A 72,089-nucleotide genomic window follows, 5' to 3' on the forward strand; every position below is an offset into this window, starting at 1 on the left:
AAGCAAAGCCCTTTAGATCTTCATTCCTCCACTTGAGCAAGTATGAGAGTTCTTATGAGGGGGTCTAGGGGCTTGCTTCACGTCATTAGAAAGTCTCAATGGGGGCCTCAATCTAGCTCCAACAACAGCAGGTCTCCAACTCATTGCAGCATGTGCACCTGATCGATTAAGTTGCCATTTCTCTCTCCCAGCCCAAGTCAATCGTTGGTATGACCTCCACTTGTGATGCTTCTCTTCCATTAGTAACGCATCCTCCATCATCTCCTCCATCGTGTTCGATCTCCAAGCTTTGCAATCGGCTTGGATCTCACCATGGAGACAAAACAGAAATGCCGCACATTGATGAAGAACGAACCATGGTGGGTTGCATCTACTATGGTTTCTCTCAAACTCCTCCACATAAGCCTTGACAGCTATCCTTTGGCTCACCTTGGTCAGTATTGCATGGAAGTTGTCATAGCTGATTGGACCAAACTGCCTACATAATGCATCTGTGAACTCAGTCCATGTGTGGAACTCATGATGTGAGCTCGTCAAGTGAAACCACCCCGCGGGCGTCCTCTAAATGGAATGACGCCATGACTACCTTGTGAGCTTTGGAGGTTCCTTAAAATTTGAAGAATTGTTCTACCCAAACACAGTTCTCCCCTTAAGTGCATTCTCTCAATTTAGGTCAAGCCTAAACATTTGGGCATGTCACGAAGGTGCACCATTTGCTGTTGGTGTCAATTTCTTCATTGTGGTGTGCGCCGCCTCCTCCCCTCAAATTCTTGCTTGGACTCGGATTTGAGTCCTGCCCACAAGTCATCTTCTTGGTTCATCCAAAATGCTTCCTATGCTAGATTGAGTACTAGTGGAATCTTAACAGCAAGTCTCGACCCAAAGAGATGTGGTAAAATCCCTAGTTGGAGAGTAGGAGCCTGATCACGCCAAATCAGTTTAGTTCGAGTTCCGGTGATTGGCCGGTTCAAGTCGTGAGTCGTTGGATTAATTGATCCTATTTCCACTCCATCATAAATTCTAGCATCAAGGCCTTGGTGGTTGAGGGTGGTTTTGGACTCGATCGATCACTTGTGTGTTTTGGAGTTTTGGGGGTAGCACCCTTTACCCTTCTCCGCACGCCGACAAGTCTTATTTGTCCTCCTCCATCACGCGCCTCGAGGCCATAGATCTACTGGTCATCATCTCCACATGTGGTCCAAGTTTTAGCCTAGCTCTAATACCAAGTTGATATGATTACCCTTGAGGAAGTGGTAATCGTAACTTAGAATCAGCTTGGTTCCAGTCTAAAGATGGAACTTTCAAGATCAACTACAAGCTGTCTAGCCATCCAAATAATCTAAAACTTTAGTAGGATGTTCCCTTGGAAATCAAGAGTCTGGAATCATATAGATTGGATGGGTAGATTAAAAGTTATGAGAAAAATACTAATAGATGGCTAGGAGATGGCGAGATGAACATGGTTGGTGGATGGTGGAACAATGCCTAGGATTTGGAAGACAAAGGCAGCGATGGTGGGATAAAGCGTTAGGCTAGACGAAGGGAAAGAGGTGGATTAATCCTTGATAGGCAAGAGGGCACAGTCAGAGAGAGAGATAGAGAGAGAGAGAGGGGCTAACCTAACAACCAAGACAAATAAAAGAAAACCCTAAACACAATGTATCCTCGTTGTGGCGCATTCAAATGGGCAAAGCCCGTTCTCTATATTTACGAATGCATGCAGGCGTCCAAATGTGCCCCAACAGAAAGTTTTATTCTTCAAACAAAATTTATTATGCCCAAGATAACTTGATCAAACCGTAGTTGTATCAACTTTCTTCTTCTGGTATTAAAATTAGCATAGTTATGCCTATTTCACCTTATTCTAAAGTAAGCGAAGGCTAAAGTAAATCGAAGCAAGGTTTTCATAGGCAACTACTATTAGATTTGTTCCACTAAGGAGCCAACAAGGGCGCTTTGTTTCAAAGGCTTGTTTAGGCCACAATTATATCCGCATCTCATGGTTCACGGTGGCCTTTGAATCTGTTGTAAGATGGATGCATAGGACATGGAGGAACCCAAAAGAGTAGATGTGGTCCAAGCAAAGACCGAGGCCTTTAAAGAATCATCATTAGATTCAATAGCTCCTATAGATGACGGAATAGCACCGTTAGCTTCAACACTCAGGTTAGGTGGGTCATGAGGATCATGAGTATTGATGGCAGATGAAGTGACAGGGAGCTCCGAAGGCTAGGGTTGGTCACTCATAACCCTCACACTGTGCACTTCTTATTCTACTCCTCTTTCTAAATCTTCTCCCGACTTATCTCATGGTAGCACTCACCATTTTAGGCCAGTCGGGTTGCAGTCTATGGATCAATTTATCCTTGCTATCCATAACATCATAGCAGAATAAGGACATGTTGGAAATTTTGTGCTGGAAATGTGAGAACCAAAAAAAAAACAAAGGGTTGAGAGAGGAGGGTGCACGTGCAACCCCCTCCCCTCTCCCTCTTCGGCACGCGATGAGGTGCAATGAAGATCTCGCCGAATTCAAATCAAATTAGATTTAGATTTTTTTTAATCTATAAATTAAACCCTAATTTTCTCTCTTTCCTCAACCCCCTCCCTTTTCTTCTTCTCCTCCTTCGTTTTCTTCTTTCTCACCGTTAGAGTCATGCCATGGAATCAGCCTGCCGGATTTTCACCGAAACCATCGAAGACCACCACATGACTCCTTGGTAAGCCATCTCCCATCCCTCAATCTTAATTTCAGTTTAATAGGTTAAAATAAAAATACCTAATTTGTAAGATTTCAGCTTTGCCAGTGAGTCGCGCTGGCCGGCGGCTTCGGGTTGCTGCCTCTCCACCACTTGAAGCCTCTTGCCGTTGGCCTCGTGCCTTGGGTGTTTGCCTTTGGAGCCCTTATGGCTCCAGTCGCCATCGGCTATTGAGTCGATCATCTACAGTGGGTTCTCCTCCACCTCATAAGGACGACGACGTCGAGGGAGAGAGTCGAGGGGCTTAAGGTGTGGTCATTGAACCGTTGCCGACGGTGGTTGCCGGCGGACACTCTCTCCCTCTATTCTTCTCTTCCTCACGTCGATCACAAGAGGGGAAGGATTTGGTTGGGCTCGGGTTTAACCTGAGCCAACTCTTTTTCTTATTAATTGCGGGTTTGGGTTCAGGTCAGGATTTCGAATCCAAAGACTCGACCCGAACCACTTAAATGGGGTGGGCTGTGGGTTAGCCCGTAGCCCAGTCCATTGCTTTTCTTTTTTGACTAGGCCTTGGCCCAGCCCGATTAGTTTATTGGAGTGGACCGAGCCCGTAGTAGCCCAGCCAATCCAATGGGTAATTTAACCCATTTTAGTTCTTTTTAGTTTTAAATTTTAGAAATATTAATATTATTCAAATTAAAAAATTTATTATTTTTTATTATTAAACGTGGTGATTTTTAGCATGTGAGCTAAATTTAAGATTTCAGTTGTCTTGCATAAACTCAAGTGAGTGTATTCACTCACATATTTATTTTTATTATACTTCGTATCTTTGTCAGACTATATAATTTACTATGTGTACATTATTTATTTCATCCTTACGTGCAAATTTAATTGTTACATTTTCTGTGTGCATTTAATCATTATACTCAGTGCATTGCCATAGCTTCTGCAAATATTAAAAATTTAGTGAAAAGAAAAAAGTTGAAACTAGTATTGGTACGACTTAGATAACAGTCCTAATATAGATCGCTTGCGATTTTCCGTGGTAACTCAAATCGATCTAGATATCCAAGAGAAAGTCATATATCAAATCACTGCGGTGACTTTCTTAGATGACTCTAGCGGGATTAGGAAACAGTCTTAAGATGAATGAGAAATTTTCTAGGCGACACTAACCTCTCTCAACAATTAGTGGAAAAGACAATGTGTGTTAATCACATAGTGATATCACTTAATGACCCTAACCAGATCAACTATGAGAAAAAGTCTCGAGCGTCATCTCGAGATGATTTCTAATTGATATAGATCCATAGGGTATAAACTCATTAAGATAAATGACAGTATAAATATTAGAAAGATGTTAATATGTTGAAACTGTACAATGCTATAAGTTATGACTCTCTATTGTTATCATTGTTATTATTTAAGAGCATATTTATTGCAAATTGTTATGTATATCATTGATCTTAAGTTTTTTTAACACTATAAAATCTTAAAATTTATTTGGTTTTCAAATAGATTCCACTCAGTAAGCTACAATTATTAGCTCATAGATTTCTTTTTTTTTATTTATCTCAAGTAATAATCAGCGTGACGACTGAGTGAGACGCACCAAACCCCACCTCCACTTAGGACCTACCTATTTACCTTTCCGTTATTTTGGATTTTATGTTTTAGATTAAATATTAATTTTATTTCGTTTAGAGACTCAAACCATAACATTGTTTTACGTTCATTTCAATTAGTTTAAATTTAATGAAACAGATATTCCTCGTTTATTTGTTCTTGCCATTTTACACTTAAAAAGTGTTAATAAAACTTCGTGTATCTCAGACATATTGAGATCCATAGCCACTCATGATTCCAATCTCAGATCGTGACAGAAAACTTCTGTCATGAAATAGAATGTTTTGCAGGAGAATGAATTTTATTACAAAAGAATAATTCATCCTGATCTTTTCTCAGAAAAGAATTACTCCTTTAAAATCAAGGCCCTTCATATGCTTCGAAAATACCTCAGTACCGATTTTCTTTCTCATCGTTCTAGTCATGCATGACGACGAATCACAGAATTTCTGAAGGACGTTTAAGAGACAGCTGGAATATGATACGATTGTCAAATATTCACAGAACAATTATAATACATCTTAATACACTTGGAAGATATTTACGGTACTGATTGCCCCATGTTCTGGGAATTTATCCCCCTCCGGGACGGTTCTCATTGGAAGCTTTTCTAAACTTCGGTGGTATTAACTTTATTTTACCAAAAAAGAATTTTGGCAAATTATCTTCCTATTAGGATTAAAATTCTTCTTCGCCTCGTAGGCCAATTACATACTAAAGCAATTATTTCTTATATAAGGTTTCAATTGACCCAGACTCAAAAGTTTGCCCGCAGTAAGTGCAGATGTTAATGTTGCTCAGTGAGGGATACAGCTAAGAAGATCCAAACCATCACCAACCATAGCACAGAAAAATTTGACATCTTTCTTCCACAAATTCCAATGGATTGTGGAGAACTGCAAAACATTTACCCAAGTGCCAAGCGAGCATGACAGATAATCACATCCAACCAATTTTTTACATTAGTTGGCAACCCTACAGTCAGTCAATTCATCAAAACAGTAATATGCCGGATATAGGAAACAAATAGAAGAAAACCAACATTGCAGTCACAAGATAGTTGAGAACTATTATATGCTAAATTAGACGGGCTGAAAACATTTTCTCTAATATTCAAATGTTCAACAATTTTTTGCCACTAGTGGAAATCGAACATTACTCTGGCTCTAAAGAGCAAGTTCTCATCCCTCCGGTCCAGCACCAGAAATTCTAACTGTACAATTCTCAGTAGCATTTGTTAGTCAAGGACGACCTAAGCAAAGATCTATGGCCGCAAATTTCTGTGATTTGGCTGAAGAACCTTATCAAAATAGTTATGGATCTCAGGAATGATGCGCAAGATCAGATGAGAGTAACTGCATAACTCCAAAATGTATTTGATGAGCAATAATAAATCAAAGAAAAGATAAAATTCCTACAGAGAAGCCAAATTAGTGTCAGAGAGATACCCGGGCCTCATGCATATCTTGTCAAATTGCTCCAAAATAAATAAGATGCATGTGTGCCGCAAAGACATGGCATGGAAAGCCTCCGACAATTCATACATACTCGAGATATTGTCCAGATTTACATCCTGAGAAAACAAGAATGGTTGGTTAACTTAGTCAGATCCCAATCTTAAATAGGAGTAGAAGCTGCAATTACTTAACTACCTGAGCAATGGAATATTCACAGAGGCGTTTCAGTCCTTCTAGAAGATATTGATCAGCAGCTCTAAGGAGATCTTGCGCAATATCAGTAGTTACATCAACAGACCCTGTATATATGAACCTGAAAATAGAAAGGAAAAAAATAAATAAAACCTCAAAGAATAATATTTATGAATCAAGAGGAATTATGCACATAAACTGACCTCATCATTAATTCAAATATTTCCCATCTTATGTTTGGTATCTCGATGTCTCTTGCATCCTTCTCCTAGATGAAATTTATTGGGCAAACAAAATCCAATCAGAGATCAAACAGAAGTGCCAACAAAATATGATTGACTGCAACATGAAAAAGATGGATAAACAAATTTTAAATGTAGTAACAGCAGCAGAAGTGGTGGTGGTGGTGTTAATAGTTAACATAGTAATATAACAAGAGCAATAAGTAGTGTAGCAACAAGTAATTAATAGTTTGAAGTTTCATCCAAGACGGAACAGTAATGGCCAGAACTTAATGAAAAGCAAAGCTGAAACTCATTGCTTAAGGCCCAAACAATCAAGATTTCTGGTTTTGAGTCTTTTGACATTTATTTTGGACCACAATAGGCTAAAACCATTCTATTTGGGCCTAAAATATTCATTTTTTTTAAGGGTCAAACCAAACCGAAACTTCTTACCATTAATAGCTTGTGGTATTGTATCATTTTGCCTTGGCATTCTGTTGTGTTGCATAGACAAAACTGGTTAGTTGAAACAATATAATAGAAGGTAAATATATTAACATTAAAGTATAAATCTGGAAGCTCAATTATTTTGGTTATATTAACTCATATATGTATGGTGTGTATATATATATATATATATATATGAATGTTGGTGAATTCTTTTATCTCACAATCTGCATTGCTTGCTTATGGTCCAGTTTTGCTATTGTCAAATCAAACTCTACATTTTCTAAGAAATATTCATAGAAAAGCAGGGTTAATCTAGGGAACAGAGTAAGTGGTACTAATTTGGCACAGCAGGAGAAGGCTTTTGTGATCACGTCACAAAAATAGAAGAGAGAAGAGAAAAAAGAAGTAAAACAGAACTAACAATCAATTTCATCAAAAATAATGTGTTCAACATACACCATCTATTCTCAAATAGAGATCGATCCTAAAGAATATAGAACTCCTAAAAACTACTAGGAATGCAACCAAGAAAGAAAACTAACAATATTAGGAAACCAAATAATTAGAAAAGACACTAAGTAGGAAACCTAAATACAAAGACTTTGAGATTGGGAATCCTATGGGAATTATGAAACTCTTTGTAACACCCAAAAGAAAAAAAAAAGAAAAAAAAAAAAAGCTCCCCCATTTTCCATTTTTTTTCGCCACCTACCCTCAAGTCCCTCAAAACAATCCCTAAGTTAGCCAAATAGCCCCCATTTTAATTAATTCATTCTAAGTTAAGTATTTGTAATTATATCCTAGTTTTACTATTTCGTCTTAATCAGGGAAATCTGCTGGCTGGCAACTTCGGATCGATCACCAACCGACCCGGGAAGCTCCGTTACTTTTGCCCTCTTGCCATGGGTACCATGTTTAGGTACCCATGGTGTGCGTGGGAGGCTACACCATATCACCTTCTATTGCCGATTTCTCGGCTTGCACCCGGCCATCATCGACAATAGTGGTCGCGCCTAAGTTGAAGTATTAGATGCTCAAGACTAGTGTCCTTCGTGCCCTTTGACCGAAGAGAAAACCTCCATAGTAGCCGGCCATGGAGTACCCTTCTCACCATCGACCACCCCAATCGATGGTTTAATCACTCGAGAACACACTACTCACTTCGTAGAATGTTATCGTACCGTTTCCAGGCCTTTTGCACTTTAGATTCACAAAGTCCTTCCTCTCACCGACGAGCTCAATTTCCCCTTCTCATTCCGTTCTTGTTCTCTTTTCCGACACTTCCCAGACCATCCAAGCACTGCTACACTCCCAACCTTGGGGAGCATGGAGACACTCGGCTGCCAACGATGGTGATCGTCGGCAACACTTCCCACTTCCTCCCTTTTTTTCTTCTCTAGGAAGAAGATAGGTGAGGGTGGGGGTTAGGGTTGGGGCCAAACCCAACCTAACTCCTTGTTGGGCTGCGAGGTGGGTCGTAGCCCACACCGAAAGCCAGTCATGGACTAGACCCTTGGGCCCAATCCACCCCCTTTGAGTTTAGTGGGCTACAAGTAGGCTTGTAGCCCACTTCCTCAACCAATGGCAAACTAGGCCTTATGCCCAGTCCAAACCTATGGGCCAAAACTTGGCCTAATTATAGTTAATTGTTTATTTTACTCATTTTTTGTTTTACTTATCTCCTAGAAATTATTTTCTATTATTTTATTAGTACAAGTTTAGGATAATACATAACTTAATTTTTAAGATGTTTAGACATGTTATTTTTTATAATTTTAGCATGGATGGCCGTGCCGACGGCATACCAACATATGGCATAAGGGGTGTTGTACGACATCCCTCCTAATAGCTTCGCCGCTCACCATCCACCTCGTCGTCGAGTTATCTGTCGCCACCCGCAACTTAAGTTTTTAAACCCCCCCCCCCCACCTATCTCTCTCTCTCTCTCTCTCTCTCTCTCTCTCTCTCTCTTCTCTCTCGGGCAGGGTAGCGCACTCGACGAAGTGACGGCGAGCAACGAGCAACGATGACAACTGCAAAGGCAAAAGCGAATATCCCTTACTTTTTTTCTCTCCTCTCACGTGTCATGTCGTGCCGGGCGATAGTCGGCACAGTCCATGCCTGTGGCACGACTATCGTTGAATTTTAGTATTAATGCATTTGATATATGTGACTAGGTATAATTAAAATTCTAGCCTCGATAGCCCATTTGATTAATATTATAACCATAGAAGAAGATAATCGGTTCTCTAAGTTTACTTCTTTTATGTATTGCTTTATTTTCATAAATTATTAGGCACGATTATTAAGCACCTATTCTCAAAAACCGTCTCATGATTGAGCACAGACCGGCTTGAGGTTTTAGTAGGGCCCAAGAGCTTGGATGTGGATAACGGAGTTGGGGCAGATTTAGAACAGGGTAAGGTGGTCTAAGTAGGTGGTGATAGCAGGGATTGGTGGAGGAGAGATTAAGGAGGAGGTTTAGACTCCAATGATATCGTTATAACAGTAGCGAGGAGGATTTCTAGATCAATGGTTTTTGCAGGTCTTAAATGGAGACCAAGATGTGGTGGTGTGGTTAAAGGTTAGAGAATAGGGAAGGTCTAGGGTAAACAGGGTGGTGGAAGAGTGCGATAAGGCTAAGGACATAGTGGCAGCGATGGAAATGTATGGCTGGCTGTGACAAATTCTAGGGCGAACCTTTCTAGTGATATTTTGAATGATCTACCCGTTGAAACCTTATGATATTTGGATTTATTGTAGCTTTAAAAGACAATTTTTTAATGAATCCAATATCTCAAGATTTGGATAGCTAGATCGAAAGAAATTGTCAGATCAGTGATCGGAGGTCAGGGAGCACGGGATGGATAGGGCCAACAGGAAGATGGTGATGATGGCCAAAACATGAATAACTCTAGGTAATGGACGAACATGATAAAGAGAGAAGAGAGAGAAAGTGGTCGATGCCCAAAGAGATGGGAAGGGTTGACGAAAGAAAGAAGGGAGGAGTCAATAGCCAAGGAGGAGCCGAGAAAATAGGTCAATTTAAGCCCGACTCAACCCGCTACCTGATCCGAATACAAATATAAATAGTTATTTTTAAAAAAAGTTCAGATTCGGATACAGATACAAGTAATTTTATCAATTTCGGATTTGAATTCAAATATCGGATATCCATGTAATCATAGAATATAAATAACTAAGTTAACTAACCCAAATGCCCAACCCAACAACTTGTCCCGCAACTACCTAATTCGCTAGGCCTAACACAGACCTCACTAACCCTACCATCCCCTTCTATCTTTACTCTTTCCCCATCTCAATCCACCGCCTCCAACAGAAGAAAACCCGCTTGACTACTCAGGCGAAAGCTACCATTGACGTCTTCTACTCCTCCGTCGCAATCATCTCTCTGGCTCCCCACCACCATCGCTTCTTCGTCGTGACCAAGCTCCGCTGCCATCACCACTCTGATCGCTTCACCAAGCACCGCCTCCTCCCTCCTCAAGCTCGCCGTGACCAAACTCCACTGCCAGTACCACACCGTCTATGTCACCGAGCTCCACCTCCTCCCTCCTCAAGCTCACCACAACCAAGCTCCATCGCCATCACCACTCCGTCACCGTCACCGTCACCAAGCTTCATCGCTTCACCAATCTCCGCCTCCTCCCTTATCAAGCTCGTTATAACCACGCTCCACCGCCATCACCACTCTGTCGTCGTCATGTAGCTGCTTCACCAAGCTCTGCCTCCTCCCTTCTTAATCTCACCATAACCAAGCTCTGCCTCCTCCCTCCTCGATCTCACCATAACCAATCTTCGTCTCCTCCCTCATTGATCTCACCATAACCAAGCTCCACCGCCATCATCACTCTATCACCATCACCAAGCTCCATTACTTCACCAATTTATAGGTAATTTGATAGGTATTTGAATTAAATTATCTATTTATAAGTACTTTGATTTATAGCTAAGAGTTAAATTATCTAGTTATGCAGGTTTTAACAATTGGTTTATTTTAATCTTCTTTTATACTTCTTAATTAGCAATTGGTTTATTTAATTGTTTTGGATTCAATAAAATTATCTGATTCTAATTCTTATTTTGAAAGTAAAATTGTAAGGTTACATCTAACTCTAATTCTTGTTTTGCAATTATCTAATTCTAATTCATTTTTCATTGAACATCTAAGTCTTGTTTTGAAAGTAAAATTGTAAGTCTACATTCTTTATTAATCTATCGTCTATTAGATCGTGTTTGCAACTATGTTAATTTAATTTTCTTGAAGGTAATGTGAACTTCTACTTTTGTCTGGACTTTGTATTTGAATTTGTGTTGTTTTAATTTTCTTGAAGTCAATGTGAATGGAGTGATTGTATGTTGAAGTCAATTGGGTTTCGTTAAGTTAGAAGTAGAATCTATTCGTATTAAAGGTTAATTGAAGTGATTTATTATTTTTTGTGTTAATTGTATCTAAAAGAAAGGTCATAATCCATTTAAGATATGATATGTATCCATTTAAGATCCGATCCGTATTAAAAAACTATGCGATCTGCATCCGAAAACTATCCGATCTGTATCCAAGAGTTATCCAAATTGTATCTGAAAATTATCTGTATCCATTTAGTTAGGATACGATTTTAACTTTTGAGATCTGTCAAATATCCATATCCGAATTCGTATCCGGACCAAAAATATGAATCCAAATATGGATTGAGTACTATCCGATCCGTTTTCAACCCTACCAGGGAGGCTTGCTCAATTAGGGTTTGAAGGAAGAAAGGAGAGAGCTAAGTTGAGAGGGGAAAAAGGTGATAGTAGGAACTTGATTAATTAGTAAAAATAATTAATCCAGGTTACGCTCCACAATTTATATTGGAAGCTAACTGGTTAACCCAAACCATAATTATTAACCAAACCACATTAAGTCCATCAATAAATCAACTCGACTAACATAAACTGAAAATAACTTAAACCTAGTGCTGAATTAAATAACTAGCTAGATAAGTGACTCATGCCATGAGCCTAATGCCCATAAAGTGGTCCATTCTGACTCAAATCACATCAATACTGTGCAAGAAGAATCTTCGAACATTGGAGTAGCTTGCTAGTTAAGGAGAGCTAGTGTATTCTAGACACGTTCAGGCAAGTTAAATCTTATATTAATCAATGGATATTGTAAATGTATGATAATATGCTTTCCATGTTTTTAATAGTTGTTAATTACTACATATTTCTTGTATGAAACACTCATGCATCCATCTACGATATATGTATAGGTCTTGATAATCATGACATAAATTACATGATAGAAGATATTGCATCATTTAGATTTATGACTAGTTAGTCAAGTCCTAATTAGACAGTACCTTTCACTCACTCAGCCCAGGGCTTGGTGAAGCATATAATATTGTACTTATATTATTAGTAGTCTACGCGTGATGCCATTAACTTTGACATTCAAGCAATCACACTACCTCATTGGAGACTAGACTATAATAATAGTGGAATAATGTTTGTAAGGTAGAATTAATATTCTAACAGCAACTGATAACGTAGAGTCAAGACATCCAATGATGAACTATGTGCTCTTGATTATTCCTGTAAGAACAATAAAAAAAAATTTAGGACCTCGGCCCAGTCCGATTAGTTCTTTTTTTTGGAATGGGCCTGGCTAGAAGTAGCCCAGCGCAATCCAATGGGTAATTTAACCCATTTTAGATCTTTTTAGTTTTTTCTTAATTTTAGAAATATTGATATTATTCAAATTGAAAATTTTATTATTATTGAGGTGCATGGTCGGTCATAATTCCTATATCGGGTCGTGACAATTCCCCTATGTGTGATTATGATTATGGAGATGGGGATATAAGTTTACGACTAGAGTCCTTAGTTGAATGGTCACAAACAACTGGTCACATACAACATCGTTAAGCATGTACCGACAGCATTACAGCTAAATGACTATCCCTCCTTAGTTAATGTTGTTACGTGGATTATAGCTCTATGTGAGCATATATCAAGGCTCTACATGAGCAAAGAGAATTGTTATATGGTCTTTACTCTGTGAGCTTATCTTAATTGAATAAGGAGCTGAATTTAGTAATCAAATTATTATGTTTTCCTTGTATCTTGTAATTATGTGAAATCCATTGCAAATTATTTTAGATATCCTTCAAAAATCAAATCAATGATGTTTTACTGTATTATTATGATACTTATGAGCCTACATCAGTATATTTGTCATACATTTACATTACTCTTAGACTATATTGGGTTATACTCGCTGGGCGATGTGCTCACCACCATTTGGTGAAAACATTTTAGAGTTATAGAGGATGCAGGTTTTGAAAAATAGCTGATCTTTTCTGCTGGAGTTTCTTACTTTTTTGTCTAGTTGGTCCCCTAAGGGGGTTCCACATCTTTGAGTCTTTGTATTTTGCCTATATATTTCATGAAAACTTGCTGAGGTTTGTGAATACTATTTTGAACCATTTGCTTGAACTATTTGTGGTGTTTTAGATCTTTCTTGAATACCTTGTGGAAGCCTTCTACCGACAGGCAACAGATCACGTGAACCACGTGGATTTTCTTTCAAGTGAGAGACTGTATTTAGAGGTGGATTATTTCACTCTTGATACTACATCCGGTCAGGTTTTGACCAGACAAACCAAACTTTTGACACTGATCATCTGAATTTGAGAAGATACTTGGCTTCTGCTAGAGGTTTCCAACATTACTAAAAGTAGTCCTGACCAGAACTAACTTTAGCCCTATGGACTATCATCCTTAAAGTTAAACAAAAAGTGCCTGAAAGGTTCTATTCTCTCTGCAAACTACAAAACACAAAACACAAATATGAAGTACTAACAACTATCAACCTTGTAGACAATTCTGGTTTTGCAGCTCGCACAACATTCATATCAGATATAACTATTTATCTTTACCACAATAATTTTCTTGATGTAAGGTCTACAACATATATGCTAAGCTCAAGAAAATTCTCTCCTGTATATTACATTTTTTATTCCAAGCCTCTGGAACTTGAACTGCAATAATAGCTTCAGAATTGACACCATTCCAGTCAGTCTCTCATCATATTTTATATCACCTTCAAGGTTGTTTTGTGATGAAAAACAGGTGATAAATACATCTGATATTCATGGAGGAGCCATTTGATAAGATTTACCAGATCAGCAAAACTAAATTATGACAATAATAAAACAGCAAAATGACTAGAGAGAGAGAAAAATATCTTTTCTGATATAATTTCAAATTTTCAATAACACGTACAGCTATACATTATGTTGCACTAATCAAGTAGTTCCACAACAATAATCATTCCAAGATAATATGTCTGATTCCTGTCAAATGCAATCTAGTTATTCTTGCAATTGTTTCTCAACTAGTAATCTGATATATATGTACCTCATGATTTTAAATTATATTTGTTTGTCTTTGTAAATAGCAAGCATCACTTAAGAATTAACTCATTAAGTCTCCAAAGATAGCATAAAGTCATAAACAAAGATAATTGGAAATCGCACCCTATATCCACCATCAAACATTGCACGAAATGCATCTGATGAAGCAAGTAGAGCGATTCTGTGTGCATAGAAACGCTTTCCTGAAATGGGCAAAAATTTTATGCATCATTACATGTTCAACCATGAATAATGAAATTCCAAAGGGGGAGTTTGTGCGAAAGAAGATAGGAATTGGGACAATTAAAGCATCATAAGGATAATACCAATACTCAGTGCAAGGATAACTAACAACCTTCCACTAAAAATGTAACATCAGAAAGGGTAGAACTGTTGACATATCGCTCACCAAGATATACCTGCAACAGAATCAGATGAAAAGTATCCATCAGGAATGATCAGGAAGCATTCTATGAGACAACATACCAAAATAGCCAAAAAATGTTGCTAAAAGAAAAAAAAGAACAGAGTGCAATTAGGTAAAGAAGTAGAACAGCCAACGATCCCCTAGACTATCATCAGTTGATTCATTTTGTAATTCTGCAGTATGATCCTACCATGAATGTCGTGAGTTTTTAACAGAAGTCTCTAGCCAGCTATATAAGATGAATTGTTCTCTATTAACAATTAACAATTTTCCTAACAAAGTTTGTCAGAACCAGGAAAAAAAATTAATTGGGGGTTGAGAGAGGAGGGTGCACGTGCTCTACACGTGCAGCCCCTCCCCTCTCCCTCTCCGGCACGAAACGAGGTGTAGAAAAAGGATTTCATCTAATCCGAATCGAATTAGATTTGATCCTCTTCTAATCTATAAATTAAACCCTAAATCTCTCTCTCCTCAACCCCACCAGCCTTCTTCTTCTCCTCTGTTTTCTTTCCTTTCTCACCATCAGAATCGCGACGAGGGTTCGGCCCGTCGGAACATCGCCGGAGGAAATTGGGACCACCACACTCCTCCCCGGTGAGCCCTCTCTCATCCCTCTAGTTTAATTTAAATTTAAAGAGATAAATTAGAACTACCTAATTCGTGGAATTCGGCTTCGTCGGCAAATCAGGCCGGCCAGCGGCTTCGGGTCACAACCGCATCGTCACCGGAAGCTTCGTGCTCCAAGCCGGTGTCGGTAATGTCTTCTAGGGAGCCCTCCTGGCTCCAATCGACGTTGGCCTCGACGTCGACCGTCGATGATGAGTTCTCCTCCACCTCGCGAGGACGATGGCACCGTGTGGGTGTTGGGGAGCTAAGGGCGCGACCGGCGAACCGTCCACTTACTGAGCTATAGTTGTTGGCTCATGAATTTTTTTTTTATTTATCTATCTCAGGTAATAATCAACGAGGTGACTGAGCGAGATATACCCGGACTCTACCTCCACTTAGGATTCACCTATTTACTTTTCCGCTCTTTTGGATTTTATGTTTTAGATTAGAAGTTTTATTTATTTTGTTTAGATACTATAAAACATTAACATTATTTTATGTTTATTGCAATTAGTTTAAATTAAATAAAGCAGATCTTCATTTTATTTATTTATTTTGCCATCATACACGTAGAAAGTACTAATAAGGCTTCGTGTATCTCAAACATATTGAGATGATTGGTCGGTCATAATTCCTATTTCATGTCGTGACAAAGTTTATTGTAATGGAACCTATTAAGTGTGCTATTTACAAAAGCAGACTTTAGAAACCTAGGATGGGAAATGCTCCTATGAAATCATGATGTAATTCCAACCACAGGCTGTGATCATTGCATCAGAGACTCAGATTGGATACTGTATCCCCTCTCTAATCTCCAACTTCCATCACACACACAGACATAGACATAGACACAGACACACACAGACAGACACAGACACACACACACAACACACACAACACAATTTATACCTAGACCAGTCGATGGTTTCAAATTCTTATTTCTATTGATGGATAACATAGGTTTCCATTTCAGGTGGGGAGAATTTGGTGTGACGGTAGCCCTCCTTAATCTCAACTTTAGACCGTCGAACTCGTCGACTTTAGATCGAAGCTCTTCATAGGTAGTTGCCTCAGCAACTCATTATTTCATCTATCAAGCTCAGCCTTGAACTCGCAAAATTGAGATTTGAAAGCATTTATCGCAAGCTTGAACGCTTTCTTCCACCGCTCGAATGTTTTCTTCTAAGTTTATGTTGAAATTCTCTAACATCTCTAGTCAATTGTCAAAGCGCCTAAAGCAGCCCTCGAGCGCAAACATACAATCCTCTACGGGTACAAATTCCCTAAGGGGCCCCTTGCTTTTGTCTCTCTTGGGGTGCTTCTTCTCGAGCATGACATGAATGATGGCCGCTTCGGAAGAAGACATCGCAGCAGCACTTCGTCAATCACAACAGTGAATCATAGATGGCTCTAATACCACTTGTCTCAGACTTAAACCTTTTCGATCAGTTTGCTAGTCAGCGCGACACTCCACGTTCTTCACGAGATGAAATAAGCCTTGAAGTAAAAGTAGTTTAGAAGCAAAAAAAAAAGGAAAGAGACTTCAATAAGTTAGAGAAGAAAGTTTTCTTTGCTAAAATTCTCACTTCTATTTCAATTCACTAACTTTAGATTCTTTACAAGTAAAATGTTCAAGCCCTTACATAGACAAAAGAAAATTTAGCTGCTAAGGTTTCTAAATATCTTTCCTAGATATTTAGGAAGCTAACGATAAGATCAAGAGAGGCTATCCACTATCCTTATTTATTCAACAATATATAAGCTTAAGGCTTATCCAGCAACAGATAAGCTCAAGTCTTGCCTAATCATCGTAGTGTCCCTTTAATCCAACTTTGTTATTGCATCGCATAAACCCTTAGACACCTTTGGCACTTCAGTTTCAACCAAAATTTCAATGCGATGCCATAGGTAGCTTGAGATTGATAGAGGGCTTTGGCTAGGGCCTGACTGAGGCGTGGAGAGTTAGGGGATTGCTAGCATGAGGTGGTGATCTTGGTGGAAGGATGGAGACTAAGAACGGAGGGCTTGGCTGAGTGGTGGTAACTTAGGGTTAGGTGGTGGGGGTGGTGGCAGTGGTGATGGTCATGGTGATGGTGACGGCAACAAGATGATGTATTGTTAGTGGTAGTAGAGTCTACCGAGTAATAGAAGGGAAGAAATTAGAGAAAGTGGCCGACGTTAAAGGACTCGAGAGAGCGGCGGTTGGAGGAAGATGGTCGAAACCTTAAGGTAGGTGTCGACTAGGATGAACAATAGGAGAAAGAGAGCTAAGGAAAATAATTCAATAATTGCATAATCCTCAAAAAGGCTACTGTACATATTTAAAGAGGCTAACTCGACTCTAATTCAAATTTAACTTGATTTAGCTTAATTCAACTTAACTGGACTTAGCTAATTAAATAAGTCATAACCTACTAAGACTCTTATAATGCAATTAAGTAAACTAGCACGTGCATAGCCTTCTAAGATTCTTACTCAAGAAAACTAGCACATACAAATAAGTAAATTATTAAACTCTCTAGAACGTTGACTAACAATTAAGCTAATAAGATAAATTAGACAAATCCATCAAGCCCAATGTCCTCCAATTTGATTTGATCAGATCCGAACCACATCTAAGCTGTGATTGACCTCTACCAAACTCCGAAATCAAGCACCCTTCACCTCGGCTTGTATGTCGAGGTGGAGGCTGCTAATGAATGTGCTCTTCAAACCCAAGTTACTCCACCACAAACTCAATTGATCACTCACTCAAACTCCCATTGGTAGGCCTGGACCGTCATCTTTTGAGTCAGCTTTGCAAGCATATCCTAGAAATCTTCATATTCAAAGTGTGTTGCTTGCGTCTTTTCTCCAAATCAAAAATTATATTATCAGCTGTCTAATCAGTGAACTCATCCCACGAGTCAAAAGGCCTCATTCTTCAACCAGCTTAAAACCACCGGGCCGTGACTTCCTCGAGACGGGATGTCGTGAACAACAGCTTCTAGTTCTTCGGTATACCGTGGTATATGAAGAATTACTCAATGCAATAGATCCAATTGAGTGGATCACCACTGCCAAACTTGGGGAATTTAAGCCTCATCGTTCGGCCATAAATCCTTATGCAGCAAGGACCTTCATGTCTACGATCTCCTATAATATGAGTAGCAACAGCCCTAGGGTAAGGTTGTCGAGGCATTGACTCATCAAAATCCTCCCAATACTCCTCATCTTCAAGAGGGAGTGGAAACAATCTGTAGGCATGCCGAGTCGCCTAACTGCTAGTGTGAGCAATAGGGTTCCCTCTCCATTATGTGCGGAAGGGGGTGAAGGGGTTATTTGGCGAAAAGGAACCTCTGTTGTCATGCCTTGATGCCGCAAGCTGATGATAGCTTGGTTCAACGCATCAATAGAAGCTTGCATCATCCTTTGCATGTCCAAAGTGGAGGCTTGCATTGCCCTTGCTTTCCATAATAAAGGCTAGCAACATGGCCATCATCTGGACTACTCAAACTGTCCTTGAGTGGTGGAAGGTGATGCTTCCATCATTGAAGGAGGGGGCAGTACGATCAAACCTATCACCTCGATCGCCATGCAACTATCTTCATGATGCTTTAACGATATGGCTCTTGTGGTCGATATCTGGTCCGATTAACTATGCTCTGACCTTGGCCTCGTACACCCAAGTCTGACTAGATGAATGAATCTGACCGATTAAGGCTTTTGGGTGCCTTGTGCCCTTTAATTTCAAATCTGGGCCTGCCACTTGGCTAGAGGATGGTCCAAGTCTTAGTTAGAGATGGTTGTAAGCTTTTGCTAGGAGATAGATCAAATAGGTGAAAGCCCTAGACTTGACAGGCTAGCACAAGTCTGTCGGATCTGTGTAGGATTTTGGGCTAGTTCGGGCCCTTAGAGGAAGAGTCTGAGGTTGAAATTTGGTGTGGAAGAGGGTTAAGGCCTTAGCTAGAGATAGGCTAATGTTTGAATTGGGTTTAGGCCATAGAATAAGGCTTCATGATTCAAAGCCCTGACTTGCACGCAACAACCTACACGGCAAGGTAGTGGCTGTGGCTAGGAGATACAGTGGTAGCATGGGGCTAATGGAGGGCTTTGATTAGGGCTTAATTAAGGTGTGGAGGGTTGGGAGATTGCTAGTGTGAGGTGGTGATGGTGGTGGAAGGATCCATGCCAGGAATAGAGGGCTTGGCTAAATGGTGGTGAATTGTGTTAGGTGGTGGTGGTGGTGGTGGTGGTGGTGGTGGCAATGATGACGATGGTAATGGTGACAGTGAGGTGGTGATGGTGTTGATGGTTAGTGGAGTCCATCGAGTAAGAGAAAGGAATGACGAGAAGGTGGTCGGTCCTAAGGGACTAGGGAGGTGGCTGAAACACTAAGATAAGGGTTGGCTAAGATGAATCATAGGAGAGAGAGAGTAAGGGCTATGAAAAATAATTCAATACTTGCATAATCCTCAAAAGGGCTACTCTCCACATTTATAGAGGTTAACCTATTTTAATTCAGACTTAATTTAATTCAACTTAATTTAACTAGACTTAGCTAATTAAACAAGTCCTAGCCTACTATGACTCTTACTCAAGCAATTAAGGAAACTAACGCATGCGTAGCCTTTTAGGACTCTTAATCAAGCAATAAGAAAGCTAGCAAATGCCAATAAGTAAATTATTAAATGCCATAGGGCTCCGACTAACAATTAAGCTAATAAGATAAAGTAGACTCAATCCATTAAGCTCAATATCCTCCAATTTGATTCGATCAAGCCCGGATCACATCACACTATGGTCTAATTCATCTTTTGGATACCTTCCAATGTAGTACCAAACTTTCTTAATTATCATTTCCCATACAAATCCTATTCTCAAAGGTCTCTGAAATTTTTTTAAGATTCCTAATCTCAAAGGATATCCTATATAAATTTCCTATTTATGAGTATTTTCCCTATTTTTTTAATTTCCTAATAGTTGTTAGTTGTCTATCTATATTGGGTTCCTAGTAGTTTTAGGAATTTTATTTGTTTTAGGATTGTTCTCTATTTAGGGAGAGATGGTGTATGATAGATAACACATTATTTTTAGAGAATAAATTATTAGTTCTATTTGACTTCTCTTCTCGTCTACATTGGTAAAGGTGATCATAAAATGTCTTCGCCTACTATGCGATGTTCTAACAGCTCATGAATATCTTATTGAGGGCATGACAACTAGTCCCTTAGGCTTTGTTTAGTCTCATTTCTTAATCTTGATTTTTTAAAGAATAAACTTGGTTAGATATGAAAACGATCAAAAAATGTTTGGTTATTGAACCAATTCAAGAGGGGTCCCTAAACTTAAAGCAAACAAGGTCAGACTGCAATGACCTTCTCCATCAGACATCTAAAGAAAAATTGAACTCTATCCAGCCATCCAAGGCAAAAAGAACATAGTGGCACAGATCTGTACATGCTATTAATCAAGTAAAATTCAACTCTATTTGCCATAAGATGTTTGCCAATAAAATTTGTTTATTCCTTCATATACTTGTACATAGTTCTATCAGAGAAGAATTCCGAATGGAAAACAGAACCAGCTAATGTGGAGAGTCTGAGTGGTACTATTCAAATCAATAATAAAAGTGGAAACATGCTTACATGAGTTACAACTATAAAACTATGTAAAATAAACACTTCCAAAGGTCATAGATTTAACAAAACAAAAAACCGAATAGCATCTAGCAACATAGATTGCACAAGCCTATGCCCACCCTTTTTCTTTCTGGATCATAAAATATGAGAATTCGCATACTAATTTCAGGACATGTAATCTGTATGACTTCTTCCTAAATTAAATATACGGGAATACAGATAACTGTCTTAACACTTGATAGGTATGTACTTGAGAATATGCATAGTGGGAATAATAAAAAGAAACGGCAAAATAAACTTCATGTTACAGTTTAAAAACCTATAAAAATCCTAGTTATCATAAAAATTCCAAAATAATATGAAAATACAAAGTTGAAAATAGTTTTTGACCAAACTAGCGCGCTCCCAAACATTTTTTACACAGCTAGTACACTTCAAAACTTAAACACAGAACTAGATGTGTTTTGCCACGTTAACATAACAACTAATCAGGACGACGATTTCCAAATATAAGACGTGGATCGGATAAGTGACTTACATGAAAATTTGAAAGTAGAAAATTACTATGTCTTAAAGAGAACTTTCCATATAAGTCATTTTTCTATTCAGTGATTTATATTTAGAAATAGCTGAACCAGAAAGTGACTTATATGAAATTTGTTCTCATACAACTTAGTAATTTTCGTAGAGGTTTTCAAACTTCCATATTGTTGATCCAGTCAACGACTTATATTCAGGAGTTGTCATCCTGGCAGCAGTTTTGCATCTCACCTAGTGTCGTATTTTAGTTTCGAGATGAATTAGACACATGATAAAAAAAATTGGCTAACTTATAATAGTCAAAAGAACTCAAATTGTAAGCACCTAAAGTCTGTATCTTTTATCACCAAAAATGATAAGATCAGTTTTAATCCAAATTTTACAGGAATGAAATATGCTAACAACTAGGTTGATGTGATGATAGATATATTACATATGACACAAAAAAAAAAAGTTATGCTACTATGACCTGTTAACACAAAAACTTGGACATTTATAGAAATCTTAGACCAACTGGAAAAAAGACAACATATGTCAAAGCTTCTGGAGAACTTTTTCTAGAGTAAATAATATGGTATACTGTCCAATAATCAGTCATTTATGTTACAAAATAAACCTAGTAGTTAAAACTAGTTCAAATTAGCAACAAATGGTTGCTGTTCTTACAAACCTGTGGTGTCGGAGATAAAGGTGCTGCATCCATGTGAGAAAGTGACATAGCTTTGTTAGCTAATTTGTACAATGCTATGGATCCATCTTGTTGGTGTTTCGTGTTTGTGGAACCAAGAAGCTCAAGAAGCAAGTCAAGACCTGCAGTTACTGAAAAAGATTTGCTAAAGCAAGCCAAAGGTACCCTTCTAAAATAAATAAAAGAGCTCTACAACAGGTCTGAAAATTAGAAATGGCAAGATACAGTACCATTATTATCAATGAATATTTTTTGTTGATCCTCAGGGGAACAAAGGTGTGCAAGAGCCAAAGAAACACGCCTTTGAACAGACTTTTCACTTACTCGCATTAGATAGAGCAAATGCTTCAGTACCTGTAAGAGGAATGGTATAACATGACATTCACTGTCAATGAATATGATGACTTCAACATTTATGCATGTAAATGTAACTTAGATTAACATCAGCACATATTACAGAAAAGGTCCTAAACTGGGCAAACAGAGCTCACCCGTCCATGAATCTTCTCCTCTAATCTTTTCAATGTTTTGGCTACACAGTCTTTTGTTGCCTATGAAAAGATTAATCATCCTCAATAAAGGGTGGCTTAAGAAAGTCCGCCAAATTGCATTGCTCTTTGCAAGTGAAGAAACTACACAAATAACAGCTATTGGAAGCATTGGAATAGTTCATATACCTGGACAATGAATTCTCCATCTTGTAACTTCTGAACACCACCCACCTTGATAAAGTCAGAGACATTGTCCTGAAAGAGGGAAAAGAATATTAATTATTTTTACAACAAGCAAACCAAATAGTAGGAAAAAGAAATAGGATCTCAACAGTTCTTGTATTCAAACTTAAAAGCAAATAAAGTGAACATCCAAATGGAATATATTATCAGTAACCAGTAGATTAAGCTTACTTCATTGTCTGCAATTCCATAAAGAGCAAATGCAGCATTATGTTGTAGAGAGCCATTTTTTGAGTCAAGAAGCTTTAGCAAAGGCACTAGACCACCATTGTAAGCTATTCCTGCTTGGTTGTGGGTGTCCTAGAATAGAAAATCAACTGGTAAGATAGGATAATATAGTGCTCAGTCATCATAGAATGGAAGAGTTGCAATATTGATGAAAGAAGTCATAAAAAAGAGGGTGAGAAAGTTAAATACCAGTACAACACTTGTTATAGCTTATATGGAAACAAACAACGTTAAAATAAAACCAGGAGAAAGTTGAAGGGGCTTACATTTCAAATACAAAATAAGCTAAGTAGAAACTAAAGAGAAGGCAAAGACAGCCATACTGAATCAATGCCTACCACTAGGATATCTTGAAATATAAAATACAGGGATAAAGATGCATGATAATCAAATATGAGGCACAAGAAATAGACAATTGAGGTTTACATAATTATGATTAGCTAGAGATGTTTAATTATGGACAACTGTATGACAAAAGAATTCACAAATGTGTAAAAACAAAAAGAAAATAGCAAGAAGAGAATGGACAATATAATCATGACTTCTAAGATAAAAGTAAGATATCATGGCACTCAAGGAGAATAGTTGCAATTTATCAACCTAGGTAGGCCAATTAATTTAATGCAGCACCTGCAGCTCTACTTTTATCATGTAGCTCGAGAACTAATTATTTATAGGAGAAATTGCCAGAAAAACTACGCAATCTTCAAAACTAAAGCAAAGTAATCATATAATCAACCACTCAAGAATCTAATAATAAAATTAATAAAATTAAAATCTCACAAAAGATTCCAACACAGTAGCTTGAAACCAATTATGTGAGCCCAACCCCCAAGGGTTGTTAACCAATATAGTAGCTCGGTACCAACATGGTAGATAGGTTTCAAGTCAAAGGTAACCCAAAAAGAAGCCTGTAGTTGGGATTCTAACCTATTACCACTAGATCAAGGAAAATAACATAATAAAAGGGATAAGTAGGTAAAGGGATATAAGAATAGCAAATTGGTAATAGTGCATGTCAGGTCTGTCAGCTGGTTAATACTCTAAAGCTGGCGGTGCATGTAGAGTATGGTGCTATCATGTTCCGTTGATCTGACTTGCTTACATAAAACTTGTTAGTCCAAAAATATATTATCATATGCAGAATTTGAATTATCCTAATTGTCTTTCCTGTAGTGTGTGGCGAACCAACATGCTCTTTAAGAATCTGCCCTACGTGAAAGATTTCAGGCAAATACCGCCCCAAGGATACTACAAGCTGAATCCAAAGTGTGCATGCATTGAGATTCACCTAAGAGCCTTGCTGCCTGCTGGACAACCTTCACAAGACGTATGACAGCTCAAATTTTAAAAAACTTGATTTTATGCAGACTCAAAAGTGGGTTTCCTTGCCATACAAAATTTCCCAATATTTGGCTCAAGCTAAACCCAAATACGGGTACAAATTGACCTAGAAAATGATGGCTTTTAGACTTCAACTGTGGTTGTTAGGTAAGTTCTCCGATTAAGGAATAGTAGGAGAGATTCTAATCAGACGCCTCGCCACTGACGCATGGGACTCACCCTTGACTTGGGAATGGAGAAGGGAAACATAGAACATAGCATATGTCCCATGAGCAAGGTCCTTATAAAGGTATGCAAGGTATGGGATTTCAAACCACTGCGAATCAAAATCTGATTAAGGATTAGGATTAAAACATAACCTATAAATTAAAAACCTAATCCTATCTACTCATTCAATAATTCAATACCTAAAATACAAGTCATAAGACCTTATTTAAAAGAACTAAAACAAAGAGTCCTACGGTAATTAAAACAGAATAAGAAACAAACTAATAAGCTTATCAAAAACAATCTCCTATATCTTTCTCAGATTAGATTACGATTCTGCCCGGACAGAGTTTAAATCTAGAGAAATTTTGAATATGAAAAATGTAGATCACAACGTAACCAAATCAATTTCTTTGGTTTCATATTTTGCAGACACCATATGAACATTTGTTGATCATTTTTCCAGAACAGCGTACTAAATTCCTATAATTCAAAGACTCAGGCTAGTTCGAACTCGAACTCAACTTAGACTTTGACTATATTAGTTTTTATCCCTACCTTATATGCATTTGCAAGTGCCAACATACCACATATATGTTATGCAATGTCTTGATTGCCAAAATAGCACTAATGCTTTTTAAAATATTGATTTCAACAATCTTTACAACAGCCCTAATTGGGGAGAACAACTCTCTTATGTCTCAACAACAACACTCAATCAACTGACCATGTTGAATGCAATTAAACCTCACTCAAACCCATTTCTCTCAACATGATCTATCTTTCTCACCAATGAGATTTGATTTCAATGATATGTGCCACTCCGACAAGTTTCTGCAGAATTTTGCACCTACTAAGACTAATCGAAGCATGACATAGTATATTTTTATCCTTCTAAACAGTATGTCAATGTCTACCATTTTAAAGCTTAACATGACGAATTGTATAAGACTCTTATGCTATCTAAAAATACTACATAGTATAAGGCAGAGACTTTGACTCACATCCATTACGAATGCATGAACATTTAATCTTTTCACCATTCATGAAGAGCTACAACAGAGAATCTCATAACAAGAACAATAATGAGTTAATTGCTAACAATAATACAACAACAAAATCAGTATTAATTGATATGCATAATTAGGCCAAGAAAAAGTAGAATAGAATGAAGCAAGTAGTTAGAGCTCAAAGATAAAGCCGTAATCAAGAAGCAAAATAGCAACATCAAACCATTAAAATAGCTTCAAAGGGCTAAAACTAACTGATGGTGTTAGAAGATTACTAACACCAAGAATAACTCTCTGAGAAATGAACAACCTGGGCCAGCCTCCCAAGCGCAAAAGCTGCCATCTCCTTCAGTTGTATGTCTGGAGACTGGAGCATCTCAATTAGTGGCCGGACTGCACCTCGCTGTACAATGTGTACCTATTGACAATGAGAAGTTTCAAGAAAAGGATATAACTTAAGATATGGCATCCTTTTTTTGGAAAGAACAAATAGATATTTAGATAAACTAAAGCACCTTGCAATCTGAATCAGCAGAAGCAAACTGGCCCAGCAATAAAGCAGCCTCCCTTTGGCTCTCCGTACAGCATGAACTGCCATCCACTTTGTTAGATCCAAAAAAATTGTAAATAGGGAAAAAGTTACTATTGAACGAGTTAGGTGAACCAAAGCAGTTGAATAAAGAAGCAGATCAAGAGAAAACAATAAAATAATGAGATCTTAACAAGCTAACTAGCAAAGATATAACATGAGAAAAGAAAACATTGATAATCGCCTCTACATTACCACTGCCCTTCTCATGTGATTTTTACAATGATATTCCAAAGCTTATGTAAAGAAAACTTTCAGTAAATTTAAGTATTACATATAGCATAGGAATTCACAAGTTGCATTTCAAAATGTGGCAGATCATTAGTCATAAAACAACAATTATTAGTCTGGTCATTATATTAAGAATACATACAAAAAGGATAGCAATCCAATCAATAAGACAAACAATTTTGTGCGCATGCGTGTGTGTGGCAACTTTCACATTGTTGTCAAGCAGCCTAACACAACCCTTCTCCTTTATTTGAGCTTGGGAACTGCTGGTGAAAGATACCATACTAAGCGAGATATAGCTAAGTTACTAATAATCCTGAAGACATTAATAAATTTTAATTTAGTTAAATGTTATTTCCTTTGCAATTAATATCATTTTACTTGGAAACACATTCGCCGTAAATTTCATTACCATCTTCAACTTGGCAGAAACACATCAGTCTTTCCAAGGTTTTAACTATCAATTTCTGGATATCCTACTACCTAGAAAAATTATACATATTGGTCGTATTAGTCATATCAACCGTTTCAGTATAGATCTATTTTTTTAATTATGTAAAATCAGCAAAACTATTATAAAATGTATGAAATCTGAAAATTTTAGAAAAAAAATAATAGAAAAATAGTGATATGCAAACTATTAAAGCAAGATCCCTCTTTCCTCCTGCTTTCTTTATTTTTTAGGATAATTACACGTCGATCTTCTAAATTATTGTCCATTTCCACATAAACCCTTATTTACTTTTCGTGACATATTGACCCTCTTAAGTACAAAAAAATTCTAAAATACTCCCTTTCTACTGTAGTGGTAATCATATAAGGCTGCTATTGCAGCAGCAAAGGAAAGAGGTAGAGAGAGAGGAGAAAGGGGAATAGAACAAAAAAAAACAAAAGCGAGAAAAGAAAGATTTGTCGGAGGTCGCCAAAGATTGAGGAAGCCAATAGTGGAGTCCACTATCTGTCGACATCACAGACTATGTCATGCAGAAAAAGCGTGGGAGAGAGAGGAGAGGATGAGAGAGGACAATAATAGGGACATCATTCATCCCTACAAGATAGAAATAGTCTAACCAACTCAAAAAAGTCAAAGTGAGTTGTACTAAATATGGGCTAGAAAGGGCGAAACTCGGCCCATACAACCCTATTTTTGGTCGAACCAATGGTCAATCTGTATCGGGATTGGCCGAAACTTCAATCCCTAGTTTCTATTTTAACTTTATCATGGTTAATAACATTTTCAAAAGACCCTTGTAAGGAAATAATCATGGATTCAAGTATCAACCAATCTCGATCCGAATCGCTGAAACAAATCAGCCAATACAATTGATTTAGTCGATCCCCAACTAAATCACCCAAAACGAAGGGCTAATACAGCCGATACATATCGTTTTTTAAGCACTCGATCCTGAAACTAATGCCTAGAACCTTGGAAAAATCAATTATAGAACAAGTGAACAATGTGATTTTTGAAGCTCATAAAGAGCCTCTTTAACAACTACTGCAATGAGTTATCAAAAACTAACAATCAAGAAAGGGAATCCAAATAAATGATAACAAAATGCATGAGAAAGCAATAGTCAAACATCCCAAAACTTGGCGAGAAACTAGATTGTTACTAAAGCAACAATCATTTATCTATTTAAGAAATAACAAGGATGATGCCAACTTTATAAATTGCTAGTTGTACCTCAATAAACCAATCACCGGTTGTAAAGCTCCTGCAACGAGAACTTCCTTTTTGATATTTGGGGATGAATGAACCAAATTTCCAATTACACCAACCTAAGATATAGCACAGAAACAACAAAAGACATTATGTCAATAAAAGTGGAAAACACAAGAAAGAGAATAAGCACATACTTGTACAACCGAAAAATTATATATCTAGATGTTTCATGTTACTCTTAAACAAATAGATTCATTGTTTACTCATCCTATGGAAAAATTAACTACATATCATGATAAATGCAGGTTTGTTAAACAGAATAATCCATGCAAGTAACTAGAGAAAGATATAAATGAAAAAAAGATTGGATTACCCTACAATCTCATGGAAAGAGAAGATTTGCAAACTAATGATCCTTTTGAGAAGAATGTAATGAAAAATCAAGTAGATCCACCACCAAAGATGTATACCTTTATCAAAGAAGATAATGTTTTCTAATATCTCCCATTATGCATTTATGTATTTATGTTGCACTAGACAAACAATCCATTGCAGATGGAGTATAGGTTGTTGATGTATTTATGTACTTATGTTGTACTGGCAGAATGAAATGCCTTCTATAATACTATAATGTATAAGTAGTTATGTGCAGTTTTTAATGAGAAAAAAACCATAGAGTTCATTGTAGCATGGTATTAGGTAGAAGGCCCTGAGCTTGAATGTTGCCATGCCTTCCTGGCCAATTAAATTAAAAAAATAAACAACACCTACTTAAGTCAAGTCCTCTTCTTAAGCCTATCAAAAATATCTGGAACTCAAAAGTGAGATTAAAACCATTGTTCATTGTTCTAACCACCTAAGGCCTTATTTGCTTTAAATTTAGGGATTCCCCCATGGTTCAGGGACCTTTAAACTGGTTCAATAACCAAACATTTTTTTATCTTTTTCATATCTAATCAAATTTATTTTTTTAACAATTAAGACTAAAAAATAAGACTAACTAATTAAGTTCGAGGTTTAGCCTCAAACCAAACAAGGCCTAAACTTTTAGGTAACATTCATTGGTGCATTAAGGGGTACTTATTTATGAATGAGGCCTTGTTTCTGCACATTTTGAAAATAACAACCTATTTATATACATTTTGGCAGCCTTGCATAAGATAGTCATGTGATAATTTATTTACAAAATTTTATCGCAAATGGAAGGGTGTGATAAGGTAATGTGAATAAGGATAAGGAAAGTAGTAACCCATTTACCAATCTACGCTATTTGAAATAACAAATATGTCCTCATAAAATAATAAGTATAATATCTTGCTATAAACTAATAAATATTATTTTAAAATATGAATAAAAAGAAATTATTATCGAAAAATAATATTGCCTTTACCAAAATAATCTTTTTAACATTTTTAAGAACAAAAATATCAAATGTAATTATTAGTTTATCATTATATAAAGTTATTTCATGATAATAACTTCAACAACACTTTTGTGATATCATATAATATATTTTATTGATAGTTTGGCATTTAATCATTATATTGTATAAATCAATTTTCTACATTTAAATGTATAAAATAGATTAGAACTAATAAATCTCATAGGGGCAATATTGTAATTGACATAGAAAATAACCAACATCTTGTCCAAGGTAATCATTATCTTGCAAATCAAGCAATAAGATATGCATAAACTTAAGTAGGTACCCAATTTGCATATAAAAAATCAATTAACATATTCTTGAATAATTTTACTCTCTAACCAACCAAAGCCTTAGAATAGTTAGTTAGTTAAGATAGTAATGAAAAAATGATTACTTTTTCAATGTAAGACTTAAACTCAAGGAACTATTCATGGAAGCTAGAGTGAGGATGATTACACCTTTCATGTTCAATCTTCCTTTCTCAGTCTTACTTTCTCAAGCATAACTTTACCTTAAGATTGTCTATGCTTGATGCTTGCAATAATGGCTGATCCATGCTCTCAATTGTGAACTTGCATGATTGCACCATAATTTCTCAAATTCAACTAGAAAAGTAGGAGCAAAAGTAAATTAATCTGAAATATCTAATTTGATATTAGCCCCCTAGTTACCCTTCTGCCTTAGATAACCATGCTCTCATTCAATGCTCCTCTGAAGATAACCCACACAACTAAGTGAGAAACTTCAATTTCTAAAGGCTATGTTAGAACTTACCTTATCTAATTCATTTCCTAAAAAACTCCCAATTGTTCAATTAGCATTTCCTAAAACTCTGGTATAAACCTTGTGGACCCCATATTATTGCTCTCTGGAAATATCCTAAGCTACCTTTCATTGGACCCCGTAGTTAGTCTTCCGCCTTAGATAACCAAGCTCTCATTCAATGCTCCTCTAAGGATAACCCACACAACTAAGTGAGAAATTTCGATTTCTCAAGCCTATGTTAAATCGTACCTTACCCAATTCATTTCTTAAAAAACTCCCAATTGTTATATTAGCATTTTCTAAAACTCAAGTATAAATCAATCTTGTGGACCCAGATTATTGCTCTCTCAAAATAGCCTAAGCTACCTTTCATTGGTCGTCTCAATCTCCCAAAATTCAACCCTTACATTTGAAACCTAGAAAATGAGTGTGTTGTAAATCTCATGTTTTAATGGGATCAGCAATATAAATGTATTAGATAATATATATAGTATGACACCCCGTCCTAGTATTAGTATCATCTCATTATTTTGAATGTCGATTACTCGATTGTCATTCAAATATAAAGAAGACCTCACCGCCTCATAGTGAATAGCAGCATCCTCAGATCGAAGCATGAGAATTAATGTTGGAAGAGCATTACATTCTACAATCTGTAAAAAGGAAAAAGATCAAACAAAAACCAAAAATAATGAGCAATATACATTTGACATCAGTAAATAGAAACTCCATATCAGCCAAGGCACTGACCTGGTTCTTGTTTTCATCATTTTTAAATGCCAAAGTCCGAAGGGAGCCTGCAGCTGCTCTCTGTACCTTTAGATCTGAAGATTCCAACAATTCAACCAAAGGTGGTATACCTCCCTCAATTCTGAAACAAGGAAGCAATCTAAGTATAACTATGCACATGACACTGATGCAAAGAATCAACAGTTGCGCAAGTTAATATGAAAGAAAACCTGACGCAGGTCTTTATATTGCTATTTTCATGAGCAAGATTAGTTATTGCATCAGCCGCTCTTCTAATAACACTATTAACAGCCCGAGAGTTGGAACCCTTCTTATGCCTTCTCAGGAGATTCACAAGCAGAGGCAAAGCACCAGCATCAACTATAAGCTGTTGATGTTCAGGCTGTTGCAAAAAAGGAAGTCTCAGTATAATATAAATTTGGGGAGCATTTTAAGCCACTAAATGCACATACAGTTGTAACAGGTTGATCAATTGTTGAATTATAAACATTAAACTATTAAGTCATAGTTCAAGTGTCCTTATATTGCATTCAACTTAAGAACTACACCAAAACTGTGATGAAAACTTGTTCTTTCTTACAAAAATATAAAATTACCATAAGTATTTATCAACATAAATGACTTCCCTTTTGGAAATTCTCCTAACCTTCCTCAATAGATGATGCGGGTTTGACAACCTAAAGATTAAGTTCCACGAGATCTAAAGATGGCAATGAAACAGAAACAATTTTGGCCTTAACCAGAAAAGTGCTGAAGAGATTATCTCGTCTGCCAGCCAATACCTTCACGGCGAGAAGACCAAGGGCAAAGGCACTTCCCTTCTCTACCTCATGCTCAAAGGGTCGCTCTCCCTCACCCACAGAGGGCGGTTCCTCCAAATGCCTCACAAGCGCCGGCACCGACCCTCCTTCCACGATCACATTCACAACCTCCTCTACAAAAATCAACATCCATTCACCAGATCTATCAGATAAACAGTAAAATCACGAATAACTAACCCAAAAGAAGTGGACTATTTTGGGAACGGTATACTTGGGATTACCGTTCTTGGCGAACTCGGCGAGGGCGTGAGTCGCGCGCTTGGCGGCGGTGCGATCTGAGAGGCACCAAGAGAAGCTGCTCTGGAGGATCTCCACTTGTGCCCTAACCTCTCGCGCCAAAGCCTGATGAGAGTGACGGCAGCAGATCTCTCCCTCCCCACCCTCCCCTTCCCCGTCCTCGTCCTCCTCCTCCGACCCCTCCGCCGCCACCGCCGCGTCCTCCTCCAGCTTCCTCTTCTGCCCCTTCCTCCTCTGGCGCTGCTGCTCCTCCTCCATGGAAGACGAGAGAGCTTGGACTCAAAGGAAGAAGAGCTTAGAGACTTGCGAGGCAGGCAAGGGTTTCACTTCCCTGCTTTATTTTGGTTTTTCCGGTTTTCTCTCTGAGGGCTTGAAGTGTCAGGGAGAGGGTGGGTTGGAGGAAAGAAGGGTAGTTTGGGAAAATTACTGACGCCCTGCTGGCTTTGTACTGACCGGAGTTTATGCGGAAATTTGCGGAAGTATCCACCCCGCGCTCTATCTTTTGGGCTTTAAAATTTTTTAAAATATGGGGGCTCGGTAGTGAGTTCCGCGGGAGGTGCGACCCGTGCGCTGGTCGGTTAGGATACGCCGGATGGATTGATTATTGGATTTGGATGGTAGGTGCGAATTCTTGCGGTTAGTGCTTGCTATCTTATGATGGATGAAGTGGGTCGGGATCATCACGAATAGTCTTATCGTTTCTTGCTGCAATAATTTGGTGGGGCTGGCTTGAATTTGGCTACAATGACTAATGAGCATCTTAAGATAATACCCGAATGCTAGTTGCTGTGGGTTCATTTGGAATACACCTATCATTTTCTGCTGAAATAGTTTGGTGTGGTTGTCTTGAACTTGCCATAATTAGCATCCATATAAGATTAGCAAATGCTAGTGCATGAACTTTGAATAGTAAAAAATAGGGGCGTCAAAAAAGCCCGTGTGCTAATGAGGCTCAGGCTTGCCTTACTAAGAGCTTAGCTCAATTAGGACTCGAGTATATATATAATCTAAAACATATAAAGACCTAGTTATTTCCTTTTCACCCATCCCACTTGTCATCTCACCCACTCCCCCTCCTCCATGGCTCCATCCCTCAAGTTTCTCAACTCCCCCTCCTCTTCCAACATTTGTGACGCTACCTCCATTAAGATTCTCCTCCATACTAACTCCCCTCAGTCATTCGCTGCTGCACCAAATCCCCCTTCCCTATTCACTACTAACTCTCCCACCCCCCCAACCGGGGTGTCGTCTTATTTTCAAGCTTCTTCGTCACTAAGGTTACTTGAGTGAAGACAAATAACTTACAATTTTAATTTGTTATCCACTTTTTTGTCCTTGAATTTTGGTGTATCTCTGCTCCTAGTGCTAAAGCCATTGCATGCTACACAGCTACTACCTATTGTGGCCATCTCTCATGTAACTATGTAAGACAAATGAGCACTCATCTCCTCTTTCTTCTAGACATCCTTGATCACATCCATCTACTTACTTGACACTTCTTTTTTAATGCCAATATGTATTATTTGGTCAAATCTAATATTTTTCTACAACCTTTTTTGTTTCCCGACATTAATCAGCAAATCTATGTATGACTATGAGATTAATCTAACCAAATTTTAGTATTGTTTATGAAATTAATCTGACCAAATCCACTCCCACCGCATTGTCCATGACTCTATGACGACATTAAGCTCTTCAACCTTCTCATCAATGTTATTGCGCTTTGATACGATTCGGACTTCACCGATATCGTCTCGAGCATGGATACACTTTAGAAATGTCTTTGTTTCTTGCTTTAATGCTTAATTTTCAAGAAAATAAGTTTTCTGTAAGTCGCGTTCGAATGTGAGTGGAGTGCGTTCAAACGCGGTTGTGAACGTGGTTGTGAGAGTATGTATTGTGCGTTTGAACGCACTATAAACGCCTACATCGCGTTCCAAAATCCAGAGAAGTGGGAAACAAGCGCATTCGATCACGCGTTTGAACGCCTACATCGGGTTCGCAAATCTAAAGAAGAGCGAACTCGATGCATTCAAACGCAGTCGGGCGCGTTCGAACGTGGTCGGCGAAATTGTATTGTTTAAGGTTAATTTTGAGTTGTTTGATTAGCCTCTAAAAGAGATGTGGATGGCAACCAGAGATTATTATTGAAAAATTGAGCTTTGCCTTGCCTCCTCCGTCTTCTTCGATCTCGTTCTCTCAATCCCCGACGACACCACTTCTAACCTCACTCGACCGGCCAATCACCCTAGACCCTTAGGGACGGGCCCTCTCCTCCCCCTTCTTCCAATCTATCCAACATTGCCCAAACCCTTCCATCAACCATAACCTTTCCATCACCACTTTTCACCGGCGCTATCTCACAAACGCCGGTCTGCCTCCAACCACCATCATCTAGGATCTCGTGCCTCCTCCATCCACGGATTCTGATCAGACCACTTTGACGTTTGTCTACTAATTGGACAATATCTTGATATCCCCATATCCGATTCACCTGAAACTTGATTTGTTGGAAAGCTTTTTTCTGGGACTAGAACATATCCAAATTTTACGTCAATACAATGGTGGCATCTTTCGAAATATTATTACAAAGTTCTATGTCAGATCCAATCCAGATCAGAGAATTGGAAGAGATCGAACCTTAGCCTAAGGGGAGATCGTATCACGCTTTTCAACATTCTCATCAACGTTGTAGTGCTCTTCAACCTTCTCATCAACACTACCGACGAGGTCAAGATCACTAACTTAGATGTTGATAAGATCCTCATCGAGCTAATGAGTCGAGCTTGAGAAAAGCTGAGTTGAGTCAAGTCGAGTAAGCTGTTTCTAGCTCATCTCTAGCTTAAGTTAATAATTGTTATTTTGGCTTGTTGACTAACCTCCATAAAAGTATGAATGGCAGCCAAAATTATTATGCTTAATGAATATTAGTTTTTTTCCTCCTCTATTCTCTCTCTAATCTCTGTATTCTAATCTCTCTTCTCCCTCTCACCAACTAGCCACCTCTACCGTTGGTAAGATCTCTTCTAACTTCTGATCTCCCTCGTTTATCGAGTCTTCCCTCCTACTTGCGATCTCGACCCGTTCTCTCCATTCGTCCTTATCCTCCAAACTTCACAACCCATCCACCATCATCTCCATTATCATCTGTAACCTTATCATCACCACTACTTGTCACTACCACCATCACCCCCACTTTCGTATATTTTCATCCCAATTGGAGTTAAAATCTGTGAAAAGTGTAAATACTAAAAATATAGATCAGGAAGTTATGGATCGACTACCTCTAGTTTCATAATATTCTAAGTATGGTAGAATATCTGATGAATATTTTTCGTCGGCTACGCGGGCTTCTTTCCTACAACTAATGCAAATCGGGAAGAGGACATTCTATTCATAATAGGCAGATACCAAAAATAAATGTAATAAATCAAAATAGATAAATAGGCACATCCTAATGAACCCAATATGCCACGAATTAATCCAATCCGACCGAGTCGTATCAAACTTTTCTTTCTCCGGTCCTTCTTCCTCGAGCTGTACTAATTCAAACTTGTCTACTTCTCTACTACTTCGAATCTTTCAAAATTTTGATACTAATGTTAATACATTTCTTTAGACCTCTACCATCAATAAATTTTATTATTTCTCTAACTAATGCTAGTAGTACTGAACTATAGATAACAGGAAACTAGTCAATCTTTCCTACTTTGTAAGAAGCATGAGATAAAATGAGTTTTTGGTATCTGATACTTGTCCCTATATCTGATACATTGTCTGTGTATTTGTGCATGATGTGGCTCGAGCTCGGTGCGGAAGGAGGTAATCGTGCGATTGAGCTTGGTTGGGCGAAGTTGCGATTCGATGGGTGCGATATAGGCTAACAGTTGGCAAGAGGAGTTGCTTGAGGAAGGGGAAGATGCTTGAGGCTTGTGGTGATGGCATGAGGGGAATGGAGATGAAGGTGCTAGTGGGGTTTGACGAGCTAAGGGAGTAACGTTGGGAGGGGAGGTTGGCATGAGGAAGATGAAGTTAGGGGGAAGGACGAGTACAAGTTCAACTGGTGGCCTCGATCCGATGTGCCGCCAGTTGTAAGAGAAATTTGGAGAGAGAGAGAAAGAGAGAGGGAAAGAGAGATAGTGGAAGAAAGGTTAGGGTAATCTCATTGCCTCCTTGGGGTGCTCATCACCACCTTTGTGGTGGCCACCTTATAATAGGTTATTTGTTTTCTAAGCAATCCTAGACTAGACTCACTCAACTAGACCAACCCTAACTTGATAACTAGACTGACCTGACCAACCAGACTCAATTAGACCAAGTAGCTCTGGGCTGGTTCACAATAATCCACCATGCTTTCGCCACCTTGTCCTCAAGGCATGAAGCTAGGGAAGCGCTAAACTATCTCAGACTCAAGCTCCCATGTAGCATTATCAAAGTGTCAACCCAACCACTCCACTATAATATTTGTTGGTAACCTCCTATCTCTGCTTCATTGCCTCCTGGCCAGAACCCTCACTGACTCCACTGGATGTGTCTCCTCCACTAGGCCGGGTATGTCCATGTCCATGATCTGGTTCACTCTTACTCGAGCTTTTAGGAGTAAAATATGGAATGCCGAATGAATGTAGGATCCTTCAAGCAATGTCAATCTGTATACTATCGAGCCTAGCCGCTTGAGCACTTGGAACGACCCAAAATTCTATTGTGCTAGTTTTTGGTTGCGCACCAATTTTAGGGTCATTTGCCACTATGGCTGAACATGCACGGACACTAGGTTGTCGACCAACTCTTGTTCACAATGCTTGCGATCATAGACATGCTTTATGTGGTTCTGTGTCTCCGCCATGTGGGTCTGTTATCTCCTCAGGTCTGTCTCTATTTATGTTTTAGAGGCTACGAGGTCATACTATAAGAGCTGAGTCGCTGGCAAGAGGCTAGCCACTGGCTAGCCACCAGCAGCCAGTGCCCTCCTTGCCGGCGCTAATCCTCCTCGCTTCCTTTCCTTTCTTCTTCTCTTCTCTTATTTTTCTTTCCTCTTCCTTCTTTCTTCTTCTTCCTTTCCTTTCTTGTTCTCTTTTCTTCTTTTTCTTTCTTCTTCCTTGTTTCTTCTTCCTTTCTTTTCTTCTTCTTTGGTTCCTCTTTCATGGCTGCTATAGTACTGGGCTCGGCCCATCACTGTAGCGGACAATGCTGGCCCAACACTATAACAAAGATTTCTTTTCTTCTCCTTTCTGTTAATTACTTAATTTATTTTCTAATGTTAAAGTAAATTAGTTTATCTAGATAATTAATCATGTCGATAATTTACACTCACTACTATAATTATTAGCTAAGTATTTTTAGTATAATAATTTATTAATTATAATTATAATATTTGTATATAAATTTTATTTATGATTTAGTTATTATTTACTAGATTAATTCATGTAGCCTTATTACTAATAATCTTATATTTATATTTATATTTCATATAACTAATTTTAGCATCTTATTATTGTCGACCACTTTGTATAAAATAAAATACTAAGCTTGCATATTACTTTTGTACAATAGGATAATGACTATTTTGCATATAATTTATGATTAATTAAAAAAGAGTAAGCATTACAAAATAATTAGTAATAAGATTATATTTATAACTTTATTTTTATAAATCTTATATATGTTCGTTGTTAGTTATTTACAAAAGGAGATAAATTACTATATATCTATTGCTTATTCTATATTAGCAAACTATGATTTTTATTAAATAAATATAAATTATGGTAATAGCATATTAATATTATCACAAGTAAATTTATCCTATAAATCTAATTAATTTAAATCTAATAAACTATTATAATTTACTCGAATGGATTACAATCGGATAAACGACTAACTTTATGTTACCTAATATTTTCATATCCCGAACCCCTTATGTTCTCCTGTTAACGATGAGTTGACTCTCGGTTGACGGATGTGAGAGATATGTGGTGTTGTCTTCTGGTCAAATGTGAGTAGTCTTATCCCCTAAATGTTTTTCTCAAATTATGATATACTATATAATTATGTATATGTATGTTTTGGCCTCCAGCATGATTATATGATCTTGTCTAGATATAATTTCAGTCGAGCATATTTTATCATGCATTTGATTAGACTAATATATGATATGAGTATGCTGATGATATACGTAGATGATTAGAGATGACTATACCATTATAATTTTATGTCGTGATGATACATAGCTTGAATATGCATGTGATAGACAAACAGGGATATGCATGTGTTAGATATATAATTCGAGATTGTATTATATTATTTTCCTATTGATTTCATTACTACTTAAATTTCTGATATGCATAACTTGTTATAGTACTAGATATATGCATATGATATATCATTTAGAAATAAATGCATTAATTTTATTGATAGAAAGTTAATAGAAAAGGCATGTGGGTACCCGAGTAGGCAGCAGACTTAAGGGTGCTTGGATTGATGATTACGGTCGCTGATATGCAATATCTCATAGCCTACGTCTGAGGTCAGTCGAGTCTGTGTGCACAGACAATCGAACACCTGCTGATCATTAAGGCATGTGTGTGGCGAGCTATCCTCATGTGATTTCTATACAACTGGTGGGGTACTCGATCTGGATGGATTTTGATATACTCTTAGTGTATGACATGGTATGATTATAACTAAAATACCCTTAGTGTATGGCAGGGTATGCTTTTGAACCTATGGATAGGATGTTGAGATCGAATACTAAGTATTGACTATGCACAATGGTCTAGTATGAAGAGAGAGAGAGAGAGAGGCGGTGGGGACATCGTCGCTACGACTGTGGTGCCAACGGGCCCATTGGAGCTAGTTGGCCTGGCCTGGTTGGCTAGGCCGACGGCTGGGATTGCGTGGCACCCCTAGCTCGCGCCACTTATGGCCGACCACATCATGCCATACAAATTTATTTATTTATTTATTTTTTTTTTATGGGATAGGTTGTTACAATTATCATACTAGACATTGTGCACGATAATAGTAGTCATAAGAGGAAAAACCAAGAACCATATAGAATATGTGTTTCTTGGCTAGGATTTAAAGATGTGCAAAATGTTCAATGAAGATCACTCGGCTAAGAACCACATATAACATGACATATGCTACTTCACACATATTTATCGACTAACAACATGACTTAGTTAGGTGATTTTCATTGGACATTTTACACATGAAAAAATTACTTACAAATATGTTGCGTAAAGAGTACAGTATATTTCTACTCTTTCTACATTGAAATTAGGAGTCAGGCTAATCTGCACACCTCCAAAATTTTGTTCAGTTGTAAAAAATGAGTAATTTTGTAGAGTACTTACAATATCACTTGCTATTTATAAAAGATTTCATCCAATGTCTGATTTGGCAGTGAAATTAATATCAGTAGCCAACCAACTTATATACAAAGTTCGTGAATTAAGGCATTTATATTGTTGGTTGTTTAAGTATTAATAAATATTTGCTATAATGTCATAATAACAAAAGTAGTGCGTGATTTAATTATGAAACTATACGTAATAATAACGAAAATACTACATGAATTGAGGCGTCTCTTCAGTGGCATCACCTCCGCTCTCGAGAAATCCCCACTTCTCATCATAGCATCTCTAACAGAATCATTATATCTATTTTGTACTTAAACTTTTGATATGCACAAAGATCGTCAATGAGTATCCCTAAATATATGTGCGAAGTAGCGTCTTTACGATAACTCATCATCATCACATGACAGTTTACATATAATTATTCATCATTACATGGTTGCGAGACTATTAAACAGTCTCATTTAGGTGTCTCCTTCACTCCCAAAAGATCCTCACGTTCTCTTCTTCTTTCTAATTGATCTTATTCAACACTTGTTCATTCTTTTCAGCCTGCCATAACATATTGTTCCTTTTCTAAAATCAACACCTACTACGAAAACAAAATGAGGAGAACTGATTCTTAATAGGCCATCAACTTCTTCTATTTATCTGTCATATAATCCTGAAACAAAAGAGCAATAGTGCAGACTTCTGCAATCAGCAAGAGTGCTCACCTCTCCAACTATTACCAGGAACAACCTTTGGTGAGTTTACATAACCATTCAAGGATGGGTTAAAAGCTCTATGAAGCCCGAACTTCCCTAGTCGGATGATGTCGCTACTGATTGGTCTCTTTGGAGAAAGAAAGACTATGAAATTTACAAACATTTCAATCATGCCAGGGATAATGCCTTGTCGGTTATGCAGGAGAAGATTGATACACTTATTTAGAGTATTTTCTTATTACATTAATTATTTATTTTTATTAAAATAAATTTTTTGTAGGTCACATTCAAACGCGGAAGGATCGTGTACAAACGCTTGTATCAGGTTCGCAAAAACAGAGAACGTCTTTTGTGCGTTCGAACACGATCGGATGCGTTTGAACATGATCGGTAGAAGTCTACTAGAATTATGGCTAATAATTATTATTTTAGCTTGTTGGCTAGCCTTTATAAAGATGTGGATGGTAGCTAAAATCATAATGCTATTGGAATGATAGTTTCTTGCTTCTCTATCTTCTCTCTAGTTTCTCTACCCTAACCTCCCTCCTCCCTCTTCACCAACCTATCACCTCTACCGTTTACAAGGTTTCTCATAACTTCTAATCTCCTTTGTTTATCGAGTTCTCCCTCTTTCTTAGGATTTCGATCACTTCTTCCATTTCGTCTTTATACCTTAAACAACATCAACCATCCCTCCTCATCTCCATTATCATCTATAACCCTAACATCCACTCCACTCATCACCACCACCATCATCCGCACTATATCATATCTTTGTTCTAGTTACAGTTCAAATATGTGAAGAGCATAAATACGAAAAACGTAGATTAGGGAGTTGCGGATCAATTCCACTTAGTTTCATAATTTTTTGACTAAAGTAGAATATTTGGTGAATATTTTTCATAAGTTGCACAGACTAATTGTTTCATAACCTATGAAAGATTGAAGCAGAGCAGGGTATTTCTACTTTCCCTTAGGTAGCATGGGGCCAAATCCGACCACCTTCACCAACCATATTTTCTAATCCAATAATTGTAGGAGTTCATGTCAGAGTTTCTGCATGGGATTGAGTTGCCCAAGTATACATCAACTACATAGAGAGCGGGAATCTCTAGCATGGCATGGCCCAATTTCAGAAGAGATGACTATTGAATCGTTTCCTATTTTGGTGAATTCAATTATGGAAGGTGTGACCCTTCTATCTGAGGGCCATTCTTTGGATATTACTCCCGTTCAGACCAGACATAATGTACTACTTGGCTTAATATTCTAGGTCCCATTACTGTACCGTATGTTTAATGTGATTCCTCTTCTCTTTATAATTATATATTTATATTGTTCTCTAAAAATATAAATATAGAGTATCTTATTGTCCCAAATATAATAACAACTTTCATTAATGACATATTAACAACTTTCAAAACTATATTAACAATTTTTAAAACTATATTAATAACTATCGCAAATATAATAATAATTTTAGCAAATATGTAAACAACTTTCGTAATTAATAACAACATTCGCAAATATAATAATAACTTGCCTTAAAATGGCTAGTTATATAACATATTTCACAAATATAATAACAATTTTCTTAGTTATATATTAATGTTCACAAATATAATAACAACGTTCACAAATATATAAACAAATTTCGTAGTTATACAACAACGTTAGCAAATATAGTAATAACTTGCCTTAAAATGCCTAATTATATAAACAACTTTCCTTATATAATAACGTTGGCAAATATAACGACTTTTATTAATGATATATTAATAACTTTTGAAATTATATTAACAATTTTCAAAACTATATTAACAACTGTAATAAATATTCGCTGCAGAATTCATAAACTTCACTAATACTATTTAGATAGGGTCAAATAAGAATCATTGAGAGAAATTCTTACTTAATTAATCTTTTAGTACTGACAGCATCGTAGAAATCTCGTCCCTAATAATTAAAACGCATGTGAAAACCTTAAGTCTGCACATGTCGTCCTGTTGAAAATCAAATGCTTGCCCTCTGTGGATATAGTCAAATATAACATTACAAATATTGCACATTCAGCCCCACAGAAAAATGCATTATGAATTAGTTACAAATTTAAGAATAACTTACATCATATGTACTAAATGAACTTACGAATCAACCTATTTCGGGCAACTGGCTTTGAATAGCTTCCGGTCCCTCGTGCGATTTCCTTTCTTCAACACCTCTCTAGCCAAGATACCATGTATTTGTGGTGTAAAAGTACGCAGCCATCTGTTGACCCATCCAATTTATATATATAGTTGAGTTATTCAGATATCTCACTATAAACACTTAAGTAATTGATGTCGTGAAAAAAAAAATATTCACCACTTTCTTTGCAGTTTGTAAATATCTAGGGTCCCGTAGTGAATTGTAATGAATACCCTTTTAGTTCTTTATGCCAACCACCAAAAGATGCCAATGGTTGCAAATCTGAAGAGGGATAAACTAGAACTTTGCATTATTAAGTTCTAAAGGATAATTTTTAATTATTCCAACAACTATCGAGTTATTTTGTATTTGAACCCCTTGATCAAGAACTGTTGATGAAAATATGCAATAGTTGTACAAACCAAAACCCTCTAATTCCTGATAGAAATAAATTCTACTAAAACAATTAATCACTTTATCAATTAGTTCATATTACTTAATAAAGGCAGAAGTTGACACTTCTTCACTATCGCGTGATATCTTTCCAAACAGATAATCAAATGTGATACTTTTCTCTTGTATTAGGAAATGAAAAATCCATTTAATCAAATATTTATCATCTTCCATCAATAATTGTGTTCCAGGATAATCAAATGTGATACTTTTCTCTTTTTTTTAATAGACTTTTGTTTTCTTGCCATTTTTGTCTCCCAAAGAAACTTCCTATTTGTTGGAGATAACATTCTCTATCGAATCAATTATGTTGGGTAATAGGTAATTGATCCGGTTTACATATGCCATCGACTATCCTCACTGTTCCATTAGATTCTAAGTCCACCAAAGGTTGATTAGATTGTTCAATCTCCTCTTCTACTTCGTTATCTTCCTTATATTTTTCTTTCTCCTCTTCCCCTTCCTTCTCTTTTTTCTCTTTTTCTTCTTCCTCTTCCTTCTCTTCTTTCTCTTTCTCCTCTTCCCCTTTCTTCTCTTCCTTCTCTGTCTTCCTTCTCTTCCTCTTCTCCATCTTCCACCAACACAGAACAATCATTGGGCAGCTCAACAATGTTGAATCTACTGCGAAGCATGTAAGAACTTCAAAATTTGAACATCTCATTTAGGTTCACCACAAATGCCACACTACTTGAACCAGTCCACTTAGCAATCCTAGCTACCTTCTTGTACCATTTGGCTCATTAGTTTCTTCAAATCATCCACAACAACATATAAATTGCTGATGGATGATTCTTGTTCCATTCGGCCCGCGTAGATGGATAATTCTTGCTCACTAGGAAGTTCTAACTTGGATTCATACTGAAGAAAATAAATTTGACATATATATAAACTTATTGGAAATCTAATAAAAATAATTAAGTGTTCAACTCAATCTATACCTGACTAACTACTTTTTTTTCTCAATAGGATTTGCAAAACATAAAGTTTACAACTCAATCCAATCATTTAACTATTTTTTTTCCTCTTTAGTAAGCTGAATTGGAGGAAATATTCAAATGAACACTTCATTTGTGTAATAACCTAGATAAAATAAGAATAATAATAATAAATAAAAATAAAAATAAAATAATAATAATAATAATAATAATAATAGTACATAAATTAAAAAAAAATAGACAAAAAGAAAGAGATTTAAAAAATTATTATTATTCAATTGCACAAGCTCGTGCCATACAGATTGTGGGCTCATGTTGAGGGCGCCATGTGCACCCACAACCGTTGGCCCGGCCAATTAGGTCGAGCCAGCTAGCTGCGACGAGTCCCGCCACCACCGCAGCTGCAGCCCTTCCCCCTACTTCACCGCCTCTCTCTCTCTCTTACTTCTCTCCACTCTCTCTCTCTTTCAGTCTCTCTCTCTCCTCTCTCTCTCTCTCAAACCCTCTTTCTCCCTCTCTCTCACTACTACCGCCAATGCCCCCGCTCGCTTGCCGACTACCGCTACCTCCCTTGGAACTGCCGCCGCTACTAGTGAGGTCTCTTACTTCCGATACACTTAGTTAGAATCTATTCTTATTGCATTAAATGTTTATTTTTATTAAAATAAAATTTATGTAGGTCACGTTCAAACGCAGGTGGGGTCACGTTCGAACGACCTTGCGAACGCCTGCATGAGGTTCACAAATACAGAGAATACATATTGTACATTCGAATGCAGTCGAGCAAGTTCGAACGCCTGTATCGCATTCGCACATCCAGAGATAGAGCTTTTTGAGTGCATTCGACACGCGTACAAACGCAGTCGACAGAAAAAATCTAGAATTAGGGTTTCATATTATTTTAAGACTTGTTGGTTAGCCTCTATAAATATGTAAAAGGCAGCTAACTTCATTATGCTATTGAATTCTTGATTTCTTGCCTCCTATCTTCTCTCTAGACTTCTCCCGCCCCCCTCTTCACCATCTTTTCACCTCTACCATTGGCAAAGTTTCTTCTCACTTCTAATCTCCCTTGACTGTCGAGCCACCCCTCTATTTTGGAATCTCGACCACTACATTTCCTTCGTCTACTTTTCTTAATCACTTCCACAATCCACCCTCATCTCCAAACTCATCCATAACCCTAACATCTGTTCCACCCGTTACCATCATCATCACCCACATTATTCCATATTTTTGTCCCGTCTATAGTTCTAATCTGCGAAGGACGTAAATACAAAAGTTGACGAATCCAACCCAATTACAGATCCAACCCAATTAGTTTAGTAACTTTCTGACTACTAGAGAATATCTGACAAATATTTTTTTACGATTGTGTGGACTATTTCTTGCAATAAATTTAGATCTTGAAGGAATCTTAGCGTAGCCTATCTTTGGTTCTAGATCTTATCAATTGGTATCAGAGCCTATAAATTTGGTATCTGAGCTTATCAATTGGTATTAGAGCAGGCAAATCTCAAACCTCCATTAATGGTTAAAACAAGAAAAATGACATCAACAATGAGACCTATGGAGAGCACACCAATAAGAGAGGACTCAATGCATGATAATCCTAACCGTGAAGCCAATTCTTTTGGAGCGACCACGGCTGAACCAAGTCAACCAACGCATATGGGTTCGAATATGGATGAACTTAAAGGCATGTTCCAAACATTGTTGCATAGAGTTGACAACATGCAAAAGAATTTTAATGAATTCAACGAATAATATGTCGTGAATCGATCGAGTTCGTCATCTTCTCGACAACGAACGGAGTTTCAAGAAGGACCAGCGGTGGACTCCATCTAACCGATACCCCACAGGTCTAGGTGCGTCATGTGAGTGTCAATGATCCCCTCTTACCTAGGCCTTCACATCATCCCCCACCTCCGTTATAAAACCCAAGACTGACGGTAGTGGAACTCGAGAGGCGTGTGGGATCGATGTGCTTCGTCGATGAGGAGGATTGGCACTATGAGGATAAGATTGATCCCTATGGAGTTGGTGATGGACGTGCTAGAGGATTTAGAAAAGGTGATCAACATGTGTAAAGGTTTAGACCTGAAATGAGGATCTTTCATGAACTCGAGGATTTAGATGGCAAGCTTTCACCTCCAAGGAATGGCATTGCACTAGTATAGATCGGTTATTTGTGGTAGTGGATTTACCGGATGGGCTGATTTTTGTAGGAGGATTACACGTAGATTTGGAACAGCGGCATATAAAGATTTTGCTGCCACACTAAGCAAGATGGTTCAGAGAATAATCATATCGAAATACCAAGCTGAGTTTGAAAGAGTTAGTAGTCGTTGTGAGCTACCGTGGCTCGAAAGGACATTGATGAGTATATTTATTTCAGGGCTGTAGGATGAGATACAAGCGGATGTTCGTGCTCTATGTCCTACTACTCTTGAGAAGGCCTTTGAGAAGGTCGTGAGGATGGAACAAAAACATAGGGCTCTAAAAATGGTAGCGAAAACCAATTGGGGCAACCGAAATGGGCGGTTTGCTCCTAAAACGCCGGCTGAAAATTTTGCAGTTTCAAAAATAGCTGCTGTAAGTAATAGACCACGACCACCTTTGGGACCTTCTTTAGATGTTAGAGAAGGCACAAGACCCCCCGTTCGAACTCTCACACCTGCCCAGGTAGAGGAGTGAAGAGTGAAGTGCTTTTGCTTTCGATGTGATGAGCATTTTACCCCCGGTCATCGGTGTTCTAAACCGATTGGGAGTGTGATGCTTATTGATGATCCTGAGGAAGATGATGAGATTGATGATGATGGAAAGTGTCCAGAGGAGACCCAAGAGGAGACCGTTGAGGAGGGCATGGAGGAAGATATCAAAGCTGAAATATCGTTGCATACATATTCTAGTACTTCCGCGCCGAGGACGTTACAAGTAAACAGAATCGTTAAAAAATATTGTGTGCACATCCTCATCGATTCGGAGAGTACACACAAATTTCTAGACAAGAGAGTAGTGAGGAGATTAGGTTTGGATGCCGAACCGACTATGGGGTTTGATGTTGCTATTGGAGATGGCACAAAGCTTAAGACGGAGAGCTTGTGTCGCCGAGTCGGTATATGAGTGCAAGGACACGACATCATTGTGGACTTGTATCCGTTGGCGCTACAAGAAACGGACGTTGTCCTTGGTGCTCAGTGGTTATAGAGTTTGAGACCCATCATATTTGATGGGGCTGTCTTGTGCGTATAATTTGGCCTATCTTTTTTAGTTAAGATCAGTAGGAGATGAGCCTCAAACGAGTTCAGGTAGTACCATTGAATCGTCTAATTTATTAGATGACTTTTCTGGACTGTTTGAGAAGCCATAGGAGTTGCTACCGAGGGGAGCGGCGGACCATCGCATTAGGGGTGTAAACGAGCCGAGCCTGAGCGAGCTAGCTGCTGCTCAAGCTTGGCTCGAAATTAATTTTGAGCTTCTTTATTGGGCTCAGGCTCGGCTCGCCTCAGCTCGAGCCGAGCCTGATCGAGCTCGAGCTGAGCCTGAGCTAAGTATGAAACAAGCCTATTATCAAGCCTCACTTCGAGCCAAGTTGGACCAAGCCCAAGCCGAGCCAATTCGAACCCAAGCCGAGCCACAACATATTTAAAGTGAAAAAAAGCTGAAATTGAATAACAAATTTTATCTGTAAATAAAATAAAAGCCAACCAAATCGACTATAAAATTTAAAATTAATCAGTGATTAGCAACCACACTCATTTCAAAAATTTTACCAGTAAATACAATAAAAGCCAACCAAGCAATTTCACTTCTTCTTTTGCAGATTCATATACTTTTATGACATCACTTCTCATTGTGTTCCTAGAAATCCGTTCATAACATGGATTAAGAACCTTCAGAAGAATATTGAACCATGTATGCTCAACCATATTAAAAGGATACTCATGTACCATTATCATTTTTGTCATTATTTCTCTCACCACATTTTGGTTGTATCCTGATGAAATAGTTTTGAGATAATTTTCCTTTATAGTTGAAGTCCTAGTAACACTAGATGTAGAAGCAAAAGTAATTTTTTTTTGTCCTTTGCCTACCAAACCAGTGCAAAATTTCACATGTCTTTTTATGTGTGAAGTTGTGCCTTGCTTAGGAACATTAAATAATGACGAGCAATTATTACATCGATACTTTTCTACCTCTTCTCCATTTTCTTATACCTTAACCCGCTTGACATACAACCATACATCAGAAGTTCTTCTTCTCCCTTTCTTTTGACTATTACTTTCTTCTTTCTTGTTAGTTTCATTATCCTCTTCACCAATATAAATTTCAATAGGTTCATTTTCAACAGCATCAGAAAGATTCTTAGTTATTGACTCTGACATCTACATAAAAAAACAAAAAACAAAAACAGAAATACTGCTTAAATTTTTATAATACTTAATTAGTAAAAACAAAAATAGATATGACAGATATAGTTAATCGCCAAAGGAAACAACATATCAGATCATCTACAAGGACATACTCTTTGTCCAAAAGATGATATCAAATCTAAGAATTCAAAAGAACAATAAGATATAATCTAGAAACCTAGTTTCATTTGGTTTATCTTTGGTTTATCTTTGGTAGAAGGATTACTGTTAAATTTTATATATTTAAAGTTAGACCGCCTTAGTAGTGCCATCTAAGTGCTATATGGTGGGGTGACCTTTGATTACTTTTAATCAAGGGGCACATCACCATCTAACAAGTGACCCGTGATTTCTGGAAACCAAAATGCCAAGCAATATAAATTATGCCAAACCAAAATGCCAAGCAATATAAAAGGTTACCATAATTTATCGAAGATCTAATTTCCTTTCGCAGCATAAACCTCCTTCCAAACCCTACCTTTCCGATCATACATCAGAATTTTATTTTGCGTTGCCATAAAAATTACATCCTTCGTTTGGCTAACCGGAAATGCACTATATGACTACTATATGACCTCAATATACCCCAAAACAATCTTTGAACCTTTTTAGGGCCTAAAGATAAATTTTAGGAATTAAATTGAAGTCGTTTGGCACAAGATATTGGAGGAGGACGATAGAGGATACCTCTTGCCGGCCGACGGAGGAGGATGACATGGCGGCTTAGAGAAGGAAGGTGAGGCGACGACGCGGCGGCGACGGCTTGGAGAAGGAAGGTGAGGCGGCGACGGCTTGGAGAATGAAGGTGAGGCGGAGCTTAGAGGAGAACACTATTGCGGGAGGAGGACGATGCAGCAAGCGTTTTGGAGAAGGAAGGTGAGAACATAGATTTGAGGATTAGGGTTTTATAATTTACTTTTATACTGAGCCGATTGAGCCGAGCCTGAGCAAGCCGGCTTCAGCTCAGGCTCGGCTCAATATTGATTTCGAGCCTCTTTCAGCAGCTTGGGCTCGGCTCAATATTGATCATTCAAATAAAAGTAGGTATTACAAAATAAGTATTAATATTAAATCATATATATATGGTCGTCTTTGGTTATTTACAAAAGGAGATAAATTACTATTTACTTATTACTTATTCTATAATTAGAAAACTAGGATTTTTAGTAAATAAATATAAATTATGGTAATAGCATATTAATATTATCACAATTAAATCTATCCTATGAATCTAATCAATTTTAAACCTAATAAAATATTATATTTTACTCGAATGGATTATAATTAGATAAACAATTAACTTTATGTTACTTAAACATTTTCAGACTCTAAACCCCCTTATTTGAGACCCCATAGACCTTGCTAGTGATGTGTGACGGTTGATTGATAGACGTGAGGGATACGTGTGTTGGGTCTTCTGATCAGATGTGAGTAGTCTTATCCCCTATACGCCTTTTTCAAATTAAGATATATTATATATTATGTACATATATGTTTCAATCAAGTATATTTTATCATGCATTTAATTAAGCTAATTTAGGATATGAGTACATTGGTGATATATAGAGATGATTGTAAATGATTATACTGTTATGATGTTATATCAAGATGATCTCTAGCATGAGTGTGCATGTGATAAACTAACAGAAGTATGCATGTGTTAGATACATGGTTGGAATATGCATTACATCATTTTTCTCTTGGCTTCTTTACTACCTAAATTCATGAGTTGCATGATCTGTTGCAGTAGTGGATATATGTATATAATCTATTATGTATAAAAAATCATGAAAATAGTTGTGTATATGATGTGATGGCTGAAATAGTATCTGGTCCAGACTGGTACTAGACATACTCTTAACGTACGACAGAGTATGGTGATGGTTGATAATTGTACTTTTAACATATGATAGGGTACAACTATCATTCATATACCCTTACTGTATGGTAGGGTATGATTATTTTCTTCTAAAATACCATTAGCGTATGGCATAGTATGATTTATCTACAGAGATCTTAGTGTATGATAAGATATGCTCTGAGCTTGTGACATGATGTAAATCGAGTTTGGGGTTGGGAACTGTAGTCCAGCATGATGGATGATATTCAGAGTTGAGACAGATGATTGTGATAGTGAGAGATATGTGAATTGTATCTAGCTCTGACATATATAATTATGTAGTTATTAGCATGCATCATGCATCATCATTGATGTAACTAGTATCACTGGATCATGATTGTTATACATCATATGTTGTTATATTTGGTAATGTTATATTATAATTTCATCACGAGATATATTTTTGGTTGAGGATATAATATGCTTATTTATTTCATTTATATTTATGTCATCGACGATATATATATATATATATATATATATATATATATATATATATATATGCATACTCATACATGGCATCATGTTTCTTTCTAATTCATATTATCCAGTACATAATTTACTCTCTGTTTGGCATCACTGATTCGAGGTAAGGTCTATTCACTAAGCTGACGTCCCCACTGCCTCTCTCTCTTCTCTTTTATATTTCTCTCTCTTTCTCAAACTCTCTTTCTCTTTCTCCCACTATTACTGCTGCCGAACCGTTGCTGCCGTCGTCACCACGGTGACCAAGGTGAGCTTCTTTTCCTCTCTTCTCTCCTCCCTTCTCTTTTTCTTTCTTTCTCCCTCTCTCCATCTCTCTCTCTCACTCTCTCGGGTTCACCGGAACTGAGTCGCCGGCAAGAGGCCGGCCAGCAGCGGCCAAGTCCCCTCCCCATCAACCCGGTCCCCTCTTCTTCTTCTTCTTCTTTTTCTTCTTCTTCATCTCTTTTCTGAGCTTTTTCTTCTGTTTTTGCAACAATGCTCGGCTCGACCCAACATTGTAGCAAGCAGTGCTAGGCTCTACAGTGTTGGGCCGAGCCCAACACTGGTGTTATTGCTTTTATTATTTATTTTATTTTATTTTTGTTTATTTATTTAGTTAGGTATTGCTTTTTTTAATGTAGATAAATTATTTAGACATTAATTATGTTCATAATAACATATTCTCCACATGATAATTATTAATTATAATTAGTATAATTAATGGTTAATTAGGTTATAACTATTATGCATAAATATAGGTGATACTTAAATTTATTTATTTATTTATATTAGATTTATGTATTCATAGTATATGCATTTTAAGTAATTTTAACAATTTAATTTATTATATACTATTGTGTGTAGAATAAGATACTAGTCTTATTAATTTATTTATTATTTTGCATAATTAAGTAAATACTATATGATTTATGATTAATCAAGATAGAGTAAGAATCATAAAATTTATTATAAAATAGAACTTATCTATACTTATATCTTATTTATAATTATTTAGCTTTTACTTTATAATTATATATTTAGAATATTTTTAAATAAAAAGAAACAAACCTTTCACCTTACATTATAACTAGCATTTTATGATAATAGTATAATTATAGTGTTCGAATTGTATCTATATTATAGATCTAGTTATGTAATCAAAAATAAAAAGAAGTTATTCTAAACCTAATAAACATTTATATTTTACTTGAATTAATTCTAATTAGATAAATAACTAACTTTATGTTACTTAAACATTTCAGACTCTGAACCCCCTTATTCGAAACCCCAGGGATTGCACTAGCGATGAGTGGCGGTTGATTGATGGACCTAAGGGATACATGTGTTGAGTCTTGTGATAAGATGTGAGTAGTCTTATCCCCTATACGTCTTTATCAAATTATGTTATATTATATATTATGTACGTACATGTTTTGGCCTCCAGCATGATTATATGACTTTATCTAAAGATGATTTCAGTCGAGCATATTTTTGTCATGCAAATAATTAGGCTGATCTTATATATGAGTATGATGATGATAAATAGAGATGATGAGAGATGATTATACTATTATAATTTTATGTCTAGTTGATCTATAGCATGAGTATGTATGTAATAGATTAGCATAGGTATGCATATGTTGACTACATGGTTGGAGACTACCTTGCATCATTTTCTCTTGATTCCTATTCCGCCTAAATTCCTATTATGCATTGAGTTGTTATCGTATTGATATATACATATGATGAGTCATTTAGAAGGACAACATGAAATGTGATTGATATGATAGTTGATAGAAAGCATGAGGATACTCGAGTGGGCGTGAGGGTTAGGGCGTGCCTAGAGATTATTGATCGTTTGACATAGTCGCGATCCTATTGGCCTTACGTCCGAGGTCGTTAGTCTGTGCGTACAGCAGATATTCAGACACATATCGTTCGCTAAGGCATATGTGGCAAGTTATCTTCGCGAGGTTCTATCTGCTAGGAGGGTGTTCGATCTTGATGGATGTTAATATCCTAGCGGGTGGCGGGAAATTGTTATATTTGAGATACTCTTTACGAGTGGCAGAGTATGCTCTAAGCCTTCGGACATAATGTTGAGACCAGGTACCGGGTGTTGACTGTGCACAGTGGTCTAGTATGATGATGACATATAGAGCTGACATTGATGACTGAGATATTGAGAAATGCATATGATTTCATTATCATCTGATTACTTGATTATCGAGTGGTCAATATACATCATATATGGTTGCATTTGGTATAATAGTATGGTCATAGTCGGCATGCATCATGTGACATATTTGAGAGAGAATTATGATGATAGTATCACACGGTGATCTGTTTTTTCATTGTCAATGATTATATACTTTTATCAGTTATGACATGTTATCTACTTTTTATTTATATATTATTGAGGATGTATTGATATACTCATTCATGACATGATGCTCTTTTTTATTTATATTATTCAGTATATGATTTACTCTCTGTTTGGCATCACTAATTTGGGGTAAGGTCCATTCAGTGAGTCTTTTGCTCATGACTATCTTTATTTTCCCTTTCTAACCCTCTCAGATATGTGGTATGTGATAGCGACTTGAGATATCCTGACAAGATATTTTAGATTGATGAGGTGAGATATATGTGCAAGACGGTTTGGATGATAGTTTGTATAGAAATTGAGTTGTCTCATTATTTGTTATATTTATACTTTATTGTATCAGACGATAATTTATATAGTTGTAATAACCCAAGTAAGGTAAAAAAAAACTAAAGTTTGTTGGGCACGACGTGACCGGCCACGTTGTGGCCGGCCTCGTGCCCAGCATGTAATGTATGCTGTGGCAGCGATGGGGGTGCCACGCACCTCCAACGAGCCACTCTTCTCCACGTCGCAGCAATGCGTGGAGGTGGGACCCGGCCCACCGACCACTCTACCACCGTGTGACCCTTCGCTTTCTCTCTCTAATATTTTTTTTCTCTCTCTTCCCCATATTCTCTCTCTCCCTCTCTCTAGCTCTCTCTCACTCTGTCCCTCTAGTTCACAAGCAGTCACCGACCGCCCGAAAGAGCCGCCATCAGCCCTTCTATCCACCGGTGAGTCTCTCTCTCTCTCTTTCTCTCTCTATCTCTCTCTCTCTCAATTTCCTCTCGAGACCGCCGAAGGTTTGAGCTGCTGGCAAGAGGCTGGCCGCTGAGTAGCCACCAGCGGCCATACCTTTCCCCTACGGCCCAACCTTCTTCCCCTCTTATCCTCCGCCTCCTCCTCCTCCTCCTCCTCCTCCTCCTCCTCCTCCTCCTCCTCCTCCTCCTCCTCCTCCTCCTTCTTCTTCTTCTTCTTCTTCTTCCCCTCCTCCTCCTTTTCTTCTTTCCCACTCTTCGTGGACTTAGCTATCGAGGCTTGATTGTTGTCATAACAGCGTGAACAAGTGGTTGTTTGGTATTTACAGTGGTGGTAAGTAGTTTTATCCCCTAGACATCTTTCTCAAAGTAGGATATATTATATATTATGTAGATACATGTTTTGGCCTCCAGCATGCTTATATGACTTTATCTAAAATGATTACAATTGAGCATATTTTTATCATGCATCTAATTAGGCTGATCTTGGATATGAGTGTGATGATGATAAATAAAGATGATGAGAGATGATTATACTATTATAATGTTAGGTCCAATTGATCTGTAGCATGAGTATGCATGTAATAGATTAGTATAAGTATGCATGTATTGACTACATGATTGGAGATTATATTGCATCATTTTTCTTTTGATTTTTGTTCCACCTAAAATCCTGTTATTGTACTGGATATATACATATGATCTGTCATTTAGAAGGAAAACATGAAATGTGATTGATAGGATAGTTGATAAAAAACGTAAGGATACCTAAGTGGGCGCGAGGGTTAGGACGCGCTTGGTGGATGATTGATTGCTCGATATAGTCACGATCCTGTGGCCTTTCATCCGATGTCGTTAGTATATGTGCGCAGTAGATATTCGGACACATGTCATTTGTTAGGACATATGTGGCGAGTTATCCTCACAAAATTTCTATCAGCTGGAAGGGTGCCTAGTCTGGATAGATGTTGATACTCTCAGCGGATGGCAGGGTATGATTATATTTGAGATACTCTTTGTAGATGGCAGAGTATGCTCTGAGCCTTCGGGCATGATGTTGAGACCGGATACCGGGTGTTGATTGTGCACAGTGGTCTAGTACGATGGTGGTGTACCGAGATATCGATGATGATTGTGATATAGAGAGTTTCATATGATTATTGAATAATTATCATAATTTATACACCATTGCATTTGACATCATGACATAGTCGACATGCATCATATGTGTCATATTTGAGAGAGTTTTAATGATAGTATGACATGGTGATCTATTTATTTATTATCAAGGATTATATACTAGATGAGTTATGATGATAGTGAGTGAAGAGTAGAGTATGGTTAGTGTTATATGCTAGATGAGTTATCTTATCTGATGTATTTGTGGACATCCTCCAAAGTGTGTCTGTATCCTTGTCTTATATTCTAGTAGGTGACTTTGTACTTTTATAATTATGTATATACCACCGTTGTGTATATGTAGTTGTGAAAAGCTCTTGATGATGTGTTGTGGCCTATGTGGGGCCCAAGTAGGGTTATCTGTATGCTGTTGATAGTTAGACTTGAGTTATTCTTAGTTTAGATATTATGGATAAAATTATAATGTTGATACATATTTATTTGATTATCAGTAACTAAAGAAATGGTTAGGTGCCACGCATGTGCCATGTGGGCTCATGCCATGCACGTGTTTAGGGTTTGGGTGTCGCAATAATACATGTTATGATTATATGTGCATAGGAGTGTATTTGTGCATGATGGGTCCCGCCCGCCCTGTCACGTGAGCCGCACGTATCGTGTGGGCACGTGGGCATGCACGTGCCGGTGCCGGGAGAGGGTGTCACACTATATGTTGATCACGAATAAATTTGAACATCTCCTTTATTTACTTGTATAGCATTATGAAGTAATCAAACATGATTTAAAGAGCTTGTATTTTCTCTACCAACTCTCAGAATCAGATCCCTTTGTGACATTATCAATCTTCTTATTGATGGAGGAGTCTGGTTGGTTTGAAAATTATCATCAGAGTCCTTTTTCAGTTTTGATAGAAGGGTCTGATTTGGTTGAAGTTCCATCAATTCATCGTGATTAGTAGAATCTCTCTTTCTTGTTTTTGTCATTATATTTATTCAAATTATAGTCAGAAATAATAAGGACATAATATTTAAAACAGCCAGTAGGTATTTAAATATACAACACACAAAATATACGTCTAATTTTACTAATTAAAATTAAATAATAAGTACAAATATTGTTAATAAACTATGAAATCAAAATAATAACTTCAAAACTAAAATAATAAGGATGAATGCTATTAATAAATTGTGAACTAAAAGTAATAAGGATGTATGTTATTCAATAAATTACAAAACTTAAATAACAACAAGGACGAATTTTGTCAATAAACTATAAAACATAATTAATAAGGACAAATTTTGTTAATAAACTATAAAATTTAAATAACAACAAGGATGAATTTTTTCAATAAAATGCGAAACCTAATTAATAACAATGACAAATTTTGCCACTAAACTGCAAAACCAAAATAATAAAAAAGATGAATTTTGTTAATAAACTACGAAATCAAAATGACAAAAAGATAAATTTTGTTAATAAACTACGAAACCAAAGTAACAACAAGATGAATTTTGTCAATAAAGTATGAAACCTAATTAACAACAATGATGAATTTTATCAATAAACTACAAAAGTAAAATAACAAGGATGAATTTTGTCAATAAACTACGAAATTTAAATAAACAAGAAGGACGAATTTTATTAATAAACTGCGAAATCTATATAATAGCAATGACAAATTTTGTTAATAAACTGCAAAACCTAATTAACAAGGTAAAATAAACAACGAAACAAAAATTATAAGGACGAATTTTGTAAATAAACTTTGGTAATGTAATTGAAAAAGCAACAATAATATTATATTACAAATGTTCATATCTCTCACATTCACTAAAAGAACGATGGTCCCACGAAATTAAGAGAGATTTTTAAATAAATAGCCCCACAAATCCTTATAAATTGAAAAAAATCTTCACTGTAGAATTCAGACAAAAATAAAGAACTCCGGCAATAATTTAAGAGAAAAATTTTAAACAAAGAACTCAATGCTACTAGTTGAAAAAACGAACCAAAAGATTTTGCTTACTTACTGATGATGCAGAATACTTTTAAAGGGAACCTTAGATGAGATTTTGGGGAGGGACACGATCGATGAAGTGAAAACTCTAGAGTAGAAGAAGATGATGGCTATGACAGATATCCCCTAGCAAAATCCTTTTTCGTTTTTTTAAGTACGAATGAAGATAATAAAAATATTACTTTTTTATTTCAAGTTAATAATTGCGGTCTTTGCGATGGGGCAACGGTATTCAAATACAGAAAGGGCAAAGTTAGAAGAAAATAAGAAAAAAACTTCAAGTGTAAAGAAAACCGAAAATGACGTGGTTTGTCAAATAAAAAAACAAGTGAATTTTCGGTGCAAATAACCCATTATAGTTAAAAAGTTTAATTATTTAAGAGTGATAGCTGAAGGGTAAAAATGTGATTAATCTGAGATTGAACTCGCTTTATATTCAGACTCGGCTTCGCCTCCTGATAATAATGCAATAATACTAACTTCTTACCGGATCGGGTTCCTAATCTACATTAACCGGAACCCAATACTTTCCACGGGTGTCGTCGCCCCTTAGCAGCCGTTTTAGAATGAAAGGAGAGAGGAGTCGAATGCATCGAAGATTCCGTTGCTTTCTAAATCCGTCTCCCTGACCATTTTAAATTCCCCAAATCCCAACCAGTTTCTCTCTCTCTCTCTCTCGATCTCTCGGTTCATCTCTTTATATTTCCTTCCTTTCCTTTCCCACCTGCCCCGCCCTTCTCTCCCAAACCCCCCCACCGAGAACCCCGATTCTGATCTCCCAATACAAACCCTAGAAAATTTCGTACCGAATTCCTCGAGATTTGCCTTAAAGATCCAGTCTTCGAGCAAAGCTCTCGATCAATTTCACCCGATTCGCCAAGAAATTGCTTTAATGGGCGTCGGCAGGGTTTGCCGCGGCGGAGCCTCCCCGAGACCGTTCCCTTCGTGCCCCTTCTCCTCGTCGTCGTCGTCTGCGCCGCAGCCGCCGGTGGAGACTGCGTCGACGTCGGTGACGGAGACGGTGAACGGTTCGCACCACTTCAAGATCACGGGGTACTCGCTGTCGAAGGGGATCGGGATCGGGAAGTACATCGCGTCGGACACTTTCACGGTGGGGGGATACGAGTGGGCGATATACTTCTACCCGGATGGGAAGAGCGCAGAGGACAACGCGGCTTACGTGTCGCTGTTCATTGCACTGGCGAGCGAGGGCACTGACGTGCGAGCTCTCTTCGAGCTAACGCTGCTCGACCAGAGCGGCAAGGGGCAGCACAAGGTGCACACCCACTTTGGGCGGTCGCTCGAGGGCGGGCCCTACACCCTCAAGTACCGTGGAAGCATGTGGTATGTTAGGGGTTCCTTTCCCTCTTGATTGATCTCTTCTCTTGTTTGTTGGGATTAGATAGTTGTGATGCTCTGCATGGTGGTTAGACGATAAATTTTTGAGTAGTTCCTTTCATAGTCATCATTCTTTAGCTTTTCAGATTTTGGATCAGACTCTTCAGAATATCAATTTTTCATAACGCGAAAGAAGGTAGTATCTTGGGAAACTTGAGAGAGTAGGATTTTTAGCTATGAATTCCAGATAGAATCGTTAGGTTTTTGATGATGTTCATGCAGCTAGTGTATGGTCATGGGGAACTAAGATGAGGACTCATTTGTGAATTTGACACTGCTGTTTTCAGAGGGAAAGTCACATGTGATGGAGGAAAAGACGGGAGGCCTGCCTGTCGCATATCTTGTATTAGGCTTGGATTTTTTGGTGCACTATTTCAGATGTGGATTAGTGGATATCTTGGTCAACCTAACGGAATATGATACAATATGATACAGATACACCAATATGACTAATCTTGAAAAAGAAAGATAGATTAAGCTTTGGAACAAACGTCATATATGTATATATTTTTGCCTAACTAGTAAACTTGTGCACTTATATTTTTTTTATTTGAGGAATTATATTTTGTTGTAGAGTATGATAGTTTATGTAAGAAAACCTCCAATATATCTATCAAAAGAACTACCATTCATAACAGAGGTCCAGTACATTATGTAGTACATTACTAACTATGATGTAACAAATGAATTCAGTCTATAGATTAGAAGAAATTGACTACTGCAGCATGGTTTCCAAATATAGATCATAAAATAACCAAATTCATAAAGAGAAACCTCCTAGATATGATAAGAAATAGAAGATAATAGTCTCCTTCAAATTGATTGATAAGATTCTTGAAAGTATCCAAGAAGTATCTAACAAGTATCTGAAAAGTATCCACAACATTATTTTTTAATTTTAAAAATATTAGATATTTTAAGGAAGTATTCAATACGTATGTTGGAGTATCTAGTATATATATGGAAGTATTCACCTAGTATCATATCTAATACAGCTATAATGAGAATATGAAAGTTTTCGCCTTTCCTAATAAGGCGTGTTTGGTCTAGAGAAACAAGGGAAGTAAAGTTGGTCGGTGTAGGAATTGCCCCATTTTCTATTGTTTGGTTGGAGGAAGTGACTTGGGAAATGACTTGTCTTACTTTCCTTAAATTGTAGGAGTTTCATATTTTTAACTAAATCCATTTTCTTTCTGGAGAAGGGAGAGTCCACTTTCTAACTCTAATTCCTATTCACATGCAAAACATGTGATCACTAAGTTCCTAAAATAACTCATTTTATTTTTATTTCAATTTTTTCCAGCATGTATATCCTTCTAAAATCTGTTTTTTTTACATGTGTACCCATTTAAAATTAATGGTAATGTTTATCTCTTTTAAAACCTTTGGTTTTTTCACATGGATGCCTTTTAAAACTTTTTTCTAAACACCTCTTAAACCAAACTAATTATTGAAAGGTATGGCTTTAAAAGGACATAAATATAAAATTTAAAAGGTATGCATACTGACAATGAACTAAGAGGGGTATAAATGTAATCAAATCCTTTTGTTTTTGTTTTGAAGTTCTAACTTCAACTCTTCATTTTTCTCAACCAATAAAAAGTAAAAAAACTCACGGTTTCAATCTCACACATTTTATGCCCCACCAAATATTAGAAAGTTCTTGTTAGGAAGTATTTTCTAGGAACTTTTGCTTCCCAAGATCACTTTCACTTCTCGACAACCACACACTTGTAGTCAAATGATATACACACCCATATTCGAATTGCACTTTTTAGATTCTCACTAATATCTAATTAGGTCGGAACACATTAATGTTTTGAAAGAAGCTCATAGTATATAGGTGTCCACTCATTGCATAACTCTTTGATAGTATATGGGGCCTATAAGGCCTAGCATTTTTTATTTATAAAAAAAAATGATATATAATATGTACTATACATATATATATAATTTTTTTATATTTCTTGATTCCATACTTGGATTCATCTCATTCAAGTTATAGCAAATTTAACAATAGCAAGGTTTTGAAACTTAGTATCGAGATCGAAATCAACTGTTTGAAAAAATGGTACTTATCGGCTGCCCATATTGGATTAAATTATCTTTTAGTTATGTAAAATTCTAAATATTATTTAAAAATACAAGATTTTTTTAAATAATTTAGAAAAAATGATAGTAAAAATAAGGAAATGATAATTACTCACATATGAAGCCTAAAAACTAAAATATTGTATTAATTTTTTCAAAACTCTGATGAATACCAAACTGGCTCTTATAGATTTCTAAGATTATCGTCATCGTAATCACTTTAAATTTGTAAGTATTGATGTCTAAGGCTTGGTGCTCTAAAGAATGATTGCATTATACTAATATTAAATGGATCTAATTGTGTTTGAGGAAGATGATAATCTGCATGCAGATCTTGTATTTGAGGATGATGAGGAGAATATTGAAGATACCGAGGAGAATAATAATCAGTATATAGATCTTGTGATAGCTCCAAACAATGAATATTTAATGTACTATAATCATAGGGAGCAATATCTTCATAACAATGTTGATGATGTGTATGTATATTCTTAGTTTCTCAGTCGTCAATCTCAATACGTCCTTTACTTTCCTCAACAAATGTGGAAAAGACAATCTCACCATCCAGTGTATCATTAGGATCATTAGAGTTATTACTGGTACTTGTAGATGTATTTTTTCTCTCTGTCGAACGACTCAAAGCATTCTCTATCCTTATCGTGGTCTCCCCCAATGTCTTATTTAACCATGGGTTATCTTTATTATTTAATAATCTGTTCTCAACTTCTCTAATCCATGGAGTCAAAGGATATTATTTATTAAAAAAATAATTGAAATTAATTGGCCGATCATTTTCAACCTTCCTTTTTAATTTTCTTTCTCGCAATCTCATATTATAATGGTAAGCAACTAAATTATCTAATTTCTTCATTGTCAATCGATTATGTATTTTGGTGTGGATTAAGAAGAAAATAGTTCAATTTCCTTCACATTGTGATAGAGACACAATTTGATTTAATATAATCTTTGTTATTGGTGTCAAATTCAATATCTCTCTATATTATTGCATATATTTTATAAGATACTGATGAAACTTAATAAGTAGTAATAAAATTATTTTAATTGAATTATAACTCACTTTTCTATCGTAAATAATTTATTTATGAATGTCATTATTAGTAACATTTGTAGAGCATTGGAATCTTGAATGAAAAGAATACCCTATAGAATTGTAATTTGAAACTTGTAAGCATTCAAATTTTAAAATATTTATAAATAAAAATAGATTAGTAAATTAAAAGCTTGCTTAGTAGTAGTTTGTATATATTGATGCTATTGTTTGTTTGACCTAGAGTCAACCAATTTCTACCACTTCATGTAATGTTTGCTCATATTTTTTTTAATGGTCTTCTTTGGTATGTAATAGTCTTATATAAAAAACTTATTTCAGACTTATTATCACTATCTACAAATCGTAATACCTTAAAAAGAGGCTCAAATACTACAATAGTAATTGTAATACTATCTTAAAATATATTTTCAAGAACTGTGTTTTTTAAAGTTTCACATAATATTTGATATTTAGGTTTTATGTTCTTAATTTTCAATGCTAGAAAATGAGAGACAATTTTAGTAATGCTTGGTCTGATGATTTTCATACCACTAGTAATCTATCTAAGCAAATTAAGAATTTAGCCATGCTTATTTATAAAGTTTGTCAATTTCCGACCTTCATGTATAACCATTTCAGCATCTTTGAAAATATCTTCTAACATGATGTCTTTTCATCATAAGTAATTTTCTAGCAATCTTATAATTTGTCTATAATTAGTAACTACTTGGACTATTTTTTTTTTTCACTTATATTTTTTACTACATAATTCATCAAATACAAAAAAAATAATTTGGACTTTTGAAATGAGCAGTAGCATTCACAGACTTTAAAAATATTGTCCTCATGCTTGAGTTTCCTAAGAAATTAATTATATTTTTTCTATTTTTTGTACTCTACTCATTACATATCAGTATACAACTAAATTTATCATGATACTTTTTAAATGTCTTAATGTAAGTACAAAGTTTATCTATCTGTGATTCAAGATATTTAGTAGCAATATTATTTGAACTGAGAGAACACCAAATTTTTTTGATTGTGTTGCATCCACCATAATACGATAATAAGGGTTATCAACCATGTCGTGCCACTATCAGCACAGCACGTGCTGGTTAGCCCGCCCTCATCTGCTAGTGGCATGCCTTTAACGTATTTTTAATAAAAAAAATTTAGAATATTAGAGATGTTTTTGGGTCTTCGACACTTTATTTTTTGGTTTTTTATTTAAATATATGTATTAAAAACCTATATTATAGTCCTTTGTCTTTAAATTATTTTTATAAATGACCTATTTTATTAAACGTATAGCAATAGTTAGAATAAATATTATTCAATACATAATTGAATATATTTATTAAAACTAATATTATGATTTAACACTCTATAATATGATTGAGTGTTTCATAATATAATTAAACATATAATAACATTCAATACATAATATCTAGTTGAATGTAGAAAGGCGAGGAGAATAAATACTTCATATGTCGGTACAAGAATAACTGTTGATAATTTTTAAAGCTCATTTATTGATAGTATTGCTCATTGTAACATCTCACATAGTCTTCAATTCAAATATAAATTGTCTTTTATGATATGATATAGATATTAAAATGCATGTGAGCAATCGATACTGGCGCAAGCAAATCATAAGCATATGCGGATTGTGGATATGAAGTATAATAAGGGTATTATGGCTTTGATGGGTGTGATTGATATGATGATAATGATGATGAATTTATTTCATCTTGTGAGCACACCTCTTTTAATGTCTGGCTATCTATAGATTGGAGTCCTTTTTTTATCAGACTGTAATCATGTTGAGCTTGAGATGATCCATTTTCTTTTTTTTGTCTCTGATAAATTCTGCATCATGGTTGATTGATGAATAAGTTATCATTTTAGTAAGAATATACATAATAATAAAATAACTAAAATTGATTGATAATGATTGATTAGAAATAGAAAAAAAGTTAAAAAAATAGGCTTCACATCGGCATGTGCCGCCAGAGGTCTAGCTTGCTGGATATTTGATCAGAGGATGTCGTTGGATGACGAGATTGCCAAGATCTGTCTTGGGTGTTGCCGGTTTAGGACATGGGAGGGATAGAGAACGAGAGAAAGAGAGAGGAAAGAGAGAGAAAAGAGAGAAGATACTAGGGGCGTCAATTATTTGATGTTCCCAAGTTAAATACGTGTTGGATCCTTCTCAGATCTGACCCGTACTAATAGATTGGACTTGTATCAAACAATCCCGACTCAAGCGGATCGGGTATCGTTCGATCATGCCAATACTAGGTCGAAACCAGTCTAGACTGGTTTCATCTATGAATTTTGATCGGCTATGGTGGATCCCGATCCATTTATGCCAGTTCGGCTCAAGATTAGTCGAAACTTGGATTCGTAAGCAATAGCATCTTGCAAAATTTACCTTACACTACTAAAAGAATTGCATGAAAAATCAAATTAGGATTCTGCTATCAACATCTTGTTTCTAGCACCGAACACGAATGGAGAGGTCGCGAGAGGAGATAGGTGGAAGCCCGATCAATCTTCGGTGCTCGAGTGCAGAAGCTTCCCAGTTTGGCATTTTCTTCTAGTGGGGCAGAGGAAGAGGGCATTAGGTACTCCCACCGATAGTGGCCATTAGTGGGGGTAGCGAGAGAGAGAGAGAGAGAGTGGGAATGAGAGAGAGAGAGAATGAAAGAGTAAAGTGAGAGACCATACCTCTTACCACAGCCTGCCATGGCCGCTGGAGAGAGGAGAGAGCTTGTGAGAGAGGACTAGGGCTTGATCGATGAGTGGAACTGTGAATGAGATTTATTTATTTTTTTAATTTAAGTGGTAGGTCACTGAACCTGACCCACTTCCGCTGCCCGCTGGCCCGACTTGACTCATTATCTCACCAACACAGCCCAACCGGAGGTCACTAAACCTGACCTGCTAGCCTGACTTGACCTGTTATCTCGCCAAGGTGGCTCAACTGTCTAGCTTATGGAGGCGGCCCACAAAGTCTGCTAAGCGCAAAGGCAGTGGTCCACTTGGCCTGTTAGGCGCAAAGCCTAGCAAAGGTGGCCACCAAAAAACTGCCTTATAGTGTTTGGGGTCCAGCCCATGGGTGGCCCCCACCAAGGCCGGTGCCTAGGCAGGCTCTTTTTCAATGCACTGCAGCTCATTTGCTACCTATTCCTATATATGCTTTTAGCTTTTATAGGGTCAAATACAATGTATATAAAAGGAATTTTTAGAAAATAAAGCTGCCTGCTTGTCATTCTTAATGCATATTTTGGCTCTGTTGCTAGGTGAAGTTTGAGCCAGCCGAAACTAAGAATTTGCTTAATATATGCTATTTGGTGAGTTTCTTTTTCTGAAGAAGAGAAAGGAAAGATTGGAATAAGGAAATTGCTTATTGTTCTTGATGCAGTTTCAGACTCTGCTGCTAGGGGAAAGGATGAACTAGACAAAGTTAACCAATTGTTTTTTTGTTGAGTTTGACATGTGTTTCCTTGGAAGAACTCTATGTAGAGAGCACACCAAAAGAATTTCTGCTAGATATTCAGCATCATAGTATAACTAAGTTTGTTATCGTGTGTTTCAGTTATCATCTTTTTTTTTTTTCTTGGTTCTAATTTTCTTGGTTACATATTGTTATAATTTGCATCCTCACGCTTCCAACTATGTTAGTTATCTATTGACTAACATCACACAATCATGGATTGAGGAATGTTAATGATTGCAATGTATATAATCAAAGTGGCTTTATCCATCTATGTAGATATCTTGTTACTTTCATGCCCTTTATGAGTTTATGCAAATCTCAGGTGCACAATACTGAACATGTAATTTAACCCACCCTGGATGTTTCCTCATTCCTTACTGCTTTCTGAGCAGAATGTGAGGTGTGCATCTGATAGTCTGGTCGGTACATGAGAATAATGCTACTAATAAGCTAGTTGGAGTGATCTTTTTGGTCTAACAGTCGATTGAGAGGGAATTGGAAGGCTACACCTGGAACTTCTGGCTCTTCTTTGTCCTTTGTTCTTTGTTTTTCAGTTCCCTCTATTTTGGGATAGTCTGCTGTTCATTACTTCATTAAGTTATTGCCAGTTGTTTATGTTCGAACTATTTTATGCAAGTTCTGTATCTTTCTGTTATACTATGCTTTCCAGAACTGGTTGAAGGGTCAAGGAAAAAAATATAATATTGTCTATGAATATATATCTTTCTATCATTTAGTTACTTTTACGAATTTATTTATTTATTTTGGTGACAACGTGCTTGACTCTGTTCTATTATGCTTTATATCTTGGAATTTGCCAAGTAACATATTATATCTTCCTAGATGTGGTTATAAGGTACCTTATTTTTATTGTCGAATCATGCAGGGGTTACAAGCGTTTTTTCAAAAGAACTGCCTTGGAGACATCAGATTATCTTAAAGATGATTGCCTCTCAGTTAATTGTAGTGTTGGTGTTGTTAGATCACGTACTGAAGGACCTAAGATATACACCATACCAGTGCCACCCTCGAACTTAGCTCGGGAGATTGGCCAGCTTATGGAATGTGGAAAAGGAACTGATGTAACTTTTGAAGTTGATGGTGAGACTTTTGCTGCTCATAAGTTGGTACTTGCAGCTAGGTCACCTGTCTTTAGAGCGCAGCTTTTTGGTCCAATGAAGGACAAGAACATGCAGTGCATAACAGTTGAAGATATGGAGGCTCCAGTTTTTAAGGTTATTCAATTTAATTATGTTCAACATGTTCAGTTTGGTCATAATTCTCAATGAATTGCAACATTGTTTTGGTCCTTTGGTTTTTAAGTTGAGAAATAAGATCTGTTTTTTCTTTTCTTTTCTGAAGTTTGTTTTCCTGAGCCTCCTTTGTCTCACTTAACTATCAACCTGACTAAAAACATTTTAATCAGTAACATTTAACTTTCTTTGGTGGGCCACACTCTTTGAAAGTAGTAAGAACTGAGCACTAGCACCACCTTGATTCTCTTGTTGAAGATGGATTTCATACTTCCATCATTTTCCCCATCATAAAGAAGCTGTGAAAATCAGGTTTAGTTTGTGTATTAGGGCAGTTTTGTGTTGCTTCTCCTCTACTTTGTTGACTGGGTTATGGCAAGAAGGGTGCATAAGAATACTTTTTGAATCCTAACTTAGTAGGTATTGGCCTGACAATGAGTTGGAACTGATAATTTCATGTCTACCTTGGTAGAGAACAAAAAATTGCAAAATTAAAAAGAAGAAAATATTTATTGGTTATACTAATTGCGAAGTGTTGATTTGATTGGTCTGTCAACTCAAGAATAATATAATATAAAACATCATATGTGTATATCTTCTTGATTCCCCTGCGTGCGATGCATGGAACTTAAATTGGGAACCATGTATTGTATGGAACTTAATTCGGCATCAGTGCAAATAGCTTCAAGTTCATATTTTGATATCATCTGCAAAGAAATACAGTAATATAATATATTTAGTTAGAGTATTTTCTTATTGCATTAGTTATTTGTTTTCATTAAAATAAAATTTCTGTAGGTTGCGTTCGAACGCGGTTGGGGGCACGTTCGAATGGCTTTGCGAACGTCTGAATCAGATTCGCAAAAATAGAGAAAGTGAAATGCGCGTTCGAACGCCTACATCGCGTTCGCATCGACAGAGAACGTCTTTTGCGCGTTCAAATGCGATAGGGTGCGTTCGAATGCGATCGGTGGGAGTCCATTAGAATTAGGGTTAATAATTGTTATTTTAGCTTGTTGGTTAGCCTCTATAAAGGTATGGATGGCAGCCAAAATCATTATGCTATTGGATTATTGGTTTCTTGCCTCTCTATCTTCTTTGTACCCTAATCTCCTTCCTCCCTCTTCACCAACCTACCACCTTCACCGTTGGCAAGATCTCTCATAATTTCTAATCTCCATTGTCTGTCGAGTTCTCCCTCTTCTTTGAGATCTTGACCATTTCTTTCTCTTCATCTTTATCACTTAAATAATATTAACCGTCTATCCTCATCTCCATTATCATCCATAACCCTAACATCTATTTTAATCGTCAACACCATCATTATCCGCACTATAACGTGTTTTCGTCCCAGTTGCAGTTCGTATTTGCGGAGGGCGTAAATATAAAAAACGTAGATCAGAGAGTTACGGATCGATTCCATTTGGTTTCGTAATTTTTTGACTGCGGGAGAATATTTGGTGAATATTTATCCTCGGTTGTGGACTGCTTCTTGCAATAAATTCAGATTTTGAAGAAATCATTCCGTAGCCTATCATAATTGGGTTTTTGTTCTTTTTAAGATAAATATGTATATGGTATTGAAATCTAGTGCAGAGACTTTCCCCAAGGTTTGCTTCAACAAGTGTTTCCCTCGAATCATTTTGAATAAAACAGTCATTCTCGGTTTTAGTGCTGGTCAGTTTATAAGTCATAAGTGATTTACACTTCCCGTTAGTTGAAGTTGGATTCTTTTTTGCTTTATGTTCTTAACTCCTCTCTTCCATTGGTGAAAAAATATAAATTAGTTGCGACAGCTTGTTTATTTTAAATTTGTGTATACAACAATTGTGATATTGTGGTCATATAAATATGCTATTTGATAGCTCAAACTGATTATTTTTTCTTTTACTATGTAGGCCTTACTTCATTATATTTACTGGGATTCATTGCCTGACATGGAAGAGCTTACTGGTCTGAACACAAAATGGATGTCCACTTTAATGGCCCAGCATTTACTTGCAGCTGCAGATCGCTATGCATTGGAAAGACTTAAGTTACTATGCGAAGTTAAGCTATGTGAGGATGTCGCTATAAACACAGTTGCGACCACTTTGGCATTGGCTGAGCAACATCATTGTTATCAGCTTAAGTCTGTTTGCTTAAAATTTGTCGCCCTACCTGAAAATTTGAGAGGTAAAGTAGAACTATTTATCAACTTAGATTAATTGTTTGATGTAGGAATTTTCTTCTACATGTTGTTATTTGCTCTAATTTTAAATTAGAATTACTGAAATTAATAAGGGTAAGTAGATTTCTGATTTCCCAAAATTGTCTCCTTTACCAATTTATATTGTTTAAACTCTTGAGAGATGCACGGAGAAAACAAACATATATCCAGTAATTTTTTGATGTTCCAACTTTTTTTATGGTTATAAATAGCTCTAATCACTTTTCTCCCAAGTTTTTGGGGCAAAACACATTCGGAAGGGTATTGTGGTATTTTTGTTGAGGTTGGAACAATCTTTGTTGATTCTTGCCCTTCTAGTTGCAAAATCTCACTAACTAATGCTAGAGCATTGTTGCAAACATCCTATTTTGTTCTTTAGACTTCTGCAATTTTGTGCCCTTGTTTTAATACTTACAAATGATGAAGCATTATTTTGCAAAATTTAAGGAACAAATCAAAATAATTTTGAGACTTACACAGTCTTGGTAGAATTGGAGAGAAAAGGCTGATGCTGCAAAATACCTGCTCAACATTAGCAATTGTAGGGTGAAAAAATAAAAAAGGAAAACTAATAGTGTTTTTCGAAGGTTGGATATTGGTTTTGTCCCCTAAAAGTACTGGAAAATTTAGGCTGAAATGGATCAGTTTCAGACTACAACCTCTGGAAACAAAGGTCAGAACCAGAAACCCTGTTGGTTTCAGTCCTGAACATTCGGCCTTCTTTCTGGATAAGTTTTGGAAGCTTCCATTTCGGGGCAAAATGTCAAACCAATTAAATGTTGTAGTGGTAATATTAGAAGGTGCATATACATTGTTCGTTTGAATTCCTGGAACTAGTATAGTTGCAGCACACCCAGTGTTAGAAAGAAAGAAGATTCAAGAAGTTACAACTAAATAAATCCCAACTCTGATTCATCTATTTTGCTTATTAATTGGACTACTATAATAAGAACTGATCTGTACAGAATCATTCTAGCAAGAGAAGAGACTGAGTTAAGTTAGCTTTAAAGTAACATATTTAATTAAGTAGTGGTAAAGGACTTGGGAAGAAAGAGAAGGGAGAAGATGTGAGAAGATGATACTAGTTTCCAACTCTTTCGATCTATTTTGTGTCAACAACTGACCTACTATGATAAGAAATAATCTTTATGAAATATTAGGCTAATCCTATAGACCCCTCTGAAAGGTATGTCTTCTAGGATTTCAAATATTGAGTTTCTTACTCTTAACGTTTGGATACTAGTAATGCTGCTTGTGGATGATAGCAATCAGTTGGTAGATGCCGAAGGGGACAAACCTCACAAATCACCTATTCCATGTAGGTGTTTGCGATAGGAAAATCTAAGCTACATTGTGTAGCCATTTTCATTGCCTTTTTCATTTGTCTCTTCTCCTTATCCTCTCTACTTTGCTCACTGTTATCATCATCGATATTTTTATGGTCATACATCAATTTTTGACGAATCATTGACTCTCTTTTTTGTGCAGCTTATTTATCCTTTTCTTTTGCCTATTAGATGAGCCAACATTTCTCTTTTGACTTCGAAACTAGAGTACAAGCTGTTACATTTCTTTGTCTTTCAGCCAAGTGTTTTTTCAATCGGCTGACACCGCCACTCATTTCCTTTTCACGCCAATTGTATTTGACATGCTTTTTGTCTTGACTAAGAGTAACGCAATGTTGCTAGCCAATGTCTGTATCTTGTGATTTTTCTTATGAAGCTATTTTAATTTTAATGTAAACACCTAAACAGAGATCACATTAAAAATATAATTTAGCAAATATTTACTCTTAATTTCAGCAAATTAAATAATTTAGCAAATATTTAATCTCAATTTCAGCAAATTAAATAATTCAGCAGATATTTAATTTCAATTTCAGCAAATATTTAATCTCAATTTCAGCAAATTAAAAATTCAGTAGATATTTAATTTCAATTTCAGCAAATATTTAATCTTACGTTCAGCAAATTAAATAATTCAGCAGATAATTAATTTTAATTCCAGCAGCTATTTAATCTCAATTTCAGCAAATTAAATAATTCAGCAAATATTTAATCTCAATTTTAGCGAATTAAAAATTCAGCAGATATTTAATTTTAATTTCAGCAAGTATTTAATCTTAATTTCAGCAAATTAAATAATTCAGCAGATTTTTAATTTCAATTTCAGCAACTATTTAATCTCAGTTTCAGTAGATTAAGTAATTCAGCAAATATTTAATCTCAATTTCAGCAAATTAAATAATTCAGCAGATATTTAATTTTAATTTCAGCAAATTAAATAATTCATTAAATCTTTAATGATAATTTCAGCAAATTAAATAATTCAGCAAATATTTAGTTACAATTTTTGTAAATTCAGCGAAGAAAATTTGGATTTTAGAAAGTTATTATGTGGAAAAAAAATCAGTAAAGAATAAAGAGAAGAAAAGGAAGAAATATTAGAGAGAGAGAGAGAGAGAGAGAGAGAGAGAGAGAGAGAACAAAAAAAAAAGAAAAATTATGATGTAGTGAAGGAAGAAAGAAGAGAGAGTAAAAGAAATTAAAAAACTGAAAGAAATTTTTTTAATAAAATTATAAAGTTATATACCGGAGTTCGTCGGAGTTCACCGGAGATAGATTTGCGTAGCCAGAGTTCGTCGGAATTTTTGTTAGAGCTATAGATCTCTTTGTTAGAACTTAGAAAAAGTGAGGATTTTAAGAAAATGAGAATTGAGTGAAAGTGAGAATGAGAGAGAATAAAAAGGTAAAGTAAAAAAATTGAAAAAGTGGTCTAGCTTGGCTTGGGGACATGAATATTCGATGTCCCTGGGTTGGATCCGAGTCAAATCCATAATCGGGATCGGCCGATTCGGTGTTTTTGCAATCAATTGAAGAGAGAGCAGCAAGAGAGAGAGAGAGCAGATTTTTTTTAAAAATATAGTGGTTAGTTATTAAACCCGATTTGCTTAAAATAAATCCGACTTGCTTCCAACCTGCTTCGATTCACGTCACTAGCTAGCGGGCCAAAGTGTGAGGTCTCCTTATTGGGCTATCCAGTCCGCCTGGCCCGCCTAGTGCTTTTTAGCGCCTAGGTGGTCCGCAAAGGTGGCAGGCTGCCTACGCCGATGCCAAACAGCTTAGCTGGGTGGCCAGCACGCTGCCATGGCCGGTCGCCCCGCCATTGCGGCCCCAAAACTGCTTTAAAAACACTGACATTTATAGGTGTGAATGGCTTCTATTATCTTTTGTTTTCTTTAAAGCTAACATATTAACTAATCAAAACCTCCAAGTGTACTTTCTAAATAAGAAAAATCTTTGAACTATAAAAAAACATTGATAAAATGTAGTGACAGAAAGAGAATGACATTCTTAAGTCCTGATAATTATTTGTAGGTACTTTTAGCTCGGAGTGAGCAAGATACTTTATTTGAGTTATTCTGTTAGGTTGCTTGCTTAAGATCTTTGGGTTTGAAGCTTCCCTGTGGGAAAAGTTGAATGATTCTGAGTTTGTTCATTGCCCATTAGAAGTAGAAGGTGCTATGGTAGGATTCTCACTAGTAGAAAATGATTACAGTCAGTTTGGCAATAGTCTAGATAAAGATTGCAGTTAGTATGTCAATAATTTAGAGATGTGACTTCTTTGTTTGAGCTGACAAAGTTTCTGCTACATGCCAGGAGAGGACATGCATACCTAGCATTCCGGCATCTGTGGTTGGATGGAACATATACAGATATTGGAAGTGTGATTATATGATATTTCTCCTTATTGTTTTGAAAATGTATTTAATATAGATGGTTTGCAACATTTTCTTGTTTACACCACTAACCAATTTTTAAGGTTGTCAAGATGTTTTTGGCACCAACTTGTGATAAGCTGATCAATTCAGCATTACCAACAATTACAAGTATGGTTGCCAGTCATACGGCTCA

The 72,089-nt window shown here is 36.6% G+C and overlaps 2 protein-coding genes across 4 annotated transcripts in view; one reads left to right on the forward strand and one right to left on the reverse strand.

Moving 5' to 3' along the window:
• Window positions 1–5,371: 5,371 nt before the first annotated feature.
• Window positions 5,372–32,363, reverse strand: LOC140776115 (ARM REPEAT PROTEIN INTERACTING WITH ABF2). 3 transcript variants are annotated; one of them, XM_073119694.1, is made up of 19 exons: window positions 31,953–32,363; window positions 31,693–31,844; window positions 31,120–31,292; window positions 30,911–31,031; window positions 30,739–30,813; window positions 27,991–28,085; window positions 25,999–26,074; window positions 25,794–25,901; window positions 22,866–22,994; window positions 22,638–22,706; window positions 22,452–22,511; window positions 22,191–22,314; window positions 21,943–22,091; window positions 14,431–14,494; window positions 14,199–14,278; window positions 6,181–6,239; window positions 5,981–6,098; window positions 5,777–5,901; window positions 5,372–5,683 (listed from the first exon to the last, which is right to left on the reverse strand). In XM_073119694.1, the coding sequence occupies exons 1-19, from the start codon at window positions 32,224–32,226 to the stop codon at window positions 5,593–5,595; spliced, it is 2,142 nt and encodes a 713-aa protein (XP_072975795.1). In that variant the 5' UTR covers window positions 32,227–32,363; the 3' UTR covers window positions 5,372–5,592. The 3 variants fall into 3 exon arrangements, with proteins under 3 accessions (XP_072975795.1, XP_072975794.1, XP_072975796.1); XM_073119693.1 differs by having other exon boundaries at window positions 6,181–6,245; window positions 31,953–32,360; XM_073119695.1 differs by having other exon boundaries at window positions 6,181–6,245; window positions 21,943–22,082; window positions 31,953–32,357.
• A 24,914-nt stretch (window positions 32,364–57,277) lies between these two features.
• The window catches only part of LOC140775757 (BTB/POZ and MATH domain-containing protein 1-like), a 15,757-nt gene continuing 945 nt past the window's right edge, over window positions 57,278–72,089 (forward strand). The window contains exons 1-3 of the mRNA XM_073119173.1: window positions 57,278–58,015; window positions 65,600–65,948; window positions 67,865–68,141. Coding sequence (XP_072975274.1) covers window positions 57,564–58,015; window positions 65,600–65,948; window positions 67,865–68,141 — 1,078 coding nt within the window. The 5' untranslated portion in view covers window positions 57,278–57,563. The remainder of the gene's footprint in view (window positions 58,016–65,599; window positions 65,949–67,864; window positions 68,142–72,089) is intronic.

The sequence above is a fragment of the Typha angustifolia genome, chromosome 14 (assembly GCF_048772165.1).
Source record: "Typha angustifolia cultivar Huaian chromosome 14, ASM4877216v1, whole genome shotgun sequence".
NCBI classification, from domain to species: Eukaryota; Viridiplantae; Streptophyta; class Magnoliopsida; order Poales; family Typhaceae; genus Typha; species Typha angustifolia.

What these genes read in the sequence shown, in the direction of transcription:
- LOC140776115 (XM_073119693.1), bottom strand. Translation starts at nt 32,226, where the DNA reads ATGGAGGAGGAGCAGCAGCGCCAGAGGAGGAAGGGGCAGAAGAGGAAG. An exon ending in CTGCTGATTCAGATTGCAAG is followed by an intron (nt 25,902 to 25,998) that starts GTGCTTTAGTTT and finishes CATTGTCAATAG; the next exon opens with GTACACATTGTACAGCGAGG. An exon ending in TGTTTGATGGTGGATATAGG is followed by an intron (nt 6,246 to 14,198) that starts GTGCGATTTCCA and finishes AATTTCATCTAG; the next exon opens with GAGAAGGATGCAAGAGACAT.